Source organism: Cricetulus griseus (genome assembly GCF_003668045.3).
Source record: "Cricetulus griseus strain 17A/GY chromosome 1 unlocalized genomic scaffold, alternate assembly CriGri-PICRH-1.0 chr1_0, whole genome shotgun sequence".
Taxonomy (NCBI): domain Eukaryota; kingdom Metazoa; phylum Chordata; class Mammalia; order Rodentia; family Cricetidae; genus Cricetulus; species Cricetulus griseus.
The window spans coordinates 263,035,511-263,105,765 of NW_023276806.1; the positions used below are offsets into that span (position 1 = coordinate 263,035,511).

The 70,255-nt window shown below is 46.2% G+C and overlaps 4 protein-coding genes and 1 long non-coding RNA gene across 7 annotated transcripts in view; 2 read left to right on the forward strand and 3 right to left on the reverse strand.

Annotated features, from left to right (window-relative positions):
* Lrrc75b (leucine rich repeat containing 75B) overlaps positions 1–1,809 on the forward strand; it is a 7,150-nt gene extending 5,341 nt beyond the window's left edge. Inside the window, exon 4 of the mRNA XM_027394213.2 lies at positions 1,284–1,809. Within this exon, the coding sequence (XP_027250014.1) occupies positions 1,284–1,809 (526 nt within the window). The remainder of the gene's footprint in view (positions 1–1,283) is intronic.
* Positions 1–3,860, reverse strand: part of Ggt1 (gamma-glutamyltransferase 1) — a 35,636-nt gene extending 31,776 nt beyond the window's left edge. The window contains exon 1 of one of the 2 annotated variants that reach the window (XM_027394209.2): positions 3,546–3,860. The gene's annotated coding sequence lies outside the window, so the exon portion shown is untranslated. The remainder of the gene's footprint in view (positions 1–3,545) is intronic. The other variant, XM_027394212.2, reaches the window with a different exon arrangement.
* A 13,842-nt stretch (positions 3,861–17,702) lies between these two features.
* Snrpd3 (small nuclear ribonucleoprotein D3 polypeptide) lies at positions 17,703–30,668 on the reverse strand. The gene is made up of 4 exons (XM_027394208.2): positions 30,515–30,668; positions 29,136–29,277; positions 20,520–20,712; positions 17,703–17,926 (listed from the first exon to the last, which is right to left on the reverse strand). Exons 2-4 carry the CDS (start codon positions 29,259–29,261, stop codon positions 17,865–17,867), a joined length of 381 nt encoding a protein of 126 aa, XP_027250009.1. The 5' UTR covers positions 29,262–29,277; positions 30,515–30,668; the 3' UTR covers positions 17,703–17,864.
* Positions 30,669–30,788: 120 nt separating this feature from the next.
* Gucd1 (guanylyl cyclase domain containing 1) lies at positions 30,789–42,891 on the forward strand. 2 transcript variants are annotated; one of them, XM_027394207.2, is made up of 6 exons: positions 30,789–30,945; positions 37,781–37,865; positions 38,565–38,730; positions 39,744–39,835; positions 40,013–40,254; positions 40,805–42,891. In XM_027394207.2, the coding sequence occupies exons 2-6, from the start codon at positions 37,855–37,857 to the stop codon at positions 40,894–40,896; spliced, it is 603 nt and encodes a 200-aa protein (XP_027250008.1). In that variant the 5' UTR covers positions 30,789–30,945; positions 37,781–37,854; the 3' UTR covers positions 40,897–42,891. The 2 variants fall into 2 exon arrangements, with proteins under 2 accessions (XP_027250008.1, XP_027250007.1); XM_027394206.2 differs by lacking the exon at positions 30,789–30,945 and adding an exon at positions 31,386–31,545.
* On the reverse strand, positions 33,654–55,388 carry LOC107980291. Its single transcript, XR_003480983.2, has 4 exons — positions 54,532–55,388; positions 53,048–53,158; positions 45,442–45,525; positions 33,654–35,347 (listed from the first exon to the last, which is right to left on the reverse strand). It is a non-coding gene; the product is annotated as an uncharacterized LOC107980291 (long non-coding RNA).
* Between the last annotated feature and the right edge of the window lie 14,867 nt (positions 55,389–70,255).

Genomic DNA, 70,255 nt, shown 5'->3' on the forward strand with positions numbered 1-70,255 from the left:
TATCCCCACCCTGTCTTGTTCTTATACCTTGTGACCCAAGGTGAACCCAGGACCCATGAGTCTGCTTCCTGCCATAGCAGATGGGGCCCTGGCAATGTCCTCACTGCTCTTAGTAACCTGCTACCCAAAGTGCTCCTGTCTTCCTAGAAGGCTGTGGATAAAGGACAGGAGAGAAAGCAAAAGTGTGCTGGGGCCCTGGAGGACATTCCCCCAGTCTCTAAGTGCCTCTTTCAGCTTAACACAGGGTGGCCTTGCCTAGCAATCCCTTTGCCCATGTTGTCTACTTCTCCCTCTTTACTGTCCTGGGCCTGTCCCATCTCTAGACCCCAAACACTGAGAGGACCAGAATGATACCATATCCACTCATGGCAAAGTTTTTCATCATCTTAAAGGATGCTGCTTGTAGAGGGGCACAGGAAAAAGAGTGTAGGCTCAGGGGTCAAAGCACTGTGATGTAGAGCCCTGGTCCTCACTTAGTGATGTACAGCCAAAGGACCTTTTTCACTTCTCTTGGTTCCTTTGTAGAGCAGGCTATCACCTATATACACCCTTGGGGTATTGTGAAAATAAATAATATTAACAGGTGCACAAAGCACAATGATAATAGCTTACACATAGAGCCTTCATCATGTGTGTAATCCTCACCACAGTCCTGCCACTATTTTACCAGAGAGGAATCTGGGCTCAGAGAGATCCGCAGCATTGCCTTTGGCCGTCAACTTAAAAAATGGCTTAAAAGTGATTTGCTTGGTTTTAGGTTTGTTTGTTTGTTTGTTTGTTTTTTCAAGACAGGGTTTCTCTGTATAGCTCTGGAGCCTGTCCTGGCACTCGCTCTGGAGACCAGGCTGGCCTTGAACTCACAGAGATCCACCTGCCTCTGCCTCCCTACTGCTGGGATTAAAGGCGTGCACCACCAACGCCCAGCTGTTTTTAGTTTTTAAGTGTATGTATGTGTGTTTTCCCTGCACGCATGCATGTGCACTGTGCATGTACTTGATGCCTGAAAAGACCAGAGGGTGTTGAGCTCCTTGGCACTGCAGTCACAGAGAGTTGTTAGTCAGCATGTGGGTGCCAGGAACTGAACTTGGGTCCTCTGAACGAGCAGCAAGTACTCTCAATGGCTGAGCCATCTCTCCAGTCCCAGAAGTGGCATTTTAAAGCAGGCTTTGCCAGGCCAGGGGACCTAGGTTGCCCTTGGTGGGTAACTGCCTGCGGTGGGCGGTGTCCGGCCTGGGCCTGGATCTGGGCTCTGGTTCAGTGCACCCATCTGCATTCTCCCGTAGCCTCAAGAGCAGCCTCCAGAAGACTCTGCTGGTAGGGGAGACTGTGGACCTTTCTGGCATCCCGCTATCCGCCCGAGACGTACACCACATAACGCGCTACCTGGGCAGCCACGGCGTTGAGCTGGTGGTCCTAGACCTGAGCTTCACAGGGCTGAGTGATGAGCTGCTGCACCTGCTGCTGCCCAGCCTTTGGGCTCTGCCCCGCCTCACCCAGCTGCTGCTCAATGGCAACCGACTGACGCGAGCTGCCGCCCGGGAGCTCACTGAGGCTATCAAGGACACCGCCAAATTCCCGGTGTTGGCCTGGGTGGATCTGGGTAACAATGTGGACGTGGCCTCACTTCCCCAGCCCCTGCTGGTTGGCCTGCGAAGGCGACTGAGTCAGCATACCTCCCTCCCCACCATCTATGAGGGTCTGGACCTCGAGCCTGGGGGTGGCATGGCCGAGGCCTCTGCTGCTGCCTCCACCTGGGGCTCTGCAGCCACTGAGGCAGGACCAGAGCCTCAGGGTTGTTGTGCTAGGTGACTAACTACTGGTCTGGTTCATTGCTACTGACTGGAGTCTTTTAAGAATGAGGTGTTGGGGGCTCGTGATGTCCCACAGAGAGTCAGCCCAAATGCTCGAATTGGGGTCAAGTGGGTGGAATAAGGGTTTCATGGAAGACAGGCAGCCAGCCCAGGCTAGGGACTCCACCTCACCCAGCAAAGAGGGGCCCCAGCACCCACAGCCCAGACCTGCCAGGAAAGGATGGTGGCCCTCACCTCAGGCTTTATGTACTACGGACTTCAGACTCATTGAGCTCAGGTTTGCTGCAGAGCCAACCAGAGCTATGCTGATGTTCCCTTAGTGCTTCCTGGCAGAGGCTCCATGGAAGCCGAGGTGCAGGGGTCATAGGTTCAATGGTGTGGACTCAGCAGTCAGAGGAGACATGATGTCTGGGCAGCATTTGAGCTCTATATATCTGGGGGTTCAGGGGAGTAGGCTGTGAGTCACAGACAGGCCGAGCTCTGATTGGAGCCCCACAGCAAGTGCAATCGGGGCCCCTTCAGTGTGCGTTAGGCTAGGGACTGGGCTTCACACACTAAAGGCAAAGCCACAGTGGATCTGAGGGGCTGAGTCTGTGTTTGTCCCCAACAGGGCATAGCACTGCCCACTCTCCCCAGCTCTGGTCCCCAGGCTTCCTGTACAGGCTGGCTAGAGACGAGCTATAGTGTTTCTTCTAGCTCTGGGGTCACACACAGCATGTTGGGGGTGGAGGAGAGGACAGTTAGCATCAGGAGTTCTCCGGGCAGAACAGACCTAAGGGGCTCTCTGTGGTGAGTTACTGTCTTCCTTTCCTAAGACTCTCAAGGTTCCCAACTAGAAGCCTAATGTCTGGTTGCCCTTGCTGCCCCATTTAGGAGACTAGAGTTTTAGCTCAACCAGAAGACATGCAGAGCATGTGGGGAAGGGACTCAGTGTAGAGCCAAGACTTAAGGCCTGATGACAGTGGAGAGACCCAGTAACAGAGGGCAGCCTCAGGGTCAAGGTAAAGGCTGCGGGGTGGGGAGTCTACACTGGACCCATGTGCCCAGAGCCCATCAGCTCTGATCTACCCACCTCCCTGTCCGTCTCCAAGTGGACAGTATGCTTAGCCCCCTCTCCACCCCGCAAAAAAAAAAATCAATTCCAGCAAACCACAAACCAGTGGCCAAGAAGGGAGTGGGCTGGATTACTTCACTCCCAGGCCTGGGACAGGCCGGTGAGGGAACGGATTTCACCTCATGCTCCCCTGCTTTGGACAACTGCTTATCAAGGGGCAATGAGAAGAACGCAGGCCTCTGGCTCTGCTCTCTACTTCTTTGGGCCTGGGACCCAACTTCCCCCTCTCTGTTAAGCAGAACTGGCTGTCCTGGAACCTGGTACTCAGTGCTTCATCTAGAGATACTAATCTCACCCCCACCCCCCCCCACCCCACCCCATCTCTCCCCCTTCCCCTGCTTGTTTTAAAGACATGGCTTGGAGTTGGAGAACTTTCCCTGTGCCTTACTCACTCAGGACAAGAGTTTGGGCTTTCTGGAGCCAGGCAGAGCCGGGTGGAGTATGGGCCAGCGGAGAAGGAAGAGAGAGCCAGCTTTGGGCCCAGGCGACTGATAACCCCGTCACATGCCCAGGGAAGCTGAGTTCTCCCTGTAACTCCTTCCCGGACCACAGCAGAGCTCAGGGTCTCCCCTGGCCTTCTTACTCATTGCCCATAGCTGGTCTGAAGCCGGCCCACAAACCTTTGGATGTCACCATGCAGTGAGAGTCCTCCTGGGGTGATGATGTGTGAGGATTAGAGCCAGGTGTCCCAGGCAGTGTCCAGGCAAATCCAGGTGGCAGCAGATGTTCTCAGTTTCTCCACCTTTTGGAGGCATGTGATGCAATAGCTGAGCCAGACCCTGAGATGGCTTAGGAGATGTGGCCAAAGTTGGCTTTGCTGCTATGCAAATGGTCCGGGCCCTTCATGGACTTTTCATGACTAACCAGCAGGGAGATTCCATGGGCAGGGACAGAGATTTCTAGAAGTGAGGGAGGGCTGTGTCTTGTCTTTGTGCTACTGTAACAGAACACCACATCCTGGTAATTTATAAACAACAGAAGTTTACTTAGCTCATGGTTCCAAAGGCTGAGAAGTCAGGCAGAAGGAGTGCATCTGGTGAGAGATTTCTTGCTGTGTCATTGTATGTATCACACGCCTGGAGAGCATGAAAGAGGCCCCACTGTGACAATAAGGACTTCCATGCATGAGGGCAGAGCCCTGCAGACCTAATCACTCTTTAAATCACATCTCTTACCTGGTGGGTTTTCTTTTTTTTTTTTTTTCCTTTGGTTTTTCGAGACAGGCTTCTCTGTAGCTTTGGAGCCTATCCTGGCACTCGCTCTGGAGACCAGGCTGGTCTCGAACTCACAGAGATCTGCCTGCCTCTGCCTCCTGAGTGCTGAAATTAAAGGCATGTGCCACCAATGCCCGGCCACCTGGTGGGTTTTCAATGCATGCATTCTGAGGGAGGTATTCAAGCCTGTATATGCTCCACTCAGATTGGTGGTGAGGAGAGCACTGGCCAGAAGAGAAGGAAGCATGTAGGGCCTTGCTCGGGTACCAACTTGGAGACATCCAAACCCATCCATAGTCCAGGCCCATCAATTCCTTATCATTGTGGTCCATTTGGGAACTAAGTACAAAAGTCCTCCTTGTCCTGATGAAGTGAGAAGGAAATGAGGTTTGAAAAGAGCCTGCCACATGAGGGATACAGGCCCGCATGCTGTAGTATCAGAGAGTCCACCTGTCTGCCTGTCTATCTATCATCTGTCTGTCTGTCAGACTATCTATCATCTTTATCTACCTATCTACTAACATCTATCTATCTATCTATCTATCATCTTTAATCTATCTACTATCATCAACTACTACCATCTATCATATCTATCTATCTATCTATCTATCTATCTATCTATTATCTGCCTACCTGTCTGTCGGTCGGTCTGTCTGTCTTAGCACTGAGAATCGAACTGTGGCCCTGAAGCACACTAGGCAAGTGCTTTTTCATTGCACTATATCCCAGCTTTCCATTTATTTACTTATTTAGCCAGAGTCTTGTGATGTAGCCTATGCTGGGCCTGACCTTTCACTCATCCTGCACCTACCTTCTGAGTGCCCCGATGACAAGCCTGTGCCACTGTTGCCTAGCACAATCTTTCCGAGAATTCAGAATCACAGGCAACTGGACCCTGTTGCACCAAGGTTTTCTCTGGGTGGAAAGGGGTAGTGCACTTGGGCTGGGAGATTGCTGCCAGTCACCACCACCAACCACTGCTGTCATCTCTACCAACAGAGACCTCCAGTGTTTTCTTCCCAACTGCATACTTTTTGGGTTTTTTGAAAACAGAAATTTATTTAAGAAGCAAGTCATTATGAGCTGGGCATGGTGGCACATGCCTGTAGGCCTGCCTTGGCTATGTAGTAAGTATCCATAAAATTGCAACATCATAAAGCAAACACAGTGTGACAAGTTTAAAGTGTGCAGCATAGTTTTGTGACATTTACACATTCATGACAACCATGGCAGTAAATGTGTCTGTCACACCCAAGCTTGCTGTGCTGTCTGCTAACCCCCTTCCTTCCACACCTACCTCTCTCAAAAACCATTGGCCTCTTCTGCCCCATAAATTAGTTTCCACTTTCTACATTTAGACTCCTACAAATGTACATTACATATACATACATATATACTATATATACATATTAAGAACAGCACTGTTATTTTGAGACACGCCTATATTATTGCGTGCATCAAGACTTGCTTTTTGAATAGTATTTCGTGGGTGCACCACAGTTGACCCATGAACCTGTTGATGGATATTTGGTTGTTTCTAGGTTTTGGCTATGACAGACAAGGCTGCTATGAAATTCTTGTACTAGTTGTGGCATGAGCATTTCATTTCTCTTGAGTAAGAACCTGGGTATGTATATTAATTAGTCGTCCATTGCTAGGAGGAAGTACCTAAGAAAAACAACCTAGGAGAAGAATTTGCTTTGGCTTGTTATTTCAGGGGTGTCTCTCCACACTTACTTGGTCCTTTGGCCCCACACTCTTGGGCCTGAGAGAAGGCTAAACATGTTCAAGCAAAGTCATTTAGCTTGTGGCTGCTAGAAAAGAGAGAAAAGGTGAGGGCAGAAAAGATAGATTTTTGGATGACCTTCTTCCTCCAATTCTAAACCCATTTATGATTAAGCCCATTAATGATCCAGTCTGCTCTGTAGACCACCACCAGCTAGGAGTCAAGCCATCAGTATAGCAGCCTGTAAGGGCTACTGTTCACATCCCAACCATTGAGAGAAGAACGACCAGGACCCATGGTAGGTATCTCTAACACTTTAAGAAAGGGTCACACTGATTTTCAGGGTCTTTACATAACTTCACAGTCTTAACCAATAGTGTACAGGATTTCAGGCCCTCCCATGTATGGCTGCTAACTGAAAACATTGGTAATTGTTAGTGTGGTGTACAGGAGTGGGCGGGTACACGGCACACATGTGGGGGTCAGGAGACAACTATATGGACTTAGTTTCCTCCTTCCTTATCTACATGGGCTCCAGGAATTGAACTTAGATTACCAGGTTTGCACAGCAGGAGCCTTTACCCCCTGAGCCATCTCGATGGTCTTATGGATTTTAATTTAATCTCACTATTGTCTGAGAATGCAGTGTGACTCTGTACTGTTTGAATTTTTTAATTAGTTTTATAGTTCACCATATGGCCAATACTGGTAAATGCGTGTGCTTTTAAGGATGTATATCCCGTGGCTGCTGAGTATAAGTGTTAATTAAAGTCAGGGTGGTTGGTAGTATTGTTTAAGTATAAGCTATGCTTGCTGATTTTCTATTTGTTTGATCTGTTGAGCAGGAAGTCTCTGGGTAAGTCTCTGACTGTAAGTGTGGGTTTCTTTATTTCTTAGTGATGTTCTATTACTTTTTTGCTTTGTATGTTCTGAAGATTTATTACTGGGAGCATAAACATTTAAGTCTGCCACAGACCCTTGATTGACGGCCATGCTATCATCACAGGACTCTTATCATGACCTGGAGATATTCCTTCTTCTCAGATGTGCCTGACTGATACTAATTAGTTATGTGATGCTTAACAATCAAAGCTAGATTATTATTAATGGCTAGATTTTATGTCAACTTGATACAAGCTAGTGTCATTTGGGAAGAGGGAATCAGTTAAGAAAAATGTGCCCACCAGATTGGTCTATACATGAGATTGTGGTATATTTTGTTAGTGATTGTTGGGGGAGGGCCAAGCCCATTGTTGGTAGGGCTATCCCTGGGCTGTTGGTCCTGAGTTCTATGAGAAAGCAGGCTGAGCAGGCCAGGAGGAGGAAGCCAGTAAGCAGCACTCCTCTGTGGCCTCTGCATCAGCTCCTGTCTCCAGATTCCTGTCCTAATTGAGTTCCTGTCCTGACTTCCCTCAGTGATGAACTGTAATGTGGAACTGTAAGCCGAAATAAACCCCTTCTTCTCCAAGTTGCTTTTGGTTGTGGTGTTTTAACACAGCAAGAGATTTATTTTTATTACTTTTAAGTGTGTGTGTGTGTGTGTGTGTGTGTGTGTGTGTGTGTGTGTGTGTGTGTGTGTGTGTGTTATTGTATCCCCTTGGAAACCTAGTTACAGATGACTGTAACCCACCATGTGGGTGCTGAGAACTCAGGTTCTCTGCAGGAATGCGCTTAAACACTGAAGTCTCTCCAGTCTCCTCCCAGCCCTTTTCATCTTTTTTCCTTTAGTATTTACTTTTTTTTTTTTTTACGGCATATTTTGATCACATCCTTGCCCTCTTCAACTCCTCCCAGATACTCTCTGCCTCCCTACATACTTAACCTCATATTCTTTCTTTCTAAAAACAAAAAAACAAAACAAAACCCAAAAAATTGAAACACAAAAACCAGTAAGAATAATGCCAAAATGAAAAAAAAGTACCCCCCCCCCCCACACAAACAAAATGGAGTCCATCAACTACTCCTGAGCACATAGCCTGTCCTGGATTGTGGTTGATAGATTCAATGAAATGCTACTGGAGAAAACTGATTTCCCCTTGCCCAGAAGGCATCAGCTACAAATAACTTCTTGTCAGAGATGGAACTTTTTATCTACCTCCTTTCTCAGTGCGGAACCTGTGCAGGGCCTATGCATGCTGTCAGAGTCTCTGTGAGTTAATCAGTCCTGTTGTGTCTGGAAGACTCTGTTTCCTTAGGATCCTCACCACATCTGGAGCCTATAGACTCCTACTTCTTCTTCTTCTGTATAGATCCCTGAGCCTTGAGAGGAGGAGGGGTTTGGCAAAGACAACCCCCTTAGGACCAAGTGCTCCAAGGTCTCTCAGTTTCTGCACATTGTTCAGCAGTGGGTCTCTGTGTTAATCACTACACACTGACAAAGGGAAGTTCTCTGATGAGGGTTGAGCAATGGGCTGATCAATGGCATAATAACATGTCATTAGACAGCTCTATTGCTATGTTCCTTTAGCAGAAAAACAGCAGTAGAGTTTCTCCTGGAGCTCATGGCCTGTCTACTCTCAGATTCTTGGCCACTTTTAACAGTGTCAGGTATGCGTTCCATTGAGTGGAGTGGTCCAATCAAACAGTGGTTGGTTACTCCTATAACATTTGTGCTACTATTGCACCAGCCAAAGGGGGGTTGTGGCTGGGTGATTCTGTCTCTCTTCCTTTCTTCCTTTTTTTTTTTGAGACAGGGTGTCTCTGTGTAGCCTTGGTCATCTTGGAACTTGCTCTGCAGACCAGGATTTCCTCAAACTCACAGAGATCCTCCTGCATTTGCTCCTGGAGTGCTGGGATTAAAGGTGTGATGACTACTTTTCTTTGTAAAGTACCTTCCAGTACCATGGATGTTAATCTGTAGGGGTGAAGCTTCTAGTTAGGCATCATCTTGATTTTACCACATTTGATGGCACAGTTAGTGGTATCTTCAAGCCTTACCATCATGTTGTGGAGAGGAACCAATAGCCTTGGCAATAGCCTGCAATGTAGGGGGGGGGTGTTGTCTGTGGCATCCCTTTGGTCACTGGCTCAATAAGATGTAACCCATTGCTTTCACTGGGAGTTTTATTTGGAGGCATAAGCTATCTAGTTGGGGCATTGTCTCTCCATTATATGGTGACTTCATTTAAATACTTTTCATAGATGTATATACATTTAGGAAGCATCTACAATAAAAAGTTTCCATATACATTTTCAAAAGATGTTTCATGTTAGCTGTCCCTCCCAATATTCCCCTTTCCCCTGTCCTATCATTTCCCCCTCCACCTAATCCTCCTATTCTAGTTTCCTCTTCATTTCTTTATAACACTGGACTCTGATACCCCTTCCTTGAGAGATGCCCCTCCCCACACTCCATCCATTACTGGATACCTAACCTCTGTGGTTATTCAGAGTGAAGCACACACACTGAAAGCTTAAAAGTCAACATCCACATTTAAGAGAAAACATGCAATATTTGCTTTTCAGGTCTGAGTGACCTCACTCAGGAGGATTTTTTTTCTAGCTCTATCTGTTTACCTGCAAGTTTCATTTTTCTTAGCAGCTGAATAATATTACATAGTGTAAATGTACCACATTTTCACTATCCATTCATCAATTAATGGTCATATAAGGCTGTTTCCAATTTCTGGCAATTATGAGTAGTGGAGCAATGAACATGGATGAGCAAGCTGCAGAAAGATGTAGGGTCCTTTGGACATATGCCCAAGAGTGGTGTAGCTGGATCATATGGTAGATCAACTCTCAGCTTCTCGAGGAACCAGCACGCTGATTTCCATAGTGGTTGAACAAGTTTGCAGTCCCATTATCAAGTGCTCCTCTTTCCCAAAATCCTTTCCAGCATGTATCATCATTTTTAAAAATTGGTCTTGGCCATTCTGATCAGCCAAGATGAAATCCTAAAGAAGTTTTAATTTGCATTTCCCTAAAAGCTCCCAAATAATCACATGGAGACTTATTATTACTTATAAATGCCCAGCCTTAGCTTGGCTTGGCTTGTTTCTAGCCAGCTTTCTTAACTTAAATTAGCCCATCTACCTTTTGTTTCTGGGCTTTTATCTTCCTCTATCCTATATACCTTTCTTTACTTCTTAATCTGTGGCTGGTTGTGTGGCTGTGTGGTTAGCCCTTGACATCCTCCTCTCCTTCTCCTTTTTTCAATCTTCCCTCTTCTCTTTTTCTCCTATTTATTCTCTCTGCCTGTCAGCCCTGCCTATCCTTCTCCTGCCTAGCTCTTTATTAGAGCAATCAGGTATTTTAGGCAGGCAAAGTAACCCAGCTTCACAGAGTTAAACAAACACAACATAAAAGAATGCAACATGTCTTTGCACCATTAAATGTTCCACAGCATAAACAATGTAACACATCTTTAAATAATATTCCACAACACTTGTTGGATCTATGGGTTTAATTTTCATCAAGTCTGGAAAAATTCTGAACATTATTTTTTCAAATAATTCTTTTGTTCTTCCTTTGGGAATTCCAGTTACTCCTTTGGGTCACTTGAAGCACCCCACTTTTTCCAACTTTTTTCTCTCGGTTTAATTTTTGGGTGATTTCTCTTGGTTGTGTCTTTTCTCTTTTACTTTGATATTGCTGTGATAAAACACCATGTCCAAGGCAACTTATAAAAGAAAGCATTTAATTTGGTTTAAGAGTCCATGATAGGAAGCAAAGGAAAAACTGAGAGCTCACATCTTGATCCACAGCCACAAAGCAGGGCGAGAACACTGGGAATTGAATGAGTCTTTCCTTCCCAAGCAAGTCCCACCAGCTATGGACCAAGGGTAGAAATATATGAGCCGATGGCTCATTCAAACCACAACATGCCTCAAATTCATATTCTTTGTCTGTACTGGAGATTGAACCTGGGGCTCCATGCATGCTAGGCAAGCCTCTACCATTGAGCTATATTCCCAGACCTTTGTTTCCCTCCATTTTTGAGATGGGGGTCTTATGTAATCTAGGTTGGTCTTAAACTCATTGTTTGTTGGAGGATGACTTTGAACTCCTGCACCTTCTGCCTCTTTCTTCCAAGGTCTGGGATTACAGGCATGAACCACTACACCATACCTGACTTGGACTTTTTTGAGAGAGGATGTTAATAAATTACTCAGTAGGTCTTAGAACTTTTGACCTTCCTGCTTCAGCTTCCTGGGTAAATGGGATTAGAGGTCTGAGCTGCCAGGTCCAGTTTTGTTTTCTTGTAAAATGAGTAATCTGCTGTTAATCACACCCAGAAATTCAATTTGGGATTTTCTTCCTCTTCCTCCTCTCTCCAACCACCCTCTTATCAAAACTTTCTACTTAATATTTATTTTACGTGTATAAATGTTGTGTACTATGTGCATAGTGTCTCTGGAGACCAGAAGAAGGTGTTGGATTCCCTAGAATGAGCCACCATGTGCTGGGAACTGATCTGGGGTCCTCTGCAAGTGCAATAGTGAGCCATCTCTCCAACTCTTCTATTTAGCTGTTTGAATATGGAATGTAGTTTTAACAATTGTATTGATGCCATTCTCTACTAATGGAACATCTGTATCAGCTTGGACTTCTTTTGGTTACTCTCATTATTGATTGATTTTGCGTTCCTATCTTCTACATGCATGCCTACTAATTTTTGAGTGGATGCCAGACATTATTTATTTTACCAAGATGCTGGATATTTTTATATTCTTCTATCATCTTTTTAGTGTTATTCTGCTATATGCATTTTTGAAATTCTTTTGCTTTGAGCTGGAGTCTCATTCTAGCCCAAGCAGACCCCACAATTACTCTGTAACCGTCTGGCCTAAGCTCATCTTGATGCTACAGGCATGTATAACCACACCCAGCTTACTCCAGGATATACTTAATTGGCTTGGAAAAACAATTTGATTTTTTTCAAGTCTTGCTTTTATGACTTGTTAGACAGGTTGACAGCAGTGCTTGTCCAGGCTAATTGCCTCTCACTTCTGAGATAAAACCTTCCTGGGTACTGATCATTAGTCTGTTTTGTTTTTCAAATGTAACACGCTCTTTATTTTTCAGCTACTGAATTCAGTCAAATGTTAAATAATTTAATTTCAAAGTGTTACTTATACACACACATAAACTAGTGTAACCTTTTATTTGAAAAATAAAAGATGGGACTGGAGAGATGGCTCAGAGCTTAAAAGCACTGGCTGCTCTTCCACAAGTTCTGAGTTCAATTCCCAACAACCACATGGTGGCTCACAACCATCTGTAATGAGATCTGGTGCTTTTATGGTGTACAAACATACATGCAGGCAAAACATTGTATACATAATAAATAAATCTTAAAAAAGAAAAAGATGAAATATTATATTCATTTCCTTGCATATTGTCCATAACAGTGACAGCTTATGTATGTGTGAGTTTGTGTGTGTATGTGGTGTGTGTGTGTGTGTGTGTGTGTGTGTGTGTGTGTGTGTGCGTGCACGTGTACAGTTGTGCTCTACTCATCCCTCTACCTAATTTCCTTGAGACCAGGTCTCTCACTGAACCTGGTGCTTGGCGGGCAGCCAGCAAACCCATCTGCTCCCTAAAATATGGTGTTAAAGACTTACACGGCCATGCTTGGCTTTTTACATTGTGCTAGGTATTTGAACTCGTCTTCATTTGTGTGAAGTAAGCATTTTTTACTCACAGACATCTTCATAACTCTGCAAGGTTTTCTAAATACCTTTTTTTTTTAAATGAAAGTATATTTGGAAAGACAGCCATAATAGTACCACGTAAAAGTCACATCAAGTCACCAGACATTATTGTCCTTATAAAGCAGCTCAAATTTAAGTCTCAACTGTATCCTAAAGTATAAAGACATTAAACCCTAAGTTTGGGGCTGGATAGCTGGCTCAGCAGTTATTAGCACTTGTTGCTCTTGTAGAGGAGCCAGGTTTGGTTCCCAGAACCCTTAAGGTGATTCACAAGCACCCGTAACTCCAGCTCTAGGGGATCTGATGCCCTTGTTTGACCTCCATGAGCACTGAGCATGCACACAGTGCACCTACAAACATGGAAGAAAAACACTCATACACATAAATAAAATACTCCTGAGCAGCCTGAGCAAATAAACGCTCTATATTAACAACAAAACAGCAAAACCCAGCTATTTAAATATAGTTTATTGTAATTTCATAAGAGTATCTTTTAAGCTGGGCAGTGGTGGTGCACACCTTTAGTCCCAACATTTGGGAGGTGGACAGGCAGATCTACATGAGTTTGAGGCAGAGCAGTTAGTTCCAAGACAGCCAGGGCTACACACAGAAACTATCTTGATGTGCACCCCACCCCCTCCCCCTGCCTCCCAAACAGTAAAGATGTCTTTTTTTTTTTAACTTTTATTTACAATGTTGAATGTTAAATGACAGTTTGGCGGGTTTGTGAGACGGCTCAACGGGTAAAAGGACACAACCATGAAGACCGCAGTTTGATTCCTGGATCCCACGGTGGAATGAGAGAACCGACTCCTGAAAGTTGTCTTCTGACCTCCGTGTGTACCCCCACGGCACCCACACCTCCACTCAATAATAAAAAAAAAATAAAACTAGTAAGACTGGATTTTTTAAAAAGCCATTTTCTTGCCTATAGACATGGTTTTCCTCCTAAATAACTGAGGGTTGTCACAAAGAGCTTTGATTGTGTTTTAGTGTTTTCTTTTCTTGACCTTGGTGCGTCTCCAGGTGAACTGACTTTTCTAGAAAAATCCCACACCTGTTAAAGATTCAAGACTGATTGACAGTAGAGATTTGGAATTTATCAGATCCAGAGCCAAATTATCTCCTTTTTTTATCTTTGGTCTCCTTAATAGCCACCTATCACCCCCATGTGTGTGGCCTAATATCCTGTGATATTTTACCTGATAAGATAAAACCACGAGCCTTCAACAACTCAAAAGTTAAGAGTGTCATCAGACAGCACCTGAGGTCTATAGCAAGAGACTTTCCTGCTCACTACAGCCTTTTCTCAGTCATGCGCCGATCCATGTTCTGTGCAATACTCAAGACCAACCAGCAGATATTTCTTAGCTCTGATTCTTCACAAAGGTAGACTCCAGCAAGGCTCAGTCCCGGCTGTCTGGGCCATAGGTGAATCTCTTTGTAAAGCGTAAGCTGGACAATGGGTAACTCCCCTGTTTATTAGGAATCAGTATCCTTCAATAGCTGAGGCCTGGGATTTTGAAAACTGGTTTCATGTATTTTGTCTGCTTTTTTTCCAGGGACAATTGTAAATCTAATTACCTTTTGCCAATGGTAGAAAAAAAATCCTATACACTTAATTTAAGTATGGAATACTCAATAAGAAACTTCCCTTGCTGGGACAGTTGATACCACAGATTCCTGAGGAGTCTAAACTTTCCTGTATATAGGAAGACAGTAGCTGTGGTCATTAGAACCAATGTCACATGTTGGCCTTTTGGGGAGACAAGTTACTATCTTATGGTGTCCCCTTTCATTCCTTAGAAAAAATTACTTATTTTTATTGTTTTGAGACAGGGTCTCACTATTTATCCCTGGCTGGCCTGGAACTCCATACAAAGACCAGGCTGACCTCAAGCTCATAGAGGTCTGCCTGTCTCTGTCTCTCAGGTAGGATTAAAGGTGTGCACCACCTCATCTGGTCTAAATCTGGCCGTGTTTCCCCCACCGAATCTGTCTATCCCAAGAAAGCCTTAAGACACTGGGCTGAGCGATAGCTCAATGGCAGAGCTCTTCCTTAGCATGTGTAAGGCTCTGTTCAATTCCTAGCACTCAACCAGCCCACCCTACAGATATTCCTACTAGTAAAACACACACACACACACGTATGTTACATGTAATACATACTAATAATATATACACACATTAGTAATCTTTAGTAATCCCACAGATTACTAGGGATTGTCAGACAAGCTAAAATCTGTAACATGGAATTCCCCAAACCAAAAAGGTAGAAAACTTACACAAGGAGATAAAAGCATCAGACACATTAATGTTTCCAAAGAGAAGACATTACTGTCAAGAACAGAACAATTAACTGCAAAACAATACTCGAGAATGTTCAGGAAACCCACCCGGGGGCAAGCATCTTTCCTAAAGACTGAAACATGGGCTGGCTATATGGTTCAGTGAGCAAAAATGATTGCTGCCAAGCTCGATGACCTCAGCCTGACCCCCCCAGCACCCAAAAGTTGTTCCTAGACTTGTCACAGGCATGCCACGGAAGGCAATTCTTAACAAATAAGGCAAGTAAGGTTTCCCAGAAAAAGGCAGGCTCCACTCCCAGCTCATCATGGCTTGCACAACACATCTGTCTCAAAGTATGTACAAGGCACTTTTCCTAACACCTGCAAAATTACAAAGTATCAATGCTCTCAAAATTCCCAAGTGTTGTATAGCATGTCCTCGGAGATAAAAACATTCTATGTGCATGGAAGCTCAAGACACAGGATATTTGAAGGGGAAACAGAACCCTCCATCCTGCAGGAAGCTCCTTAAGTTCAGGAACTGAACAACTCAAAAGGATTCAGGAAGTCCCTGAAACTGATTCACCATGCTTACCTCAGAAAGCACATCTAAGCAGTAAGGACTGCTGCCACACTTAGACAAGCAGAGCTGCCTGCCGGGCATACAGTAAACTCCAGGTTTTAGTCACCCATGCTGGGTTTAGCATAGCTGTCATTTTCTGTTAGGAACCCTTCACCTATATTCCTATAAATAACCCTAATAAAATCCATTGGTTCACCAAGTTGGACTCTAATATCTGTACTTCGGTCTGCTGTTGGTTCCCTATCTGGGATGAGTAGATGCTTGCTCATTTTCTCCAGGAATAAAGTCATTCAATTTGATGGAAAGCCGGTTCCAACTTTATTTTCAGAAAGGTAGTCTCAAAAATACAACATAATTTTTGCTTGTGAGCCTAGCCTTTAACACCCGAGCCTTCTCTCTGGCCCATTACAAAACAATAAACCAAGAGGAAGAACCTACATGGAAACCAGGAGCTAAGCCGAGGAAGGGCATGGTAAGAACCTGGGATGACACGGTGGAGGCAAACCAATTCAGATCGGACAGATAGCAGATAATGACTCAAGGTCTTTATTTGAGTTTGGAATATACAGAAACTAAAGCCAAGGTAAGTACTGGCGAGGGTTTTATTACTCTTAGGGAATTACATTGCTCACCAGTAATGATTTAATCAGTCACAAGGTAGCAATATGGCAGATGCAGAATTACAATCAGGAAGATAGGTGATGAGGAAGACACACAATAACCAGGAGAAGGGATCCAAGAGAGTGAAGAAACCTGGGACAGCCAGGAGTAAGCACATAGACATATTTGAGAGAAACCAGTTATGAGTTGAAAGCAGAAAGAAAAAAAAAAAAAAAAAAAGGGAGATGGGCAGAATTGCTTGCTGTTTTCAGGGTAAGCCCTGACAACCCATGTTTGATTCCTAAGAGGGTGGAAGGGCCAACTCCCAAAAGCTGTCCCCTGACTTCCACATGTGTGCTGACACGCATCCTCAATTACTGTGTGTGTCTAACCCGGGCTGCCCTGAACCTGCCCCTGCCTCTTGAGTGCTGGGGCTGTGTGTACCACCATGCTCAACCTCAAAGAAGTGGTTTCCAACACAAAGTAGGGCCCCCTTTAGACATAAGAACTTGGGCCCTGTCCCTTCTGCACAGAGCTCTACAGAGGCAGAGGCAGAGGCTAGGATGAATTCCAGACTTTGCTTTTAGCTGGGCACAATGGTACACCTTTCACTGCAGCACTAGGAGGCAGATGCAAGTGTATCTCTGAATTTGAGGTCACTTGGCTGCATAGCAAGTAGGACTTGGGTCAGGAAGGACTACATAGAGAACCCGTTTCAACTGCCCCCTCAAAAGCCCCCTTTTCTGCAACCCACAGCCATGGGTGAGGGTAGAAGGCATTGCTGCTGGCGTGTAGGGATGTTAATATTTCACCATACAAGCAGCTAGTGACTGCTTATATAAGCAGTCCATGATGGCTTCCTGGGTAGTTTGCCTGCTTACGCTGCAAGCTTCTGCTTGATTCTAGTCCTGAGGAGAGAGCTGATATATGCCACATTGGTGGAGGCAACAAATCAATGTTTAAAGCTGACATGAAACTGACTCAAAAGGAAAACTGTAAGGTGCTTGGTTGCATCTCTGTGGTAAAGGAATATGGCCAAATAAATAGGCAAAGAGGACTGCAAATGTAAGTGAACAAATAAGCAAAAAGAAATGAGTAACTGACTCCTTTCCTCTGAAAGGTTTCTACTGTAGCTCATTCCAGAACAAACCTTTGGCAACTCTTTCCAATAGCTGAATGGTTCAGGCTGTTTTCACAACCTGTGTTTGTGTCAAATACTCTGCATATCTTATCCTCCCTTGCTAATAATTAATGTGCTAACCAATGCTGAGATGCTAACTACACTGTGTGGAGCCAGTAGAGTAGCCACAGATAGGGACCCCCAGGAGCCTCTGCATTACTTCTTAGTATCAGAAGACTGTGCTCAAATGCTGAGGGGCTAGAGTAACCAGTGCTCATCAGGCCACGAGACATCTTCACAGGTCAGGTTGATGGCGCCCCACAAAGGTTGACTGAGCAAAGTGCCACACCGAGTGCACGTGTCAAAGATAACCCAGGTCCTGGAGTTTCTCTGAGTCAGCCTTCTCTTGGCTCAACTAGAAACTGGCCGACACAGCACCTGAACTCTTATCAACAACTGCTTTTGAAAAGTACTGGCATTCTCCCAGCACATGTCCAAGGGTGTCAGATTTTAACCTGCTGCCAAAGCAAACTACAGAATGAACACATAGTTCTTATTTCCTTAAAAACAAAAGAAAACAAACCCTCACATAAACAAACCACAAAACAACCAATTTTATTAAGTTTAACAGTTTCTCTGATACAAAGAGAAATATCAAAAGAAAACCTACAACATATGCACACATAGCCTCTCCTCCAATCTACAGTAACCTAAGAGAAAAAAGGACACAGTTCTCTTCCACAGAAATTTATTTATCTTCGCTTTTGGAAGATGTTTCCACGCCCCATTCCACGTCCTCTTCCTCTGGCAGCCACTGAAAGGAAGAAGAGGAGAGGTCAGAGTGTGTGGGAGTGCTCATGACAAGCTAGAGCCCGGGCATCAGCTCTGGAAGGGGCCTGAGAGGCCACCAAAACCAGCATCACCCCAATTCACTACCTGTCACACAGTGACGGGGAGGAAAAGGAGTGCAAGTAGACACTGATTTCTGGCTATTAGAGTGGTAGGTAGGGTTGACAGTAGTCTGAGTACAACAGGAAAGACAAAGTCTCAGGACTGGCCTATGGCAAAATACTATGCCATTTAGATGCATTCAATTCACTCTGTATGGTGTAAGGGAAGGAAGGGTGTGTGTGTGTGTGTGTGTGTGTGTGTGTGTGTGTGTGTGTGTGTGTGTGTGTGTGTGTGTGTGTGTGTGTGTGTGTGTGTACACAGAAGAGGGGGAAAGCTTTAAGTATTGTTCCTCAGTACCATTCATTACTCTTCCTTCCTTCCTTCCTTCCTTCCTTCCTTTCTTTCTGGTTTTTCGAGACAGGGTTTCCCTGTGGCTTTGGAGGCTGTCCTGGAACTTGCTCTTGTAGACCAGGCTGGCCTCGAACTCACAGAGATTCAACTGCCTCTGCCTCCCAAGGGCTGGGATTAAAGGCGTGCACCACCAACGCCTGGCTCCATTACTTTGTTTCTTAAGACAAGGTCTGTCACTGGCCTGGAGCTTGCCAAGTAGACTAGATTGGCTGGCTAGGGACCCTTCTTGGTCTTGTCAGTGCTGGGCTTACAAGCAGGTGCTACCATGAATGTACTGAACTCAGGTATTCATACTGTGTGGAAAGCTCTTTACCCACTGAGCTAAACCACCCTGCCCTCAATTCACTTTTGAAACTCTCCAGCACATATACTAAGTGCCTGTTAATTCTGGATAAGGAGTCTTTGGGCTTTTGGGCATGAAAGAAATGCTTAATAACAAAAACAAAATAACACTACCCATAAAAAGGCACAAGTCTCCCACTCTGTGACCTATGTGCCCAGGAACATGGAGCAGTCCCAAGGGAGGAGTCTGATGGAAACCTATGCACCTGCTGATAGGGACCAGAGCCAGAGGTTGGGAAAGGCACAGGTGGCTCATGTAGCAGTCATTGGCCAGGGACAACTCACTGCCTGAAGTAAACAACAATGACTGGCATAGATGGGACACCCAGTGTCACTATGACAGCAAGAGCAGTCATAGTGGGCGCAAAGGGAAAAATTTTCTCTCACACTTTTTTGTATCTATTTATTCATGTCTGTGTGTACTGTGTGCATGTAGAAGTCAGAGGACAATTTCTGTCAGGGTTACATGAAAACCACCTTTACCACCAAGTCATCTCTGGTCCCAAGACTTTAATCAGCTCTTAAAACAAAAGAAAACAAGCAAACAAACAAAACAAAGAATAAAACTACTCTATCTTTAAACACAGAAGCTACCTCACATATAAAACACGCAATAAATAACGTGGCAGAATTTTCCAGGGACCCAAATATAAACCATAATTGGGACAATCTCCAAGAGCAGCTAAGCAGACACTGGGAGACAGTGTGGCTACACTGCTGTTTTGTCTCAGAGGGATTTAATGTCAAATTTAAGAAAACTTGAAACACAGGATGGCAAGATGGTTTGTCAAGTAAAGATGCTTGCTGCCAATCCTGCAGATGTAAGTTCAATTCCCAGAGCCCCATGGTGGAAGGAAGAACTGATTCTGACAAGTTGTACTCTCATGTCCACATGTGTCCCTTTCCCCACAAAGAAGCTAATCCATGCAACTTTAAAAATTAACAAGAGAGAGCCAGGTGTTGGTGGCGCTCGCATTTAATCCCAGCACTTGGGAGGCAGAGGCAGGTGGATCTCTGTGAATTTGAGGCCACCCTGGCCTATAGGACAGTCAAGGCCCCAGCTGCACACTGTAGGAGAGGTGAGAAGTATAGAGAAAATGTATGGTTAACTTAAGGGGGAACTCCAGTGAAGCAGCAAGGGCAGCCATGCTCCTAAGTAACGCTGATAAGCTCACTGGCTCATCAAGACAGACTTGAGTGGAACTGTGTTTGGTTTGTTCTACCCCTTCTGTCTTTGGTGAATGGGGGATGTCACGTACAGTTCTAGGAAGGTACCCTTCTGTTTCAGGTGTTAATTCACATCCTCACTAGACTAGAACATGCTGCCTAGCCCTCCTGGATAGAATTTTTGAGAACAAAGGGCCTTCACTATAGAAGACCATTTCACTTAAGACAGGGTTCTCTCTGCCTGCCTCTCCAGGGTCTTGCTGTGTAGCACAGGCTGGCCCCCTCAGCCTAAGCCTCTTGAGTGCTGCCATTATAGGTGCGAGCCACCAACCTTGCTCAAGGAATCTGCATCTTTTTTTTTTTTTTACCCCCCTAAGGAGAGATTTGGGATTTTACTAAACTCCGTGATAGGATCAAGTAAGGCAAGAAAGGTAACAGGGAAAAGCCCCCGGTACCAAGATTTCTCAAGCCTGGGGGTAGGTCAGGACAGGGTATAGCAACATGCGGTACAGTCATGTCTCCATGCAACAATAGGGCCTTTCCCTAAAAGAACAGGGCAAGGTGGAGATTCTGAAGCCAGCTCACAAAACACCTACCTTGGGCCTTCAGGATAGCAGCTTTTCCTCGGCCAGCCCCGGAGCCTTGATTCTTATTTTTCATACTCTTTAACATGGGTGCGTTTTTCAGCATGTCAGGCAAAATCAGAAATCGGATCTTGCTGCCACGTATGTATACCTGTTCCAGCTGTGCCACTCTGCCATCTCTGTAGGTGACTGTGATGTTGGACATCTGGAAGGGAATCACCAACTGATTTGTAAGGGTCACAGCACTGAAGTACACAAAGCCAGGGAGCCTTACTTAACTGGAGTAAGTTCAGAAATACAAAAGTCTGACACTGGCATAAAAAAACCAGACAAGAGGCGGGAGAAATAGCTCAGCAGTTAAGAGAATTGGGTCCTCCTCTGTAGGACCTGGGTTCAATTCCCAGCATCCACATAGTGCCTCACAATTGTCTGTTGTTCTCGTTGCAGAGGACCCCTTTATTCCCAAACAACTTTACTTCTTTCCCCTTCCATATTTAGGACCCGCAAATGAGAGAAAAACCTGTCTTTCTAAGACTGGGTCAATTTGCTTAATGGCCATCTTCAGCTGCATCATCTCCGAAGATTCTGTCTTCTATAAATGTTGCAGTCTTCCTCCCTTGCTCATTCTAAATGGCTAGGTAGTCTCTACTTAAATATCAACAGTGAAAACCAAAACCAAAAGCTATCAACTCTGAGGCTGACCCTACTTTATCCGAGCAACAGGAATGGTTTCTAGGATTTCAAACTACTGTTCCTGTTCTATGTTTAAGGGCAAGAGCGCCATTTCCCATCAACCAGCTGCAGGCTTCCTATTGCCATTTCCTTAAAATCTCACAGTTCCTAAGCCATTGCCACAGTTCACTGGACAAGTATCAGAACCTCTGCTACCACAAATAAGTAGTTATGATTAGCTCACCCAGTCAAAGAAACTGGATTCCACATAACCTCCTCAATTCCAGATATACTTGTGACTCTGTAGAAGACATTGGAGTGGCCTGAGGATCTCCAGTGAGATCTAGCTTTGCCATCTTGCAGAGGTGTAACCCTGAGCACATCTTCAGAATTTTCTGAGCCTCAGTTCCCTCCTTCCCTACTAGGGAAATACAACAAAAGCCACCTTCCCTGAGCATGGGTACAGACAGCAAGCAGATGCCGGTGACCCCAGATGACTGAGTTTATACCACGAAACCCTATGGGAGACAGCACGACCTGTCCCGGAAGGTCCACAACTTTACTCACTCTATCCTTCTGCCCAAAGTCGCACTGCCCTCATGTGTCAAGGGTAACAGACCACCTTCCTGGCACTGTTAAAAATCAAATTAAACAAGGCAAAGTATGTCTAAATGTTGTCTCAACTACCCTGGACATAACAAACCCAGTAATGTCTATCTGAGTTATAATGTCTACTTGCAGATGTACAATTAAGCCCAATCTCCTTCTCTACTCAGCATCTCCACACTGTGCCTTGAGAATCTCCATGAGGCTGTCACACAGATCCATCAAGACTTAAACCAGGTGCTTCTACTAATGTCCTATGATGGGTTTTCAATGTCACCTGACAAGTACTTCAACACTGAAACAGTTAGAGCTCTAATGCATTCCTACCTTGCTATTAAATAAACAGTAGCATGGTCCCAAGGAGGGACCATGTGCATCATAAAGCCAAAGGCATCTTAATTATGTGTAAAATACTTAAAGATTTATTTTATTCAAGTGTAGTATGTAGGTGAATGCAGAAGATAGGGGTAGTGGGGTTAAGATCCCCTGAATGCTAGGACCCCAACACTGGTCCTCTGGAAAGCAGCAATGTTCTTAACTGCTGAGCCATCTCTCCAGGCACATGAACTTAAGTTTTACTGAAAGTCAGGCAGGAACATAGAGTTTATGATTTTCCTAAACAGCCACAATAAATAACATAGAGTAGATACTCACTGAAATGACACCTGTAGGCCAAGATGGAGAAAGCATGATACAGGATTGTGAGGTAATCCTGGAGTGTATAATATGGTATTTTGTTCATGGCTACATGGATCCTTTTTTTAAGATCATCCACAAAAGCCAGAATTCCTCTTCCCTCAGGTTGGTAGAGAAACGAATTCTGATCTGTCTTTCTGTTCTGGAGTTGTCTGTACCCCTGGGCTTTCATTTTAGAAACAGTAATGCCTGGGCTAGAGATAGAGTTCAGTGGTAGATCCCTTGCCCCCCATGTTCCATTCCTAAGGGAAACAGAAGTCCTGTCTTCCTACTGTTAGCATGAGTTTTTGTTGTTGTTGTTGTCCAAATTACTTTTTTTACATTGTTACCCATATTTTAGTCCTGCCTATGCACTTAAATTTCCATAAAACCTGAAGGTACATGCTCCAGACAGCAAGTCCTAGAGGTAAATGGAGTCCCAGCCCCAGGCCTTGCTTGACACATCTGTATACTTTGTCCTACCTTCTACAAGAAACCTGTAAATGCTTTCCCCTGAAATCTGCAAGCTGCTTAAATAAAGGTTTATCACACCTAAGGAGAGGAAGTCAGAACATCAACTAATCCAGTTGGTCAGAAGCACCTCAGAAGTCTCTGAGGTGGCTCTTCCTTTTCTGTATGGCCACAACTGCCAAGACTGCCAACATGCTAAATGTACACATACACTTGAGGGTAATGGTACACACCCATGTTGGATATTCAATTAATTGCAACTGATATTACTACAGTATCAAGTGATTTAACCTCTCTACCTTTGTTCTTAGAAAACACACACAAAAATGTCACAGGGCAAAGAAGCACAAAAAACACAACTCATTTGAAAACAGTTCATATAGCCTAAACACTAATCTACTCCCTCAAGCTAAAGAGCTTATGTTATCTACAAAACTTTAACCCCACAGCCAGGAATGGTGCTGTTTTTCTGTAATCCCAGTGACTGGGAAGCAAGATGATTCCAAGTTTTAGGCTGGCTTGGGCCACACAGTGAAACTGTCTCAAAAACCACATTGCATTGAGAAATCTCTAACTTCCCTGGTGTCAGCTTGCTTTTTCAATCTGACCTAATCCTGGATAAGTTTCTTTTAGGCTATAATTTTGTAAGATAACAATTCCACACTGATCATTTATCTACAGAGGGGCTTGTCACAGCCAAGCAGACAGTGCCCTCAGGGTCCCCTAAGTACCACTTTAGCTTCTGTAGAACCCACCTACTCTACCGAGTTTTTCCACTCAAATTTCTAAGAATTTTATCTCTTGATGCATGATGAAATAGATTTGACTTGTATTTTCTTCTGAAATTATATTTACTGGCATTATGATAATAAACCAAGCACATACTCATAATTTTCTTTCTTTTTTTAAAAAAGAATATATATATAGTTCTGCCTGCATGTGTGCTCACACGCCAGAAGAGGGCACCAGATCTCATTACAGATGGTTATGAGCCACCATGTGGTTGCTGAGAATTGAACTCACAGGACCTCTGGAAGAGCAGCCAGTGCTCTTAGTCTGAGTCATCTCTCCAGTCATCATAATCTTCCTTTTTAAAGTTACTGTTTTTTAACACTAGAAAGAGTCTCATTATGATGCCTAGAATGATCAGTGTGGAATTGTTATCTTACAAAATTATAGCCTAAAAGAAACTTATCAAGGATTAGGTCAGATTGAAAAAGCAAGCTGATACCAGGGAAGTTAGAGATTTCTCAATGCAATGAGGTCCTCCTGCCTCAGTCTCCAAGAAAAATAATAAAAAAATATAACTACATAAGCTAGTAGAGAACTTGCCTGGCAGAAGTGGCACCCTCGGTTTGATACCTAGCACCACATACAGCTAGCCCTGATGAGTGTCTCCATAATCATGATCAGTAACTATAGAACCCAGAAAAGCTGTTGATATATAACATACTGATATTATTTTTTTAATATAAATAAATAAAATTTGGTTTTTAGAAATTTTAGCTGCTGTCGAAAAGTATTCCGTTTAGTGTGTTAACAGCCACATGGGTCTAGAAATGCTAAACGTACTTTTTCTCCATTTGTACAAATATACATACTGTATTAACTAGAGTTGATTATAGAAACTAATGGAAAACAACATGGGCATGTTAGCACATACCTGTAATCCCAGCACTTGGGATGTAGAAGAGATGGTGTATGTGTGTGTGAAGTTCAAAGCCTGCTATATTGTGAATTTAATTATAATTCATTTAGCTCTATTAACAGAAATACTGGTTTTTGAGAGTTTTCCTTATTAAAAACACTGAAAGGGACACACAACTATCATTTTGCTTTTTTTAAAAAATTTTTTACTTATTTTTATAAGTATGTGCATTGATGTTTTGCCTGCATGTATGTCTGCATGAGAGCATCCAGTCTCCAGGGACTGGAGCTACAGTAGTAAACTGCCATGTGGGTGCTGGGAATTGAACCACTAGCCATCTTCCCAGCCCCCACAACTATCATTTTAACTGGAGGTAGAGTTACTGTATCAAAAAACTGACTGACAGACCAAGTCACTTCCAGGAAGAACATGCTAAGTGGCCAAGACCCTTTCAGCAGCCTTACTACCTTGTTTTCAGTGGTGGATCATTAGTGCCATCTATAAATGACAATCTGCACATTAGCAACAAGGTCATTACCTTTGTATGTTACATGTCTACACATAAACCCCTTTCCTCTAAATCATCCATTCTATGACATATTCACTTTTAATTGGGAAAGGAATAATGACATGTGTCTTAGGGTTTCTACTGCTGTAAAGAGACACCATGACCACAGCAACTCTTACAAGGAAACATTTTTTAATAATTTATTTTTATTTTATGCACATTGGTGTTTTGCCTGCATTTATATCTGTGTGAAGGTGTTGGATCCCCTGGAACAGGAGGTACAGACAGTTGTGAGCTGCCATGTGGGTGCTGGGAATTGAACCAGGGTCCTCCCGAAGAAAAGCCAGTGCTCTTAACTGCTAAGCCATCTCTCCAGCCCCACAAGGAAAACATTTAATCAGGGTGGCTTGCTTACAGTTTCAGAGGTTCAGTCTATTACCATCATGGTGGAGAGCATGGCACATGCAGGCAGATGTGGTATGGGAGAAGTAGCTGAGAGTCCTACAACTTGCAGGCAACAAGATGTCGACTGAGACACTGGGTGGTATCCTGAGGACAGGAAATCCCACAGCCCACCCCCACAGTGACACCTCCTCCAATAAGGCCATATTCACTCAAAAAAAAAAAAAAAAAAAAAAAAAAAAAAGCCACACCTCCTAGCAGTGCTGTTCCTTACAAGATTATGGGGACCAACTACATTCAAACTGCCACATTGGTAAAAACAATATATATGTATTATAGTAACATTCCATCTTAAAAACAAAACTATACAATGTCCTCCCATATTAGCATCCTGGAATATGGTTTAGAATAGATCACACAGTAAAAATTATGAAACTGGTCACAGTTGGCACACACTTGTAATCATAAAATCCCTGGGAGGAGGTAGAGATAGGAAAGTCAATACATTTAAGGACAGACTTAGGTTTGAAGAGAGTTCAGGAGACTCAAAAACATCACCTTAAAGTTTTTAATTTTTCTCTCCCTTTTAAATGATTGCATTTCTTTGTGTATATATGTGCACATACGTTTGCATGCTACAGGTATGTCTGTTGTGATCAGAATCAGTTCTCTCCCTCTCCATACTTTCAAATGACACAAACTATGTAAAAACAACCAAATTCTGGGTGTGTGGCTCAGTGGTACAGCGCTTCCTTATCAAGAGATAAGGCTCTGAGGATCCTAAACAAGGATTTTTACACAACGATACTGGTAAGAACATTATTTTTCAAAAAAAGGTAATTGTTTACTCATTTTTTAATGTATATGCATACATGTGCATCACAAGTGTGCATGCAGGTGCCCTTCAGAGTCCAGAAGAGGACATCAGATCACCTGGAACTGGAGTTACAGATGGTTGTGAGCTGCCATGTGGGTCCTGAGAATTGAACCCAGCTCTTCTTAAAGAGCAACCAGTGTCCCCAACCTTTGATCCATCGCTCCAGCATCGAAGAACATCATTTAATAGGATCTCCTATATCTCAATGCCAGAGAAACCTGTATCTCATGTATCTAAAAATGATTTCCTTCTGCCCAACCTCACACCTGAATGTACCACTATTAAAAGCAGAGGAATTCAGGTTTACAGTCTAAGTACCAGCTACCTGGCTTTCTAATCAAGCTCAGCTGCACCATGGCCCATTTCCTTACTTTGAAGCTACTATATACAGGGATAGGGGCATAGCTGAGTAGCGAGAACACTTGCTGGACACTATCAGTAGCATAGATTGCAAAAAGAATATCCTACTTACATAATTTCTCTAAGCTGCATTTAAATGCACACAGGTTAAAGAAGTCTATCTATGTCAATACATACAGGGTGATGGAACACAAATAATAAAACCTAGAGACAGACATGGGGTTCAAGCTGAAGATCAGAAAAGCAAAGCAGCCAAACCACTAGTTCTTACCTCTATCCCAGGCTGAAATGGGTGATCCTGTCTCCTCTAATTCTCAAAGTACAATGCTCTCCCTGTCTAAAAACTAAGTCTCACATGAAATCCTTTGTGTCTTCCTTTTATACCTCCCTAATGCTGGGATTAAAGGGGTGAGCTTTGTTATTCTTTTTGGCTGATTCACTCTCCTGTAGCCCAGGGTGGTCTTGGACTCACAGAGATCCACCTGTCTCCTGAGTCCTGGTATTAAAGGTGTGCACCACCACTGTCGTCTGGCCTCTATGGCTAGCTAGTATGGTTGCTGGGATTAAAGGTGTATATCACCACTGCCTGGTTCTATGGCTGTGGCTAGCTTTGCATTTTGATCCCAATGGCTTTACTAGATCATAAATAATATATCAATACAGGGAAAGAAGTGGTTATGATGGAATTCTCTCAGGTATCAAATCTGTCAGGTTTTTTGCTGTTGTTTTGAGACATGGTGTCAAAGTCCAGGCTTGCCTTGAATTTGTGGTGATTCCCCTGCTTCAGTTTTCCTGAGTGCTGGGATTGTAGCTGTGTACTACCCTGCCTGACTCTGCCCCAGCTTATAAACAGAAAATACTATGCAGAGGTGTTTGGAGGATGCCTTCATTTCTAAAGGACTGGGGACCAGGAAGGAGACAGGGGCACCTGCAGGAGCCATCACAATCCCAGAGATACACTAGTGAAGTGGTCAGTGCTCACCTGCTGCTGGGGTTTGCTCTACACAGCCTACTGATCTTTATGCAATGTGCTTAGGCTCTGGGTCAACCTAATGAAGACTCATCATCTTGATGTGGGCAGTATTATGGGCTAAATTATGTCCCTGCAAAAATTAGGACACAATGAAGTCCTAATTCCCAGTACCTCAGTTTACACACTCTAAAGTAAATCAAAGTGAGCATTCATCTGTTATCACCGATTCTGGAGGGAACAGGGGGCAAGGGCAGCACAAAGCTCACACACAAGACACACTGCTTTCCAAGATTTAACCTGATAATGTACTAAGATTTGTGTCTTTGCATCACATGGGCTGCACTTCTGAGAATACCATAATCTAGTCAGACAAATTCCTGTTATAGTTGGGCTGTTTGAAGCCCACCTCGGTAAGTTTCATTAATTAGAGCAGCATACTAAATATATTAATAGTCACTATCCAAATTCTTTCATTCTACTCCCAAAACTAAATGCCCTAAAACAGACAAATACATCTTTTTTGTTTTGTTTATCGAGACAGGGCTTCTCTGTGAAACAGTTCTGGCTCTCCTGGAACTCAGAAATCCACCTGCCCCTGCCTCCTAGTCTTGGGATTAAACGTGTGCACCACCATGCTCAGCCTTCAGCTTCCTTTCTTATTCCAGAAACAACTGCCTAGAAGTGGCTTAGCCCTTAATAAGCTGGGCACTTACCCATCAATCACTAATCAAGTAAATGCCCCACAGAATTGCCTATAGGATAGGCATTTTCACAACTGAGGTTCCCCTTTCTAAGGTGACTCTCACTTGCACCAAGTTGACAAAAAAACTAAGCAGCACAATTACAGTAGTTTAAATGAAAAGTATCCTCCACAGTTGCAGGCATTTGCACACTTGGCCCCCATGTGTTGGTGGGTTGTTTTGGGGGGGGTGGGATGAGGGGATGCAGCCTTGCTGAAGGAAGAATGTCACTGGAGGCAGGCTTTCAGATTAATACCCTCCAACACTTCCAGGTAGCTCTCATTACTTCAAGCTTTCTATTGAAGATGTAAGCACTCAGCGTCCTGCTATTACCATTTCTCCCCTCCACGATGGACTCATTCCTTTGTAATTGCAAGCCTAAAAAAACCCCTTCTAATGGTGTGTTATCACAGCCACAGGAAATAACTAATGCAAACCCTAAAAGGCAATAGTCAGGCCACCTGACCCACAGGTGTGATTCTAAATAATGTACTTTCCCTCTCCAACCTTTACTTTTCTCATGTGGAATACAGTTAACAGGCACCAGTTATTGCACGCAAAGCACTGAGCTGGCCACTGTGAACACACAGCCATCTGAACTCTCTATGACAACTCCAAGGTATGTGTATTAGACCTGGAGCAGTCAGAGATATTACCTTTCACCCACAGTTCCTTCACAGGTGCAAAGCAAGGTACCTGGCAGTTCATGTTGTCCTCTGCTTCAATGAGCTTCCCTCGATACACCTCGCCAGTGTTGGTCTCACAAGTTACGATGTGGCCCTCAGCCTCGTGCAAGACTTTAATCGGCACACCGATAGACATCTTGGCAGGAGTGTTCCTGTGGAAGAGAGAGACAACAGCTGTCTTTCAGAGCTTAAGAAGGACTGGCATACCATACCCTTTGCAAATATGTCAGAGCTGCATTTTCTTTCTTTCTTTCTTTCTTTTTTTTTTTTTATTCTGAGACAGCGTTTCTCTATGGCTTTGGAGGCTGTCCTGGAACTAGCTCTTGTAGACCAGGATGGCCTCAAACTCACAGAGATCCGCCTGCCTCTGCCTCACGAGTGCTGGGATTAAAGGTGTGAGCCACCACCACCGCCCGGCCTAAGCTGCATTTTCTGTGGAAGGAGTCTGACTCTTGGTTTGAAGGAACCACCATGGCAAGGACACACTGCCTTCGAGCTGGGAAGGATGGCAAGCAAGCTGGACAGAAGAGGCTGGTGGGAATGAAGAGTGCCTCTTATCTATTCCCAAACACATGACCCTTTATAGTCACCCAAGAACTATGATATGGACCTCAAAAGCAATCACTGCTTACCTGTAGCTATTCAACTGAAATATAAATTAAAAAGCCCCTCCCCTCCCAGTCACACTAGTAATATTCCAAGTGCTCAGCAGACATAGACCCTGATAAGATAGCAAGGCGTTCACAAAGTGACAGGAAATGCTCACAGGAGCACCATCAGGGTCGACGCTCGATTTAAGCCTCAGTAAAAGACGGAGGCTAAGCGCAACTGTGATGAGCGTTCCCACCTATGTCCATGAGAAGGCTATAAGGATGCTGGGCGCTGTCTCTCTTGGTGAGGAACCACGGCTTTCAACTTAAGGAGTGTGAGTTTTATGCTGAAAACGGTGGAGGGGGGGGGACACAAAAGGGTCATTGCCAAAGGCTCAGTAGAAAACAAAAAGGAATAATAGCAGCATCTGCAGGATAGCTCGAACATGGCCCTTCTGCAGCACAGCGACTCGCTAAGACTCGTGCAGCAGTCGTGGAAGGCAGGGGAGGGCCAGCGCCGGAATCCGAGGGGAGCAGGGATGCAGAGGACGCTGAAAAGGAGGGCACACAGGGAAAGGGGGTATTTCGTGAGAAACGACTGCGGGCGAGCTCCGAAAATCGGCGAGCCGGAAAGGCACAGAACGCGCAGACAGGCGTAAACGAGGAGCTGCTCCAAGCGCGGGTGAGACGGTGTTTGGATCGGCCCAGGCTTCCCGCCCGCCATTAGTGCCCCGCTGAGCTCCTCCGCAGGCTCCCTTCCTGCCCCTAACCCTCCGGGGACGCCTAGGCCTCCTCTTACCGGTTCTCCGCCTCTCCTCACCGGCTCCCTTTCGGCCCTGGCACAAACGTTACACGGCGAAGGCGTGAAGCGAGGGAATGGCGGGCCCGGGGTACCCAGAATACCACGCGTTCCCAGGATACCGCGCGCAGGGCCCCTCCTCTTCCTTTCCCCAGCGGCGAGAGCGCTCTGACGTATGCTTCCTCCTTAACTCCGCCGGCTCGGAAAACGACGGCTCTGGCATTATCGTTCCGGCCCTGGAGAGGACCCGGGGGGCCGCCGGAAGCATCCGTCCTCGAGCCCCAAAAGGAACATGGAGACCCCCCCCCCACTTACAAAGTACTCCAGGGACGGATTGGGCGGGAGCTAGGCTGGAGCCCCAAAATTGCTGTGGTGCCACAGGAAGTGAGGCTTGGACTAGGAATCTAAGCTTTGGATCTGGTCGCCATCAGGTAAGCGGCGCACCGAGCGTGGGAAACTGGCATTTTTCATCGTGTGGCTAAGACCGAAAGGGAGGCAGAGGAGGATTCCCGGGGCGTTTCGATGAGGCAGGCACTGCGAGGGGCCGGCGCTAACACCCGGGGCTGCAAAGGAGCAAGCCGAGCGGAGGGGGTTTGGGAGGAGCCAACGTCGCTATGGAAGGGCCTGGGGGCGGGGCCCGGGAGGGGCGGGGCTTCCGCAGAAGGCGGGCCCTGCGGGTCGCTCTTTATGGGAGAGAAGTGGGTGGGCGAGGAGGCGTGGCCTAGGGGAGGGGCGGGTCTCCAGGCCGGGGACCTGGCAGGGACGAGGCGGGGCTTGAGGCGGCCTAGCCCCCGCCCACCCGGCTCTGAACCGCGGAGGCGGCGGCGGCGGCGGGCGGCGGTGGCGGCGGCGGCGGGAGGAGGAGGAGGAGGAGGAGGAGAGGCGGCGGCGGAACTCTCCCCACACTGGCCGCGCTCGCTGCCCAGCACAAGTCGCAGCTGCGATCAGCTCCAGGCCGGGGCCATGGGCGCCCTGCGCCACCCGGGTCATGAGGACGGAGGCAGAGGCAGCGGGGCAGCCGCTCGAGCCCGGTCAGTGCCTCTCAGAGGGCCTTGCCCTCACCGGGGAAACCGAGGGGGACTCCGCCCTGGAGCTGGGCAGGGTCTGGCCGCGCGACCTTGGGCCGCAGGCGGCCTCAGCCCAGACTGGAGCTTCCAGTGGACCTTAGCTAGGTGGATGGATATTCCTTCTCGTCTCCCGTCCTCCGCTTCTGGTTGTTTCTCGGGGAGTTCTGAGAGCAGTCAAGTGCAAAAGTCCGAGGGGGCAAAGGCACTGCCTTCCCCAGAAACGAATGGTCCTGCTTGAACCCCGTTGCGTGATGCTGTTCCTAGGGGGAACTGTGGAAGGCCTGGGGCTGTGAAGGGGGAAAGAACGGCCTGAGATCCCTCAGCAAAGGGAAGGGCCTTTTTTTTTTTTTTTTTTTTTTTTTTTTAATCTGGCTTCCCAAACGCAGCGCTTTTGTCTTAGTACTCTTCTCTCTCTGGTTCCCTCCGCCCCGAGGAAACCCGAACCCCTTTGCTTGCTCAAGAAGTGGGGAAAGTTGGAAGTCATGGTGGAGCTCTGCTTGGGGCACAAGAGTTGATATATTAATAAGCTGTTGTGGCGTGCTGCTATCTCATGGGAAGGGTCAAGGGGTTTGGGGCCTGAGCCCTTCCTTAAGTGTCAATTGGAGAGTAACACCACTTTCGGGGAATGGTTCCTTCTGGTGGTAGGCTGGAGCAGGGCTTGGACCTACCCTGGGATTTACATTTTTACTCCTCCAGTTATCTAACTGTGAACTTTGATAAGATCGTTGCCCTTTCTTAGCCTCAGCAAATAATGGCTCACTTGTGTCGAGCTAAGAGGTAGATACAGTGGTAAAGTGTTTATAGATGGTATAGGATTAATTTTCATAAATCCCGGTGAAGTAGGCTACTGCTGTTATTTGTACTTTTTGAGGTGAGCAGGCTGAGGCTGAGAGGGATAATGTGTCCAGGGAGAGTTGACTGCTTTCCTTCACTAGGGACAACCAGACAACTGAAGCCAGGCCACAAACAAAGCAGACCCTAGTTTTCAGGTAGGGTCACTTCTTGGCTTCAGACATCAATATCAGCAGCAGTTTTGAAGTCTAAATGCTAAAGCTGTTATCTGGACAAATACCAAGGCCTCTCCTACACTTATCACCTGCTTCCAGAAAACATCTTGCCTGTGCCAAGATCAGGATAGCCAAGTAGGGATATTTGCCTCGTGAGGCCTCAGGATCTAGGGGTTCTAAGGCTGAGTGAAGTGGGGGAGGGGGGAAAGAGAGAGAGAGAGAGAGAGAGAGAGAGAGATCGCTGAGTTTCTTAGGACCCTGAAGAGCAACCTTCCTAGCCCACATTTTATAACAGTATAAGAGAAGACATGGCCCCAACTAATTAGAACCAGAGTGCAGGCCACAGAGAGAAGAGGGAGTATCCAACAAAGGGTTGTGATCTGGAAGCCTAGAACTAATAGGCTCTGTAGTGACAAGGAGGCATTTCAAGGGGTAGAGCTTTAAAACAAACCTATTCAACAGCATAGAATAATGCTAGCTATGGGTAAAGTCTGGGAAGAGGCAAATGCAACCTTGACCCTACCTGCCTATTACAGAATTCTCAGGCCCACCAGGGAGAAAGCAGATGCCCCCTCTATGAGCCTGATGTGAGGGGGGAGGGGGAGGGGGAGGGGCAGAACATTTGGATGTCAGAGGTGAGAAAGCCACATTCCAGATCATTGGTTAGATAAAAACAAGATCCAGGTAGTAATCAGCTTGAGTAGATCAGAGCAAAAAGGGCATTTACAGCCTCAGTGAGGATTCTGGAAAGGGAAGACACCTATCTTGATAGCGCCTCATTCTGCAGAGAGTTTTCCATCAGTGTATTGAGAGAGAACGGTTTGAGTCTCTGGAGACTGAGGTTTACATCACCTTGGTTTGCCTGAAGCCTCTCACACAGCTCATCGTTCCTTCAGTAAGTGACTTTTTTTTCCTTCCTTTTTTTTAAACTTGTAGCACCGGGGATTGAACCTCGGTCCCTGACAATGCTACGCCCCCAGCCTCAAGTAATATGATGGGTCACTACTAAGCATTAGCTACTAGACAAGGAAACAGCAGACAAAACCAGCAAGTTACCTGGTGTCTTTGTTTATTTTCTCATAATTCTGGAGGCTGAGAATTCTAAGATCAGGGTGCTGGTAAGTTCAGTACAAGATCCATCCATTTCTTATAGCCAACTCTCTCTGGCTATGCCCACATGACAGGGAGAGAGGAAAGAAAGAGAACTTGCACAGCAGAGTATCAGAAGGATAAAAAGAAAAAGGCCTATGACTGTTAGCTTGCTTTTTCTTCTTTACTTCTTCTAAGATTTTGATTATAAAGTTTTGTGTGGCTCGAGTGTTTTGTCTGCATGTGTGTCCATGCAGGTGCCCTCAGAGGCTAGAAGAGGATGCCAGAACCCCTTGAACTGGAGTTACAGACAGCTGTAAGCCGTTGTGTATGTGCCTGGAACAGAACTGAGCCTGGGTCCTTTGCAAAAGCATCAAGTACTCTAACTGCTGAGCCATCTCCAGCTTCTTAGTTTTGTCAACATGATATAATCTATAATCACGTGGGGAAAGAGCCTTAGTAAGAATTGTCTAGGTTAGACTGGGCTGTTGGTTTGCCTATGAGGGATTTTCTTAATGGGTTAATTGAACTGGGGAGACTCACCCTGAACATGGGCAGCTCTGTTTCCTGGGCTGGGCCCCAGACTGACACAAAGGGGAAAAGGGCTCTCCAAAAGCACACGTGTATTCTTGCCATCTGTTCCTGATTTTGGATGTGGTATGACTGGCTGTCTCCTACTACTGTGGCTTTCCAGACATGATGATGTAACCTGGAATTGTGAGCTAAATTAAACCCTTCCCCCCCTACGTTACTTTTGTCAAGGGGTTCATCGCAGCAGCTGGCAAGGAGACTTAAGACACAGCCTAAGTTATTTTTCCTGGCCCTTTATAAGGCACAAGTTCAGAGACTCCATGACTGAATGGCTTCCCTAAAGACCCAACTTCTTATTTAAAGACTTGTTTATTTTATTTTGTGTGTATGAGAGTTTTGCTTGTGGGTTTGTCCACGTTATCATGTGTGTGCTCCCAGAGGGCAGAAGAGGATGCTGGAGACCCCCTGGAGCCCGAGTTATAGCTGGTTGTGGGACCTCTGGAAGAGCTGCCAATACTCATAATTGCTAAGCCATCTCTCCAGCCCCTGGAGACCCAACAGCTTCTTTCCACCACCACTGTGGGGTTTATGTTTCAATGTGAGTTTTGGTCATGAGGGATGCAGGCTCAAGCCATCACTGTTCTTCAGGAATCTCAAGACTTAGTGAGGTGACAGCAGCTTTTTGTGTCACTTTTGCTAAGCACCGAATGAAACAAACAGGATGTCAGGATGGAACGCCCTTCTCACCCATCAAATGCAGAGTTAAAAAACCCCTGAAGAGATTTTTGAACCAATGCTGAAATAATAATAACAGTAGAGAGGAAAGAGTTCCAGACTGAGGGTGCCACAGGTGTAAAGACGGCTCCGGGACAATCAAGGCTGGTGGTTTCGTAGGACAACTGGAGCAGGTGAAGGTTGAAGTGAGCCTGGTGGTCCTAGGTTGAGCTGTGACCTGCAGGGTATTTAGAAGGCTAGGGATGAGATGTGGCTCAGTTGGTATAGCAGTTGCCCAGAGGAAGTGCTGGGTTTCATCCCCACCACCACATTGAAACTAGGCATGATGTCACATGCCTGTAATTCATTAGGAGGTGAAGGTAGAAGGATCAGAAGTTCAGCGTCACCTTTGACTTTGTAAGACCCTGTTACAAAAAAGAAAAGAAAAGAAGGCATATGTAGTGGGGGCAGTGAGAACTTCATTTATTATCTCATTTTTACACACTTTGTGTATGTTGGTTAGACGTGTGTTTGTATGTGTGTCCATGTGGAAGCCCAAGGCCGACGTAGGTGTCTTCTTGACCCTCTCTACCTTATTTATATGTTGAGGCAAGGTCTCTTACTCATCAGCCTTGAGTTCTGCTCATCTGGCTAGTCAGCTTGCTCAGGGGATTTCCTGTCTTCTTGCTGGGATTATAGGTGTGGGTGGGTTCTGAACTCAGGTCCTCACACTTGAGCTCTTTATCCACTGAGCCATCTGCCCATCCCAAGGACTTTAAAAATTAGAAAATGTAGACAAAATGCCCCTAGCTGTTACGTGCAGGGACAGGTGATGGAATCGGATTTGGGTCGGGGACAGACAAGACTGAATTTACAAAACAGCAAGCCAAAGGCCTTGGAAAGACTTAGGTTTAGAGGTGCCTGGGGTAAAAGGAATGAAGGGCGTTGAAGCCTCAGCTTTGCCTAGGCCCAGCACAACAACTGGTGGATCACTTAAATTTCCTTCAAAAAGCATGATGCATATTGTTGCTCCAGTTACTCATCATTGCTCAGTGCTGGTCCATTTCACAGAGGAGGAAGTGGAGGACACAGAAATGAATGTCAGGTGGCCTATTTGCTGTTACATTCTGCCTCCCTCAGGCACATGGGGGAGGTGAATGGCCAGGAAGAATCTTCAATCCCTGTCCATCAGGCCACAGATAAGATCTACTTAAGGGCTGCATACTGTGACCTTTAGTGTGAACTCAGGCTTAAAGGATTACACTTGAGAAATGGGGACTGGCCTGATTAAGGAGAAGGAAAGCCCTCGAAATAGTGGCCTTTCAACTAGCCAGTCTCTAAAGACATGGGAGAGCAGGAGGCTTAAACTTAGACACCAGGTCTGAAGAGCTGGGACAAACTCTCTGGCTAGTGAATGGCCCTCCTGTTTAACACACACAGAGGGAGTGATGGGGGAAGGCTGGCCTGGTAGGTGGGTGCCTGGAGTGACTTTGTACAGAACTAGCCACCTGGCCCAGGGGAGAGCCCAGAAATCCTCAAAGGGGATTGTGAGTAGACTGGGTTTTCATGTGGTGAATCGGTGAAGTGGTGACCAGTACAGAGAAGTTCCTCCTGGTTCTTTAAACTGTGGATTTCCCTCCCTCCCTCCCTCCCTTACTCCCTCCCTTGGTGTGTGTGTGTGTGAGAGAGAGAGAGAGAGACAGAGACAGAGACAGAGACAGAGAGAGAGAGAGAGAGAGAGAGAGAGAGAGACAGAGACAGAGAGGATAATGCATGTAGGCCTCCTCATTCTATAGCCCAGACTATAGCCCCTCCTTCCTGTCTTAGCTTCCCAAGTCTTGGGATTGTAAGTTTGTGCCACCACACTCCTGCAAGAGTGAACTTTGTGCCTGTTCATGGGCTGAGCTGCTGCAGATCACGTGCTGGCTTGTCCACCCCTCGGGGCTCAGCTCATACTGTTGTTCATCAGTGTTTCGTTCTCTGAGGCATACCCCTTGTTTCTCTAACCTAAGCTGCTGGTTATCTGTTTTGTATGTTCTTGCTATGCACTGGGACAAGATCTTGTGTTATTTGTCACTGTACTGCAGTACATGTGCCAGGCTCTTGGAAAATATTTTTCAATCTGTTGACCAAATCAGACCAAAGTCTCCCACTTTAGGAATAGCGAAACACAGTCCAGCGAGAGGAGGTTAGACAGCTCCTCCAACCAGCCAATGGTACCGAAATGCCTAGGCGTGGCCCTTTCTGTCCCACCTCACAGCCTGGAACAGACAGGCTGAGAGGTTTGCCCGGGGTCAATACTAGCTAGAGTTTGGAGGAGCATTCTACTACTTATCTAGCTTTTGTGACATTTCCCTCTTCCTAGCCATGGTCTTCCCATTTTGCTTGTCCTGGAAACTTCATAGAGCCAGGCAGATGCCCTGGGCCACGGCTGAAAAGGGCAGCACTTGAGAAGAGTTGAGGTCCAAGGGTGGGTGTTAGCTCATGGGAAGCCACAAGCACCCAGGAAATTGTGTGCAAAGACTCCCCAAGCGTGAGGGGTCATGGCAGATGCTGATGCTGCCCAGAGTGGGCCCTGGTGTTATACAAGAAACTGAACATGCCAAGGCAGCAGCTAATACTGTTCTGTCTTGAAGTGACATGGGAACCACCAACACACTGGAGGATTTTGAGTAGAGCTGGCTGGCTGTGGCTAATGTTTAGGGGAGAGTACTGGTGGTATAAGAATAACAGGCAGTGGGGAGGCCCCTGAGATCCTATAGAGTTTCAGCAGATGCTATAATGGTGTTTCCAGGAGGCGTGGCATTGGTGGGCACTGTGCAGAGAGAATGAGAGGCCTCACTCTTGTTTCTTGGCAGGCGATTTTGTGCAGCTGCCTGTGCCCATCATCCAGCAGCTATACCATTGGGACTGTGGCCTGGCCTGCTCTAGGATGGTGCTTCGGTGAGTGTCCACACCTGCTGTGACATCAAACAGGAAGTAACCTTGGTGGGATTTAGCATCTTTATGGGTTGGCTTTGTTTGAAACTTTAAGAGACCCAGCTTCATTTAGGCCCTGTCCTATTTTAAACATGAACAGAAAGTGGATCAGGCTGCCCAAGTGTTGACTCAGGTGATGCCTGGGAGCATGGGGTGGTCAGGGAATTCCCAGTGTTCAGGTTGGGTGCTTGGTGCATCTTCCCACTCTCTGACGTCAGGTTACCAGGATGCTACAGCAGTGTGAGAACAGTGATAGTCTGAGCCAGGAAGGACCATTCCCATCACCTTGGTTGTCTGGAGATTCAGATCGGTTCTCCTTTATCTACCTTATGTACTAGAATTCTGGCCAATAAGAAGTTTAGTGCCTGAAATTTTGAAAACCATATCCAGGGGCTTAGATATGCAATCAATGAGGCCAGAGGAAGCAGCAACTTCCCCAAGTTCATATCATCCATAAGAGATGCAAGAACCAAAATCTAGGCCCTTCACTCTGGGGCCAGACAGTGTCCCAGGCCACCTGAGCCCTGAAAGCCACCATGGTGGTTTCATGATAAAGAGCAGAGACCTCTGAAGATAAGAAGTGTCAGCAGTGGCTGTGGCACTTATTGGAAGGTGACTTCATCTAGCTTTGCCTCAAGAACAAGCTAATCTCTTTGTCCTCAGGTACCTGGGCCAGCTAGATGATGGGGAGTTTCAAAATGCCCTGCAGGAGCTGCAGCTGACCAGGAGCATCTGGACCATCGACCTGGCCTACCTGATGCGCCACTTCGGTGTGAGACACCGCTTCTGTACCCAGACTCTAGGTGTTGACAAGGGCTATAAGAATCAGGTGAGCAGCTACCCACCGGGTATAGGGAATGGTCAAAGCCAGGACACTCGAGTAAATGCACCGGTATACAGAGACCAATGGCAGTGGCAGATAGACTACAGACCAGGGACGTTGATGTCTAGGCTGTATGGAGCATATGCACATTGAGTCCAGGACTTCTGTGTCTTTCTCCACTGCAGCACAGGACAGGCTGAAGGCTGTGGAGTTGTACTCTGATCTTACATGACTATCATTGGCTTGTTTCCCTCAAACTCACTAGGGTAATTGGTATTCTGGAAGAAAAACATGTATTGTCTCTGTCTGTCTGCTTTCTGTCCTTTTTTTGTCTCTCTTGAAAAATAATGCCATCAGAAATGGCTGTGCCAACACCAGTGTGTTCTGTCCCCTTGCAAAACCAGAGGCAGTCTTACCTGTCCTTGAGGCCGTCTTGGCCCAGGCACCATGGCTTGGCAGGGTAGTCTCTACTAGCCTTGTTGTCAAAAGGGCTGCCACATGGTGGCCAGTGGCAGTCAGCCTAATTCTTCTTCGAACCTTCCATGCCAGGTAAAGAAGGCTACTAAATATTAAGACAGAAAAAGGGCACCTGAGAACAGAATGTCTTTGGCCTGCCTCCTGGGGCTCTGGTCACGTGAGGTCCCAGCACCAAGCAGAGTGTGTTCCGTAAATCATGCTTGGCTACGCTGGCCTGTGACTGAGCTATCCTGGCGTGGATTGGAAGGGCAGCCTTGCCCTCCTTACTCCTTTGCTTTAGGCTGCTGCTCACATCTGTCCTGACCAGTCCTCCTCGGGGTGCTCGTCAACTTTCTCAGCTTGGGCATCCTTTTCATCCTTTGTGTGGTCCTGTCCCCTCTCCAGCCAGGGACAGACACAGCCTTCTTCCTGAGCATCCTGGGTAGAGCCACCTGCCTGCCAGTAGGGCTCGCATACCTTCATGTTCCTGCTTCTATAACATGCTCATTGCTTCATCTAAATGGAGTATGGGGGACCACTCCAGCCTGCCTTTCTCGCTTCAGTCCTTCTACAGGAAGCACTTTGACACCGAGGAGACCCGGGTGAACCAGCTGTTTGCACAAGCCAAGGCCTGCAAGGTGCGAGTGGAGAAATGGTAAGCCACAGTGACAAGCCAGTACATTGCCACTTGCAGGGAGCTCAGGGCCGGGGCAGACAAGCCCAGTCCTAATATACCATAGCACTGGGGATGCATTCAAATTGGGGGGCATCAATTTGGAAGAGGGGGACAAAGGCCCACTGGCACTGACTGACCCCCCCTCCTGCCCCACAGCACAGTGAGTGTGCAGGACATCCAAGCACACCTGGCCCAGGGCCACGTGGCCATCGTGTTGGTGAACTCTGGAGTGCTGCACTGTGACCTGTGCTCCAGCCCTGTCAAGTACTGCTGCTTCACTCCCAGTGGCCACCGCTGCTTCTGCCGTACCCCTGACTACCAGGGCCACTTCATCGTTCTGCGTGGCTACAACAGGGCTACTGGCTGTATCTTCTATAACAACCCAGCCTATGCTGACCGTGAGTGCTGGGGGCAGGTGGGCCCAGGTGGTTTGTGTCTACACAACTTCCTCCCCTTCAAGCTGGTGTGGCCCATGTCTCTCTCTCCAAGGTCTGTGCTCCTCCTGGAATTTTGTCATCAGGGCTTGCCCCTCTGGTCACACAAGCAAACCTTCTGCTGTCCTGGGTTCCAGCTGCCTCTCCTCACACTCTGCCAGCTTCACTCTACTGCTCAGATCCCCACCTTGATCACTCACGTTCCACAGGCTATCGGCCCCACTCCTAGGCTTTCTGGGATAGCCAACACACAAGCTAGAAAGTCTGGCCAGACCTTGTCCTTGTAGACTGCCCACTGTCCTCAGGCCATGGTGTGAAGGACTTCCCTGACCATCTTTGTATCTTGACACACATTTAACATACTTCTCTATGTTACTTTCTCTATCTGCTAAACTAGGAATGGGAGGCTTGAGGCAAGGAGTAGAACACAGACCCCATCCAGGCCCCTGGGTATCAGCAGGGTGAGTGTTTACCCCACCCACTGGCCTGACTCTGACTTTCTCACACCTGGCAGGAATGTGCAGCACCAGCATCAGTAACTTCGAGGAGGCCAGAACCAGCTACGGCACAGATGAGGACATCCTCTTTGTCTACCTGGACAGCTGACAGCAGGAGCCTGGCATGTCAGGTCCTCAGACTCTATCTATGTCCTGCCTGAGCCAGACCCACTCAGGATGCCCACACCTAGGGCTGAGGTTCAGAACTGTAGTCTCAGCGTGCTTGACAAAGCCCTTGGGAAGTCTGTGACTGCTTTGTCCACCAGTGTCATCATGCCACTTACCCTAGACATCTTCTAGTTGCTGGAGACAACCCAAGAGCATGTAAGGGGAGTGTCTCTCAAAACCCTACGTCTGGCTCCAGCTACGCCCAAGGCCAGGGGAGAGGCAGGAACCCTGAGAGAGAAGCATGTTTGGGGGAAGCACATCCAAATTCAGGCCTGTGGCTCTGGGCCCCTCTGAGCCCCGTGGTGGATGGTCACTGCTCTCTCCTGTCTCCCATGGACTCAGGGCTCTGCGACTGGTTATGAGGCCTTGTTACCATGCAGCATAAGCATACCTCATGGCCATTCTGAGACCCTCTGACCCCTGGGATGCTGACTGACACCTTCTATAGAATGGAAAGCCTTTAGAAGTGGGCGGGGGTAAGTGGATGACAGCCGAGAGATGTTCCAGGAAGAGGGTGCTGGCGAGACTCCCCAGAGAGCCCCTGTATCCACGAGGCCTCCTCACACCAGCTTGACTTCCCACAACTGCATCTGCCCTGCAAGTCAGAGCCTTTTGAGGATGGGTGCTAGAGGGCCCGTGAGCCTAAAACAGCAGGCAGCGTCCCATCCACCCTGGTGTTCAGACCAGGGGCATTTGTACAGAATACTGGGTCTCTTCAGTCTTGAAGAAAGGCAATGCCAATGTCACAGAGCCCAGCAGGTAATAGCATCAGCTGGAGCTGGTTTGTCTTTTTTTTTTTTTTTTTTTCTCTTGGTAGCAGGAGTGTTGTTTTATTGAGACTTCAGTTTCCACTGTGTGGGGAGTAAGACAATAATAGATACAGGTACTTTGAAACCACTAATGCTTCTTTACATAGGGTGGATAGGCCAGTCCGAGTTCTTAAGCAGATGACTGGCATGGCCTGGCCAGCAGTCTGAGCGGTGGAGCTGCACCAAAGACACAAGTGAATGGGTCATTCCCAAAGAGCTTAGGGAGCCCACTCTTCATGGTACCCCAACAGCCTCTCACTGTCCCCTCGCTCCAGGGGTCTTGGTCGTTCAGTGCTCAAGGCATGACATGGCAGTAGCTGCTTCCCTTACCACTAGCTGGCCCCTCATGGTAGTTTGCGGGCCAGAGGTGGTCTGTGTTTACAAGGGCAGTCAGACCACTCACCTATATTATTCCTCAATATGAGATGAAGCCTTGGGTGGGAAGGAGGTGCTGATGGCTTGGCAGCCACTCTGGGTTTCAGAGACTAGCACTGGTTTTGGTCTGGTCTGGTCTCGTTTCCATTGCCTTAATGCTGAGTAGCCCAGGGCCCCAAGGAACTCTGGCTCCAAGCTCAGGAGTACCACATAGCAGCTATGGGTATGGGTGTCCTCAAAGAGGTTCAGGTATAATTGTTGAATCTGGCTGACAGGAGGAAATAAAGCCTTCTCAACAACCGAAGGCATGGCACATGGGTGCTTATGGAAGGTGACTTCTGTAGAAGGCAGTCATCGTTTACCATCTAGAACACTTAAAAATACTCAGCCCCTGGACCCAGATAATGGCTTCTTAGGGCAAGGCACAAGTTAGAGTCCACCAGTCTGTAAGAACAACACGAGAGCTGCTGTCTTCAAGAGGAGGATCACAGAGGCATTGTCACCAGGCGCTCCGTGTTATATCGCACTAGTCATGAAAATGGGCACAAGAAAGCCCTGGCATCAGAGACTTGCCCACAGCATGCGACACCCACAGCTTCTCAGCTCTGACACTCCACGGGGACTGCGGACGGTTTTTGTTCACTCTAGCCACATGAGGATGAAAGGGATTTTTGCATAGCAGGATTTTCTACATAAATATATTTTGTTTGTAATGAGCCATTCTCAATAAATCTTCTCACTGAATGGTGGTAGCCCGCTTTGTCCAGCTGCTGTGAAGCTGTGTTAACCTGCAGAGCTCCTGCCTCCCCAGATGGTTGCTGTGACTGCTTTGAACCAGGTCCTTGGGATTCTCTATCTAGTCTTAGCTGGCACTGGAATCTCATTTTCTGCCTTCCAGGCCTCACCCAGGCCTTGGTGCTGGACAAGGATAGACAGTACCTATATATTTCAGAACTCAGACTGGCTCTTGAAGAAGACAGGACATTTGACTGAGGCAAGGGGAGCCAGTCATCTATAGGAAGGGAACAGGGGGCTCAATGGGAGGACCCTAACCTTTGTTCCCGTTGCTCCAGCCTGCAGCCAGTTAATAGGTCCTCTAGGCTTTTATTTGGCATAATGTTTGACACCTCCATCACCGGTGTAGATGACTCTTGACAGAATTCACTTTTCAGGCTGAGTAAGAAATTCACCATCCCAGTTCCTTACAGCAATCAAGGAGAAGCCACTGTCTCCTCTCGCCTCTCACTTTACTTCAAGCAGCAAAAAAAACAAAACCAAACCAAACAAAAAAAACCAGCAGGCCCAGTACCTTCCTGAGCTTAGTGCCTCACCACCTTCTTACTGGGTCCTTTTTCTTTTGCTCCCTTTGAGCAATGTTTAGACCAAGAGCTGTTTGTCGAGCAGGCCAAGGCTCACTGCCTGAGGGTCCAACAACCCTGACACTCCCTTTAAAATGCTTTGAGGGTCCAACAACCCTGACACGCCCTTTAAAATGCTTTAAGCCTCTGTAGTCAATAGTTTTGCTGATTGGCACTTCCGACAGAGGGAAGCTAGAGGCACCTCTGAGAGGTCCCTGACACAGTGACTATTCTCCAAAGCTGGCTGGATATTAAAAAATAAATTTATTGCTGGGCTGTGATGGCACACACCTTTAAGCCCAGCAGTGGGGAGGCATAGGCAGGCAGATCTCTGTGGTGAGTTCCAGGACAGCTGGTATTTAATTTATTTTTATTTTATATTAAAAATTTGGGGGGGGGGGCTGGAGAGATGGCTCAGAGGTTAAGAGCACCGACTGCTCTTCCAGAGGTCCTGAGTTCAATTCCCAGCAACACATGGTGGCTCACAACCATCCGTTATAAGATCTGGTGCCCTCTTCTGGTGTGCAGATATACATAGAAGCAGAATGTTGTATGCATAATAAATAAGTAAAATCTTAAAAAATTTTTTGTTTTGTTTTTGAGATAGGGTTCTCTGTGTAGCCCTAACTGTCCTGGAACTTCCTCTGTAGGCCAGAGCTGGCCTTGAACTCATAGAGATTCTCCTGCCTCTGTGTCCTGAGTCCTGGGATCAAAGGCGTGCGCCATATTGCCTGGTTAATTTTTTTCTTTCTTTTTAATGGTGTATGGATGGACGTTTTGCCTGTGTGTATGTCTGTGCACCACCTGTATGCTTACTGACTGGAGGCCAGAAGAGTGTGTCAAGTTTCCTGCACCTGGAGGCAGAGACCATTGTGAGCTTCCATGTGGGTGCTGGGAATCAAACTCCCGTCCTCTGGAAGAGCAGCCAGTGCTCTTAACCACTGAGCCATCTCTCCAGCCCCTCAAATGGTATTTCAAGACTCTTCTATTTGGGTCTGTGAATTGGGTAAATCACGGCTGTGACACATAAATACATAGATACCCATCCTAAGAACATGTTTCTTTGAACCAACTGGAATAGGGCTGTTGATTTAGTCTGCAGGACCTGGATTCTATTTATCATTGTGTTGGAAATGACAACTCATCCACTGTTGTGAGCTGGACATACAGGAAGAGATTGCTAGCAATGCAGAGGCTACCACACCAGGCCAGGCTTGTGTTTGACCGATTCTCTTGCAAGGAAAGAGTTTCACCTTGTAAAAGTTATTCTTGGCTCCCACTCAAAGGGTGCTGTTTTGTGGGCTAGAGGACATAAGACATCAAGTAGAATGTCCACCTGAGGCATATGATATCTCCAGTATGCAGAGTTCTTGAAAGGACTGGCCTGCCTTCTTCAGTGATGGTAGAAGATTAAAAAGGAGACAGTCTAGGGTACAGTTAGAACCTCCTTGTGGTTGGGTGGTTGGTTGGTGCATATCACTGGTGACACTTTGCCATATTATCATACTCCAGTTTGATCAGCCAGCTCTGGGGATACAGTGAAGGCTACCAAACAGACATGTGATCTAATTGTGGCTTTCAGAGCCATTTGTAGTCGACCAGTGGTACATTTCTATCACAAAAGTCACCCTACAGTGGCTGACAGTCCAGGTGTCCACACTTCCTGCTGTCTGTAAGCACCTGGCACCGTTTAGTATTAGAATAGCTTCCTGAAAAACCAACTCAGAAATATGTGTTTGACTTTCTCAACCAAGGATGATTAAATAGAATCATGAGACCCTATGCTGTTGAGAGTCTCTTTTGGGAGACAGATACCAGACCCGGTCTTCCATCCATGCTTAAGGATACCAGTTTCACAGGCACGTGCTTTGGTCATTCACACAGAAATTTGCAACCTCATTTTTGCACATATTAGCTTGCAAGTAAGAAAAAAAAAAAACCTACCTCTTTAGGGTTCCTGAATGTTTGAACATTTTTTTTTTTAATATAGTGAATTCCATTTCCTGAATTCTGTCCTGAAGATATACTCTGAAGGAAACAGAAACAGGACCAGGTTTAGCCTTTAAAATGTTCATACCTGCTTCTTTGGTCATAGCAATACAGAGGGATGAATAAATGAAGAATAAATGAATGAATAACTTAAGTCTGATGTAGGAGAATGATTAAATAAGGGACTATTCAGACGTAAAATATGCAGGTTGTAGAAATAGTTTTAAAACCAACTTTTTATGAAGTAGGAAAATGCTCACATGTTGTGAAACAGTGGAGTGACAACATATGGATCCAATTACATTAAAATAGGTACTAAAAAGCCTGAAGAGATTTATTCCAAAACATTAGTTAGGAGTTATCTCTCGGGGCAGAGATGATTTTTTTTTCTCACATTCCAAATCCTCTATGAAATGCTTATTTCCGACAAGAGAGGCTGATTTCTCTTTGATTGCCACAGTCCCCAGCACTCTCTCACCCACAATCCCCAGCTGTGACTTCATTTGCTCACTAGATGTTCCCTGGGGCTAACTGTACTCCAGGCACTAGAAGAGGAAGAATCCAGGAGTCGGGGCAATGTGCAGCTCTCAGCTTACAGACACCATAGCGCAGGACCTTTGACTCATCCTAGACCACTGGCTGACCAGGAAGGCCTTCCCCAGCAGGTGGCTGTCCATGTGGGCAGGCGTTAGCGATTGGATGGAGGAGAGCAACAGACTCCTTGACCGTGGATGCTCTGTGGGAGGAGCATGTGATGTCAAGCCTGGGCTGGCATCCCCTCTACACTGGGGATAAGGCTGCAGCTCTGGCTCATCTTTGGAAGGAAGAAGAAAACACAAAACCTTGTGTTTCCTTGCTTATGTGGGGAAAAAGAATCAGCCCTTCAAAAACCTGTCTCCTCTATCTCAGGTGACATCAGTCATGACTGGGGCCCTCGGCAACAAGAAAAGAACTGCAAAGTGACTTTGACAACCCCCTCCTCAAAAGAGATGTGCTAAGTTGGGCATGGTGGCCTTTGATCCCCACTACTGGGAGGCAAAGGCAGGTCAATCGATGTGAGTTTGAGGCCAGCCCAGTCTACATAGCAAATTTCAAGCCCATCAGGACTACGTACTGAGATCCTGTTTTTTTAAGTTAAAAAGAAAAAAAAAGGGGGGGGGACCTTTGGAAAATATTGTCAAACTGAGATAAATTTAGTCTATCTACAAAATTGATCAACTTTGGTCCAAAACAGGTTCCAATGATAGTGAACTGTACCCTGGCTTGATGTGTAAACCAACTGTAATCTAAGAGTAAATACCCTAATTGAGTATTGATCAACTGCAGAAGTCCAAGTTTCAGCCAATCATGAGTATGTGTGTGTCCAGATGGGGTGTGTGGTGGGGTAAAGTCCTCATGCCAGTGTAGTAAGCTTTGCTGATGACTGGCTTTGTTGATCTTTTTGAAGGACAAACTTGGTTTTATTGGTTTCCTCTACTGAGGGTGTGTGTGCATGCTGTGGCCAGAGGTCAATCACGCTAATCATGCAGTTCCCCAGGGTGCATTTCACACCCTTTTTTTTTTCTTTTTGAGACAGTCTTTCTCTGACCTGGGAATCACTGAATAGGTTAGGTTAAACTAGGCTAGAAAGACCCAAGCGTCTCCCTGTCTCTACTTTCCCATAGGCAAGGACAGATCTAACACACGGTGAGGTCCGAGGACCACTGTTCCTGCAGCACATAGGGTTAAGGATGACAGCTCAAACGTGGCCAGGCAGTTCCATTGGACTTTATCAGCCAAGGTGCTACCTAAAGGACACCTATCCCCAACATGGGGTTGTTCATACAATTTAGCCACTGGGCAACAATGTTGCCTGTACCAGGCTTGTTCTTGGGGGCTACCAACCAGCTCCCAAATTATGACACAGAGACTTATTAGTAACTTTTGAATGTTCATCCTAGGTTAGGCATGTTTCTGGCTAGCTCTTTTAACTTAAATTAACCTTTTTCTCTTCATCTAGCTTTCTGAGTTTTGTTTGTTTGTTTGCTTTTCTGAGACAGGGTTTTCTCTGTGTAACAGTCCTGGCTGTCAAGGAACTTGCTTTGTAGACCAGGATGGTCTTGAATTCACTTCAATTTTTGTTTGTTTGTTTGTTTGTTTTTTGAGACAGGGTTTCTCTGTGCAGCTTTGGAGCCTATCCTGGCACTCGCTCTGGAGACCAGGCTGGTCTCGAAACTCACAGAGATCCACCTACTTCTGCCTCCTGAGTGCTGAGATTAAAGACTTTGAATTCACTTCTTTTTTCACCTTTTGCCTCAGTGTTGTTTACCTTTTCTCTCTGTTGTATAACTTACTTTCACTACTTCTGTGTCAGACAGGCTGGAGGCTGCCGGGCTCCTTGCTTCTTGCCCCAGGCGTGTCCCTTGGAACCTAGACTTCTCCTGTTTATTTTCTCTGCCCTCCAGCCCCATCTATCGTTTCTCCTGCCTAGCTATTGGCCATTCAGCTCTAAGGACAACCAGGAGCTTTCTTAGGCAGGCCAGGTGAAACAAAAGCAACACATCTTTACATAATTAAATGCACATCCTTACAAATGCAACATAAATATAACACACATTTACCTAGCTAAAGCAATATTCTGCAGCATAAACAAATGTAACACCATCTTTGCCTAGTTAAAATAATATTCCACAACAGTTGCCTTCTCTGATGAGGAACAGGAAGGGTGGGGCTCCAAAGCACCGCCCCCCATCCCTGACTCTGATCAGACAGTCTGAGGCTCAGCGCTTGCTGTACCCCTGAGCTACACCTTCTGCACCTGGGGTTGGTATAAGGGGCACAGCCCACACAGGCACCGCACTGACAACTGCCAAGGAGCTTCACGGAGAATCTAGTCTGTCTCATCACCATGCTAAAACCTAAAGCAGGACAGCCACTCGACTCCATTATACCAGCACACAGGCAGAGAATTGAGTGACCTAATTGTAAGTCAGGGTCATCCACTGAGGTGGGAACCATGAGAAAATGAACAGAAATAAAAGACAGCAGAGACTTAGTAGAAGGCATTTTCAGATGTGACGATGGGGCTGGTTAGGCAAGCCTGAGACCCACAGGGAAGGCCATCAGGAAGGGCAGGCTGGGACTCTCGGGGCACTGGCTGGTGACCTGCCCCACCATCATATAAATGCTTATGGTAGCATCCACCATACAATGGACAACCACTTCTGTATTTTTTCCATAGGAAAGAGTGTCATTAATGTCTTTAAACCAAATCAAATGAATAGAATGCCAGAAACCCAGAACCAAAGAGAAAAACTCATCCTTAAGATTCTGTTCTTTGGGATTGCTTTTGACGTCAAAGTCTGTATTAGTTAGACCCAGCCAAAGGCAGGACTCACAGAGTTTATAGTAGGAGACGTTATGTGGACGTGAAGGGAGTGACGTGGGGCTGACTAGGTGCTGTGGAATAGTCTTTTTATACACTGTAAAAGATGTGTCTCTGCTTAAGGCCCCTTCTGGTTGGTTTAATAAAAAGTTGAACAGCAAATAGCTAGGCAGGAGAGGATAGGCAGGATTTCTTGGGAAGAGAGAGGAATTCTGGGAAGAAGAATTAGTTGTGGCAGGAGACACCAGTGAGACTCAGAACAAGTCAGACATACAGAATAGAAAAGAATTTCTCTAAAGCCACATGGCAGAACATAGAAGTTATAAGAGCTAGCTGGGAACAAGCCTAAGCTAAGGCCAAGCTTTCATAATTAATAAGAAGTCTCCGTGTTGTTGACTCCGGGCTGGCAGTCCAAGGAAAGTCCGACTATAGCTAGGCAAGTCTAATAGCTCCAGGGAAGTCTGTTAGGGAGGCAGGTTGAACCTCTCAGCAAGGATTGGAACTGCTATCTACACACAATTTCTTCCTTCCCACAGAAACCACGGAGGTTCCCATCCAGGCTTGTTGGCATGATCTCACTCATGGCTATAAACTTTAATGACATCTGTAAGATATCTTTGTACAAAGCAATCTGTGATGGTTATGCTTGGTTATCAATTTAGGAAGCTTAGAATGGCATGGAGGTAAACCTCCCTGTAAACCTATGAGGAAATGTCTAGATTGGGCAATTGACGTGGGCAGTATCATCCCATGGTCTCTGGTGATGGACTGTCTCCTTCCTTCTGTAGGCCTAAGGGAGCCAGCTGCCAAAATCCTGCCATCACTATATCTCTGCTATGGTGGACTTTGCCTTGGAACTATGAGCAACTCCTCACCTCCTTCTTAAGTCTATCATGTATTTTTGTGGCAGCAATAATAAAAGTGGCTATCATGCAGAGCATGGTAGCACACGCCTATCATCCCAGCTAAACAAGGATGACTAAGACAAGAAGTCTAAGAGCAGCCCGGACAACCTAGTGAGAGCTAGGTCGTCTTAACCTTCTGTGTCCTAAATCTTTTTTACACTCACCTAGGTCTGTACCTAACTGAAGAGTTTGGAACTATAGCCAAAGTGGGGATACATCACAGAACATCCCACCTGCTCACAACCATGCTGTGCCTCCTGTTTAGTTTTGTCGTCAACTTGGCACATCTGGGAAGAGGGAACCTCAATCGTCTTCCTCAGATTGGGGCTTTTTCATAGTTGCCAATTGATATAGGAAGGCCCAGCCCACTGTGGGCGGTGCCACTGCTGGGCAAGTGGGCTTGGGCTGCACAAGAAAAGGAGCTGAGCAAGCCATGGGCAGCTAGCCAGTAAGCAATAATCCTCCATGGTCTCTGCTTCAGTTCCTGCCTCCAGCACCTGTTCTGGTTCTGGTTTCTCTCCAAATAAACCTTTTCCTCCTGCTCGTCCTAACATCCCCCCACCACTTCTCTGAGTAACAGCTCTGGGTGTTCTGGAACTAGCTCTGTAGACCAGACTGGCCTCGAACTCAAAGACAGCCACCTGCCTCTGACTCCTGAGTGCTGGGATTGAAGGCGTGCGCCACCACCGTCTGGTCCATTCATTTCTTTTGGTCAGTGTTTTATGACTGTATGAGGAAAACCAAACCAGAATGCTTTGTGGTCTCTGTGATCCTCCATCTGCCCTCGCCCTCCACTAGCACACAGTCTCCAAAACTGACCCTCAAGGAGCTGACACCTCAACACCGGAGCATCCTGTGTGTCTAATTTCAAATCCACCAGCATAAGCAACATCTAGGGGTTTCTTAAATTGAGGTAGAACTTGTATAACAAATGAAACTCTTCAAGTGTATAATAGAGTTATACTTAATACGCTTCCAAGGTTGTTGAACCATCCCCAGAATATTTCTGACACCCTAGAAGAAAACAAAGCACTAACTTTTAGCATCTAATTTTTCCCTTTCCCAGTCGATCTGCCTCCTGCTTAGACAGTTAAAACCCCATCATGCACTTTAAAAGTCACCCACTGGGGCCTCAGATGTCCTATACCTATCTGACTGGCCTAGGAAGGCAGGGGCTGGAGTCTTCATGATGGTGGCGCTGTAGTTGGGTTTGACAGACTCAACAAGCTCCCAAATACACATCTCAAATCTATCTGCAATCAGAAACACACACACACACACACACACACACACACACACACACACACACACACACATGCTGGACACAGTGGTATACACTTTTAATCCCAGAACTTGAGAGGCAAGGGCAGGCAGATGTCTTTGAGTTTAAGGCCAGCCTAGTATATAAAGCAAGTTCCAAACCAGCCAGGGATACCCAGTCTCAAAACATAAACACACAAATCCCAAATGCAACCAACTACAAACACACACTACCTTACTTGGCACCACATCTGGCCACTAGGGGGCAGCCACGGGGCAGAAAATAATCCATCATGCTGATTGACAGGGCTATTTCAGACAGCAATAAAGACAAGCAATTGCATTATGACCTCTTCGTGGATGCCAGTGAAGTTGAAGGATGCCAGATGACTCACACAGCCCAGCCCACTTGACTGTGACCCTCTTGGTCCGGGAGGTGTGGTCAGGTCTGAGGCAGGGTGGAGAAGGGTCTAAAGAGAAACCACTCTGCTAACAAGCAGAGTGGAGATGCTTGGTAAAAAGAGCTGGCCACATTGGTGGCTCCAGCTTCTGACTGAAGTGAAATCCTGCATTAACCTCAGCTGCCCAACAAGAGGACAGGGAGGTCAGGAGATCTTCCCATGGGCAGTACCTCATCTGTCCAATGAGAATCTGAGTCTCTGGAATATAACCAAGGGCTCACACTTAGGTCAAGTCAGGGAATAGAGTCCAGAGTCTGCATTTGGGCTCCTCCAGTCACACTTGGCAAAGCCACCCAGTCACACAGAGTGGGACATGAATTTTCTCTGTCTGTGAATTGCTGGAGGCCAGTGTAGCAAACCTTGCAGTCAGGAGCCCTTCCAGGGATCCTGGCCTTGGCCACCACTGTGTCATCCCAGTGTGGCAGGCACCTGCTCTCTCACACTGCTGACACCACAGGCAGCATTTGAAACTGTTCCTAAGGCTTAGGGACAGAAGATGTTTGCCCCAAAGGAATCCAGTAAGGTGGAGTCAGAGCTAGGCAGAGATCCAGTTTTTCCATGTGACCCGATTCCCACTATTGTCTCAACGCCTAGACTGTGGAGCCTGGCCGCAGGCAGAACCAGACATGCACATTTATCTTGTGACAAGTGCAAATGCCAAGACAAATGCAAATGGAAAGGAAAAAAAATGGATTCCGGAAGCCAACCCATTATATTCTCTAGACAAATGAAATTGAGATTAATTTGTGTGAAGACGCCTAGGATCTAAATCAAACGCAAGGAGGATTTATTGATAACTCTGTTCATCATTCCACCCAGCGACTCCTCCCCATAGCCAGCAGTTGCCGGCCCATCCCCTGCCTCCTCCTTCATCCTCAGAGGTATAAGCCATTCTAATACCCCCCCCCCTTTAGTGTATACAGATTCATTCTGTCGGTTCTAGCCCTCCAGAGAACCTTGACTAACACAGAAAATTCTGCAAGTTTGGAGTGCCATCCGGGGCTTCACATGAAGGGATCTAGAACACAGTCATGTTCAACCTTTTATAGCTTTCTGGAGCAGTGATGAGTCTCCAGGCCAGGTAAGATAACTCTTTGGGAAGAGAGATAGCTCTTGGGGTGGAGGATTTCTAGCAGCAGTGGCTTGGTAGTTGACTTGTGATCACAACCACCTGAGGACCCCAGAACCTATGACAATCTGTGCTGACTCAGGGGACATCATCAGTACGGTTTGGTAGGTGGGGAAGAAAGAAAGAAGATGGGGACCCATGTCAGAGTCCCCCTCCTCCTTCTAGAGAGCCCACAAGGGCTTCTCCGTTAACAGTTCAGTTTCACGTTAGTCCTGGGTAGGCAGTGAGACCAGTCCCATTCCCATCTGATCCCCATTTGGGGAACAAGGTGGCCACCAATGAGGATCCACACCCTTGCCATGGTCTCCCAAACTACACACAAGAAAGCAGAGGAGAGTCAGTGGTCCTTCCCAGGCACAGGCTGTGGAGCAGACCCCACCCAGAAGAAGTAGGTGGAGCAGGGGGAGATGAGGCCCAGCAAAGGGAAAGTTCATGAACATACCTTTCTTTCCATCTCCAGAAGTGAACTCACTGGGGTAGTGTTCCTGTGAATTAAGTGCGAGGCTAAAATGAACCTCTAGGTGGCAGCACCAGGACAGTCATTCCCCATCACCTAGCCAGACCAAGAGAAGCATGGGATTAATGGCAGTGAAGAAGTGATTGGCAAAGGCTGGGTTCCTATCCTGGACTGGCTACAGCAGCTCATAGCAGAGGATCATGGGGAAACAAATGTAGACTTGCCAGCTCTACTCAGGGGAAGCTCAACCCGGCCACTACCTTCAGAGACTGGTGGCCATACCTCAAACCTGCAAGCAGGGTTGAGCATACTGATACATGCTTGTAATCCCAGTACTTGGGAGACCGAGGCAGCAGGATTCCAAGTGTGAGGCCAGCCCAGGCTGTATATCAAGTTTCAGGCTATTCTGGGCTACACAGTGAAACTCTTGTCTTAAAACAAAATCTACAATCCCATCTATTTGTCCTTGCTTGCGTAATAGCGTCTTTCTGAATAGGTCAATTACGTGCGAAGTCCACACAACTGTGGTCTTCATCCAGAGTCAGACAGCCTTGGATTACCTTCCTCTTAAACCACAGTTTTCCTCTCTAAAAACTTCCTCTAAAGGGTACTAAACATATGAATGACTGAGCAGATCAGTTTCAGTGCAGAGGGAAGAAGCCCTGAGCAAGCCAAGTCCCGAGTGACCGGATGCTGTTGACACAGGCACAGCCAAATCAGGGACTCCAAAGCCTCAGCTCTGTGGCAAAATCTCTGCCCCACCCCACCCCTCTCCCCTGAGTGGCCAAATGAGGCTCACAGGGATGGCAAAATCTTTCGGTTTCTGTGGATGGTGACAGTGTACACAGAAAATGTCCATCATAGTTTTTTCTCTCCAGATGTTTATGTGTTGAGGACTTTTGCCCTCCTCCTGAGAAGAGTGGAAACCCGCCTCCTTGATTGAGCTGAGTATAGTAATAGCCCCACCTCCTTGTTTATTGTATGCAGTAGCCCCGCCTCCCTGTTGGATTGTATATAATAAACACGATGAGATTCTGGGGTGCTGTGGCATCTCCATCACAGAGCCCACTCCATTTAATCCCAGCTTTTCCCGGGTGTCTGTGTCTTTCCTCATTCCCTCACAGCCCCAGTCAGGTCCACCCCTGGAGTCAGGCTGGATGCAGCAGATCTCTACATGGTGGGGTTCCATAATGCTATCCTTCCCCCCTCCTGGGAAATAACAGTTTGTGGAGCTTGCACAAGGCCAGGGAGAGCTGAGCATGGGTCTGCTATGCTCTGGCCTAAAACTCCTAACCTTCTGTGTTTGCTTAATGTCTGCAAAAGGAAATTTCAGACAGTACACAGTTAATCAGAAGGACTTTGGGCAATGATAATTCTGTCTCCGTTACTGTCCACCCCACAGGCACAACTGATCTGTGGACCTTCCTCAACCCAACACTTACCAAAGAGAAAGCAGGGGCAGACCTTACCTCAACCAGAGATCGTGCCCTTCATCTTGCCAACTCAGGTGCACCATGGGTTTGGTGGGCCTCTCACCACAGAGAAGAAACAGCATTCAAATTGGAGATGGCTGAAGCAATGTCCACTTTAAAAAATGGAGGGACCGGGAGCAAAATGCCCTGGAATCTTCCATCAGTGTGCTCCTGGCTTGAACTAGGCACGAAGTGGAAGTGGTGGGTGCTTGTCTCAAGCCTAATTCTAGGTGGAGTCACAGGGGTGGGAAGGGGAAAATGGAGCCGAAACCCAGGCTTGATCCGGGGACTGGTTTTTGCTTTCCCTCTCAGCTGCGAAACCCAGCCAAGAAACATTTAAGAAAGAAGTTTTACAGAGAGACACACCATGGATGGCACTTTCAGGAATTAAAGGCTGGAACAAGAGTTCTAATTGGTCTTAATAATAAAAACCTGCAGTCAGATGGCTGGGCAAATGTTGAAAGATTGGAAAGAGAAAAGAGCAAGCTACAGCCAACTCTTTCTTACCTTGCTAACTCCTCAGCCGCAAGAAACCAAGTTCCTGTCTATTCCCGCCATATATTCTTCTCTCTGCTCAGCCGTATCACTTCCTGCCTGTCTGTTCAGACCTCCAGACCTCTATGGTTAACTAGTGGCTAGCTCCGGCCTCTGATCTGCAGACAAACTTTATCTGATAGATTATAAACAAGGAATATCACCACATGAGGCCACTGGCAAAAAAAAAAAAAAAAAATCTTTCCTGTAATTCTCTGGGAAGGTATTGTGCATACAGTTAAACCATAGCTGAACTGTAATGTATTCTCTCTGAACCACCATGGAAAAGGAAAAATGGAGGTTCACCAGAATCCAGCATATGTGGGATTCTAATCAGACTCTCTCTCTCTCTCTCTCTCTCTCTCTCTCTCTCTCTCTCTCTCTCTGTGTGTGTGTGTGTGTGTGTGTGTGTGTGTGTGTGTGTGTGTGTGTGTGTGTATGTGTGTGTGTACATGTGTGTTTGCCTGTGTATCTTCCATGTTTCCAGTGTGGTGTTGTGGGATAACCTTTTTGTACACTGTAAGGATGTGTCTCTGCTAAGGTGCCTTCTGATTGGTTAATAAAAAGCTGAATAGCCAGGAGAGAATGGGCAGGACTTCCAGGGAGAGAGAGGACTTTGGGAAGAGGAGAGGTAGAGTTGCCAGTGAGACACGGAACAAATCAGACATACAACATGGAAGAGGTAAAAAGCGAAGTGGTATAACATAGATTAATAAAAGCAGGTTAGTTCAGGTTATAAGAGCGAGTTGCGAACAAGCCTAAGCTAAAGGCCACGTTTTCACAATTAATAAGTCTCGGTGCCATTATTTGCAGGCTGACAGTCCCACAAAGGAAAAGTCCGACTACAGTATGGTATATACAGACTCCTGAAAATAATCACTGTGGGAAGGCAGCGTGCACCAGATATGTTGCAGGGAGTGACCATGCCTCTCTGACATGAGCATGTGGAGCGGAACCCAGCCCTGCACACATCTCGGGGTTGTAAAGATGGCTTAATGAAGGGAAAACTGCAGATGTAGTGTTTGCACTTCCCTTTCTCTGCTTTCTGGTGGCCCCAGTGACAGGGACTTCTTGCACACTCTCCCTTTCATGGACTAAGACCTCTGAAACCAGGAGCTAAAGAAGAATTTTCCCCTAAAGCTACTTCTGTGGGAATTTGGTCAGAGTGGTAAGAAAAGTCACACACCTGTTGGCTTCTTTCTGGTTTTACACGCTATGGCTATATGCTACAATCAAATCTCCTTGAGTCACTGCTGTAAAAGTAAAAAAGGAAGAAAGGGAAAAAGAAATTAATGAGCACCTTTGAAACGATACGCTGCCATTGTTTTTGTAAAGGCAGATGCCGTCAAGGTTGCAGGAGCTGGTGTTTCACTGCAGAAGAAAGCCAGCTCTGAGCAATGGAGGATGATGTCACTATGGATTAGGAATTACAGATGGATGCAGGTGGCCATGTGAGGGCTGGGAATCAAAGCCAGGTCCGATGAAGAGAAGCCAGTGCTCTAACCACTGGTATACCTCTCCAGCACAGGAACTACATTTCATGGATGTTGTAGGAAGCTAAAAGAGCAGATAATTAGTTAGATCAATTCTTAATGCTTTTCATTAGCTAGAGGTAAAATAAATAAACACATAAATAGATTGCCATTAAAAAAATACTTGTTTTTGCCAGGTGGTGGTGGTGGTGGTGGTGGTGGTGGTGCACACCTTTAATGCCAGCACTCGGGAGGCAGAGGCAAGTGGATCTCGGTGAGTTTGAGGCCAGCCTGCTCTACAAAGCTACACAAAGAAACCCTGTCTTGAAAAAACCAATCCCCCCCCCAAAAAAAATTCATAAAGAACCCTATTGTTCCGAAGCTGGGGAATGTACATATGTACACTCCTCCTCTTGCCGCACGGGCACACCAACACAAGAACACCCTTACGTGCCCACAGAGAAACTAATTTGTTTGCTTGTTAATTAGCTAAAGTGTTTAATTTAAAGGAGAATGCAGAAAGGTCAGTCACTGTCTGCTGTGGGTTGGATCTGTGGGGCAAAAAATAAATGACACTTGTAACATGGTGTGTTGCTCGGGATCAGATGTGGGATTTACGGAGCGTTTTGCCTAAAAGCAAAAATGTTCCACAGACAGATCATTTTAAGAAAATCTCAAAGAACATCCTAACATCTTTTTTTGTTTGTTTGTTTGTTTTGTTTTTTGAGTCAGGATATCTCTGTGGCTTTGGAGGCTGTTCTGGAACTAGCTCTTGTAGACCAGGCTGCTGGTCTCGAACTCAGAGATCCACTTGCCTCTGCCTCCCAAGTGTTGGGATTAAAGGCGTGCACCACCAACACCCAGCTAGATAGAACATCCCAACATCTTAAGCCACCTGTCATCATTTCTTTTTCATAACCTCTGACTCTTTTTGCCATAGGACACACACACAAAACGTCTGATACACAACTGGGACACAAAGTTTTGTTTCTCATAGGCTTTTGTCACCACGCTACACTATCCTCATGGTGACTCACTTAGTGACACTAACCCATAGAAGCAATGGGAGAAGTTTACTTAACTCTCGTATTTCTGCTGCTTCCAGCCTTCCTATTACGAATACCATCACCACCATCTCACACATAACCGTGTTCTCTTTGACAACCCTGTCTCAGGTTACGATTCTAGGAACATTGTTACCCTGTTTAAAAGACATGTCCCATGGTGCACACTTTTCCCTCAGAGACCAGTATAGCTTTCCCAGACACTCTTACCACACCCTTGAAAGCTGAGGACAGGGCAAATTCTTGGCCCACGGATGATGTGATGTGGTCCCAATGTTCTGCCCAGAATGGACAACCAGAGATCATCTTGCCTATGGATAGTGTTGTATTCAAATCACCATCAACACCCTGGCATAGTCTCAGAAATGAAGCAGACTTTCACCCTTTATTCAGCAGTACCCGGGACCTGAGGCAGACCTCCAGACGCTGGGGTAAGAGAACTGGGAGTTTCGTTCTGAGGTTGTTAGGGCCTGCCTTGTGAATTCTGAATGTGGAGGGGTGCCACTCTCAGGAAAAGAGCAACTTGCTTCAAGCAAAGGTAAAAATAGATGTCACATTTGACATTTGCAAGAGATGGAATAAAAATTCATTAAGAGAGAGAGAGAGAGACAAGCGTGGGCTGACAGAGAAATCAAATCAGATTTCCTCCCAGGGTACCCGACTCCTTTGGGATAGAACCTGGGCACCAGGACCACAGAGCGGAAGCCTGCACTTTGGCCGCAGACATCCTGCTTTGATAGGATCTGTAAGAGTGGAGTGGCAGAATCCGGCCTCTGCTGGGTCCTCCTCTCACGCTGACAGGCATCCTAGTGGGTCAGTGTTTGTGATTCCTGAGCTAACCCATTTGCCGCTGGTGCCTCCACTCAAAGGGGGTGCCACATTCTGTTCCACATCTCATCTCCGGCCTCCTCTCAGAGAGCCAGGCTGTGAACCTTCCTCATCCTCTGGGGAGCGGGCTCTTATTCTCTTCAGGGACCCTGCCATGCTGTCTCTGGTGTTGGGGCCTGAACTCTCCCTCTGTCTGCCGTCTGCCCATGCTGTCAGTAGCTCTAATAAACTCCTAGCCTCCGGTAAACCACCTCACTGTCCTCCTGAAGCAATCACCCCACCCAAGCCTAACATCCAGGGCTACATGCAGGGAGCTAAAGATTAGTAACACGGAAAGCAGACGGATAGCGTGGCTGTCGGACTCCACCTCGAGCTGCTACTTAGAAACAACACCTCATTTCCCTCCCAAGGAACCCAGAGCCCTGCAGACGTCTTTCACTTGGTTGACCACCCCAAATAAAGGAGGGAGGCCGAAGGAGCAGGGACATCACATACTGAACAACTGTATTTCTTGAAAAATCAAGTTCAATCTTGGATTCAGTATCTTAGGCCATTATGTAGAGTCCGTATTTCTCCACCAAACGTCCACCACCTCTGCCTCACCACCTGAGAACTGACATTTACCAAATAAAAGAAAACTAAATGTCTTCTGCTGGGAATTTCTGCACTGGTCTCACTCCCCTTATTCTAAACCCCCGGAGCTCCTCAGAAAGCCTGCCAAGGGCAGCTCCACCCCAGAGCTCTTCAACAAATGTACCAATACCAATGGTACAGGGTATTTTAGCTCTGGTCATCAGACCTGCCATGTGATTTCTCTTCTGCTTTCTTCCCCCAAGAATCACCTGGGAGTTGCTCTGCTCATTAAATCTGGTCTCCTATTCTTTTCTTTGTTTTGGCTTTGGTTTGGCTTTTCGAGACAAGGTTGACAAGGTTTCTCTGTAATAGCCTTGGCTGTCCTGGAACTTGCTCTGTAGATCAGGCTGGCCTTGAACTCACAGAGATCCAACTGCCTCTGCCTCCTGAGTGCTGGGATTAAAGGCGTGTGCCACCAGTGACTGGCTTGGTCTTTAATTCTTAATTTGGCTTGATTTTCATTACTTTGTCAGCAGAGAGACTTAATATCGGGGTGTGGAGACCTTTCATCTTCCTTGTCCTGGGGATGTAGTACACTTTCCTAGCACACTGAAAATAAATGTTTTCTGTGTCTCTGCTTGCTACCAAGGTGGGCAACGTGCTGCATATCCACTGACAGTTCTGGTATCCCTCTCAGCATCCACAGTTACAAGTCAGGGTTACTATTACTACGATGAAACACCAGGACCAAAGCAACTTGAAGAGGAATGGGTTTGTTTAATTTACACTTCCATATCACTGAAGGAATTCAGGGCAGGAACTCAATCAGGGCAGGGATCTGGAGGCAGGAGCTGATGCAGAGGCCATGGAGGGTGCTGCTTACTGGCTTGCTCCTATGGCTTGCTCAGCCTTCTTTTTTATAGAACCCAGGACCACCTGCCCATGGACGGCACTACCCACAATAGGCTGGGCCCTCCTCCATCGATCACTAATTTAGAAAATGCCCAACAGGCCTGCCTACAGCCTGATCTTATGGAGGCATTTTCTCAATTGGGGCTCCCTCAATTGTGTGACATTGACATGAAATTAGACAGCACAACTGACCCCTTTTCAACTTGTCACACAAACAAATCACTGCTGAAACACAACCTTTCCCCTCTTGTTCATCCCCGAGGTTTCACCTTAAAAAATATAAGTAACTTTAAAAAATTATGCAGTTTTTAAAAATTCAAACACTTTAACAGTTAAGTCTCTTTTAAAGTATCCAATCTCTCTCTCTCTCTCTCTTTTTATTTTGGTTTTTTGAGACAGGGTTTCTCTGTGGCTTTGGAGCCTGTCCTGGAACTAGCTCTTGTAGACCAGGCTGGTCTCAAACTCACAGAGATCCGCCTGCCTCTGCCTCCCAAGTGCTGGGATTAAAGGCGTGTGCCACCAAAGCCCGTCGTATCCAATCTCTTTTAAGATCCAACGTGTTTTAGAATCCAAAGTCTCTCAACCATGGGCTTCTGTAGATTCAAAAGTATACATTTTTTCTAACTTCAAGAGGGAAGAAGTTAGAAAATTCAGGGCACAGAAAATCACACTCAAAGCAAACCTAAACTCTAAACGTGTAAATAACTCAACATCCAATATCTGGGACTCACTCACGATTTTCTAGGTTCCTCCAAGGGGCTTGAGTCACTTCTCCAGCTCTGCCCTCTGCAGTACACACAGCTCGTCTTCCAGGCTCCAGCTGGCTCCACACTGGTGGCTGTGAGAATCAGTGTGATGGACTCCTCCCTCCCCCACCCCCCAAAAAAATTAAAAGTAGAACTATCATATAGCCTCAGTGGCAGTTGAAGATGCAGGACTGAAGGGTCACACAGAGCACTTGAGGCTTGGCACCATTAAGACAGCCTATGAGAGGCTATTGGTGAGACCCCAGCATTTGGAGATGCTTGCACCATGGGACTCCTCTTTCCCCACAGTCTCACACATTTGCTGTCCTCTGTTTTCTTGATCCTCTCTGAGTGGGGTAAGAGGGAATCTCTAAAGGGTTTAATCTGAACTTCCCTGATGAGTAACCATATTGAACATTTTAAAAAGTATTGGCTGTTTGTGTTTCTTCTTTTGAGGAACTGTCTGTTCATCTCATTAGCCCACTTATTGATCAGCAGTTTCGTGGTCTTGTTTAATTTTTGCATTTTTTATATGTCCTAGATATTAACTCCTTGCCTGGAGCATACATGGCAAAGACCTTTTCTTTTTCTTATTCAAGAGGTTGTCTGTTCTCTCTGCAGTTTCCATTGATGTGCAGAAAATTTTAATTTCACGAACCCCCATTTGTTGTCTTGTGCTGTTGGCAATCTCCAGAAAGTTCTCACCTACACCTATAATTTCAAGTGCCTTGTTTATGTTTATCATTTCTTTCTCCCTTTCTTACCTTACTGCCCCTTCAACATTTCAAGTTTTAAATGATGTTTTATTAGTTTTAAAAGGACTGGCCAAATGGACAGTTCCACAGGTGTGCTATTATTATGTCAGTTCAGCATTAATCAACTTGCCAAAGCATTTGTAGAACACTTCATGATGTGATGGGATCAGGTTTAGTGTCAGGCTGGGGTTTGGGTTTATTTAGGAGTCACAGAGTAGCTAACTTTCCCAAATATAGTACCTGGTGTTGTCCCAGGCGGGCGATCCCCGAAGCCTGTGGAACAGAAGCTCTACTCATTTCTCAAAGAAGGAAGAGAAGCTGGGGCTTGCAGTCTCTTTCCGGCCCCAGGAAACCATGGTTCTAAACCTGCTCCAGAGTGACCCTGTCACCACTCCTGTGGCATCAGCCCAAGCAGAGAGTAGGCGCTGCCAGCAACAGTCTCCAGGGCAAGGAAGGCTCCCTGAGGACTCTTTGGTGCAAATGGATGAACTGTTTTGAAAAAGACAACGATGAAAGAAAAAAAAAAAAAAGAGCTGCTGAAAACAAAAACTGTCCTTGGTGACCATTAATTCTTGACTTTCGGAACATCAGGAGTGACTCAAGTGTCCCCAGGGAATAAAACCTCCCATGCTGATTTCATTTCTTGTTGCCATGAGTTCTGCTTTCCGTTTTAATGGCTTCTTTTCCTGTTAGGATAAATATTGCAGCATAAATTTCCAAAGGAGGGTGTAAAATGGAGGTGGGGAGAGTTTTTTGTTCTGAGCTAGTCCCTTGTGCATGATTTGGGCATGGGGGAGGTGTGTGTGTGTGTGTGTGTGTGTGTGAGAGAGAGAGAGAGAGAGAGTTTGTGTGTATGTGTGTGTAGGGGGTCATTTCTGCAGCTCCTTGGCTGCCTCAAAGGTGTATCCCTGCATTTGAAATTCTCCTTCTGTGGCAGTTCTAGAGCTTTCCCGTCAGACTGAGCTTCCGGAATGGTCAGGGGAGATTTTTGAAGAAGCCTGCAAATCTCCGCCCATGGCTGGGATTGTGACTAGGAAGTAGAGTGTGCGCTTAGCATGTGTGAAGCCCTGTGTCGGTTTTTCTAAAAAGAAAAACCTCTCCACCTCTCTATCATTTATCAAAGAGGAACGGGGGGCATCCTGGCTCTAAAGCCTTCAGCACAGAGCCTTAGGCCTGCATAGACGTCGGGCTGGGGGAAGAAGGGGTGCGACATGACTGGGAGACTTGCAGGCAGCGGGCCTGCTTTGGCCAGGCCAAGGGAGGAAATGTGATCAGTGAGCGAGTTGGTGTTTGTGGAGTTACTGAAATCTCAGCAGAGACTCAAGTGCCCGCAGTCGGCACAGACAAGAGGGAACTGGCTTCAGAAATTATTTCTGAGCCACAAGCAGAGGGCTATGCTGAGCCCAAGGGCTGAACTAGCTGTGATGACCAAGGAGGGCTAGAGACAATGTGTTTCCATAGGATGGAGCCGAAGGACTGATATCAACTGTGGGGCCTACACCCGTTTGCCCTTCAGGAGGCTGAATTTCTGGTGGTGATTGCCAGAGCCTTCCTTCTGCTGTTCCCCCAGGGGTCAGCTTCATGCCTGGTGTTGCGTGGGCGCTGGGTGGGTGCCTGGTGGGTGCTGGGTGGGTTTGACAGGGTGCAGGTGTAAATGCTTATCCACATTTGTGGTTCATCGCTAGCTGCTAGAGGATCATTCACCTTCTACCACAGAGACTATGGGTCAGGTCAGGCAGCAACTACCTCCTGGTGCCTGCTGCATGCCCAGGCCTGGGGTAAAGCCCCAGGGGCACAGTTCACGGCCCAGGGCCAGGAAGGGCTTACCATCTAAAGGCAAAATGATTATGAAATACCAAGAACACATCAAAAAATAACCTGACAGGCATTACCTAATAATAATATTTCTCTCCTACTTGAAGTCAGTCTCTTAAAGACATTTCTTTCAAAATCACAGCCCTGTCAGCCCAAGCCCCCTGTCTCCACCCCCTGGCAGGAGCTTTCCCTGACAGCTGTGAGTTGGGTTCCGCCCCTGACAATCAGCCTGCTTTTCAAACAGACAAGGCTCCCTTTCCTCTGGCAGGTTAGAAATAGCTGCGGTGCCCACACCTGGCCTCTCCTCCCTGTGACTGCCTCAGAGTCCTCCCACCCTTGGGTGGAGGGGACCCTCTTGTGGGTGTCTGTCCCCGAGGATGGTGAAAACAGCCCCACAGCTTCCCAGGAGTTACACACTGAGGGCATGTGGACACCGTGTCACAGGGAGGAGGAGGAGGAGAAGGAGGAAGAGAAGGAGAAAGAGGAGAAGGAGGAGGAGGAGGAAGAGGAGGAGGGCTCTGTGTGTTGGTTTTCCAAAGGCCCAGGAGCCAGGTTGCTCTTCCAGGGCATCCTGTGGTCTCATCTCAGAAGATGGCAGGTGCACAAGCCTGGCTCACTCACTGGTGGACATCTCTCTCTACCACAGCCCACAGCTGTCTGTCTTCCGAGCACCGCCATCCTCTGTGTTAATCTCCCCTTCCTCCTGAATTCCATCTCAGTCCATTGCTGGCCCCACCTCTGCCTTCCATGAGCCTGAGCACGTGATCATTCCCAGCTCCCTCCCTGCAGACACTCATTCCCTTGGGCCTGAGGGGAGGCAGGCCAGGCTGTCCATACTGCCTTTGGGGTTATCTCTCCTGGGTGTGCCCAATGGTGTCTTTAATTTTCTGCCATCACCTTTAAGCTCTCCCTCCCTTCCTGCTACCAAAGATGAACCTTCACAACTTGTTCCAATGCAAGATTCAAATCTATACTCAAGGGAAACCATGTGCAGATACATATGATAAACCCATGTTGGGCGCGCCAAAGGCTTGGCTTGAGGGATACTGTGCGGCCCTGTGATAGGCTGAATATATGTGTGTCCTCCACCTCAAAGTCACATGTTGAAATCCTATCCTTCAAGGGGCCTTTGGATGTAATTTAGGGGCATGAGTGTTTTGGCCCTCACAAATGCTATTTGTGAAGGAGGATTCATTTATTAGCTACTATTCTATTACCAGTCTCTGACCTGTCTTTTTCCAAGCTGCTCGTTCCCTCAGTGTATCTTATATACCAGGATCACAGATCTGATGCACAAACCCGGAAAATGGCAAATGGAGATTATCCTCTTCAGTGTCACAGACCTGGATAGGTTAATGTGCTGGGAAGCAAATGGAGACCGTTTCCTCAGCATGGACAGCTTCCCAAGACAGACAGAATGCCTCCAGAGATGTAGCCACTAACTCACTTTCATCAGTAGGACTCTGTGCCTCTCCTAAAGACCAAGAAAGAAGTAAATACTTACAGAGAGGCTTATTTGGGTTTTGGAGGCAGAACATCTCTCACAGGTTTACTTCTCTGGCTCATATGCCAAGTGGCTTGAAAATCTTCTAGTTTTGAGTGGGGACTAAACAGGAGAAGGCTCTGCAATAGGTCTAGGCCGACGTATAGGCTGCTCTTCCACTTGGGACATATGACCCACAGACCTAGTGGCATTTGAAGTATCAGTGGCAGATAGGGTTGTGTAGGGACCAGAGGAAGTCCTGAGTGAGTGAACTCCTGGCTGAGTATGTATTGTTGATAAGGGCATAGCTGTGTCAGGGAGTGGCTCAGAGGAATGCCAAAGCCTTCCTTAGGGGGTCCAAGTTTCAGGACCCCAATGTTTTCCAATTATGGTCCTCACTGCAGACACCCTTCAAGGGTGAGACTTAAACTTGCATTGTAAGTTAACTAAGTGATGAGTTCTTGTTCTTGGTTTATGACAATGTTAGCTCCATAGCTGGAGCTGGAAGATTATATCCCTGAGCTCATTCTTTTCCTTTGTTATTTTATCAAGCAATGCTAGCACCATCCAGCCAACATTATTGTATTTCTTAGCTTTCCAGAAATATCTAAAAGCTTTTGATATAGCCTCGTTAAATCCCTTGTCTGTCACAAGTGGTGAATCAGGAGTCGCAACTCATTTATCTTATGTAATTCATTAAAGAGTTCACCCCACAGACAATGTCTCCTCTATTATCAGAGAAACTTTTGCAACCATGGGCATAGTCAAATTAGAGTCAGCTCCAAAAAAACTACTGGGTCTAACAGAAAGATTTATCCTTACAATTCTATTCCTTAAGGACCACTCTTGGTAGCAAAACAATCTGTCTTAGTCAAAGTTCTCCAAGGGAGCAGAATCAAGTGTGTGTGTGTGTGTGTGTGTGTGTGTGTGTGTGTGTACTACTGTACAGGCTGGGTAGTCTAACCATATCTGTTTTTACATCAGAAAAGCAAAGAAACTGGTAGCTGTCTCACTAGTCCCAGTCTGGTGCAGCAGACCCAGAAGATCAGTCCATGGTGGCAGGCCAAAGAAGCTGGAATCAGATATCAGGGTGTCAACAGAGGACAGCAGCAATGATGGACATACTTACTCTAAAAGAATAAATGAAGACAGGAAGGTATAGGCATACATTGCTTTTTTTCTGGGAACTCTCTCTTTCTGGCCACCCACTGGGAGGTTCTCTGGACAGAGCAGGTTTATTTGTTCAGTTAATCCTCTCTGGAAATGCCCTCACAGGCCTGCCTAAAGCGTGGTCTCCTAGATGACTCTAAACACCACCAAGTTGATGATCAAGGCCAAACATCCATTAGTGGTCAAATAAAACAAAAACAAAAACAAAAACAAAAACAAAAACAAAAACAAAAAAACTAAGTTATTTAGAAGGGCTCCTTTATCCTCTGTGGTTACAATTCCTTTGCTTTTAAAAGTTCTATATTGACTCTTGCACGAATCCTCTCTATTTCTAGAGCTTTTGTTCAGGTTTTTCTCACAGGCTATTGTTGAAGACCGGGAAGTCCTTACTTCCAGTCATCTACTCTGCTCGGGACACATATTAATCAATTGCTATAAACTATTCCAAACACTATGAATAAATAATTATTCATATTTCTCTCTCTCCAATGAAATGTAAGTAGCTGCCAATTAGATGACCTTGTCTTAGTTAAGTATTACAGCGTGTTGCCTACTATTCTATATTATATATGTGTTTTTGTTAGGGTTACTATTGCTGTGATGAAAACACCATGACCAAAAGCAACTGGAGGAGGAAAGGGTTTATTTGGCTTACACTTCCCTAGCCCAGGTCATTATTTAAAGAATTCAGGGCAGGAACTCAAACATGGCAGGAATCTAGAGGCAGGAACTGATGCAGAGGCCATGGAGGGGAGCTGCTTACTGGCTTCCTCTTCATGGCTTGTTCTACCTGCTTTCTTAAAGCACCAGGACCACAAGCCCTGGGGTGGCCCCACCCACAGTAGTCTGGGCCCTCCCCTGTCAATCACTAATTTAGAAAATGTCCTACAGTCTCTCCTACAGCTCTATTTTATGGAGGCATTTCTCAGTTGAGGTTCTCTCCTCTCAGATGACTGCATCTTGTGTCAAGCTGACATAAAAGAAACAAGCACATGTATGTAAAGGAATGTTTACTAAATGGAGGAATAAACACAGAGGACCAAGCCATGCAGCAAGGGGATATGAAATGTGACATATGAAAGAAATACAGGACACTCACTGTTCTCTGGGAAGACTCTTATTGGAGAGACAAGATGAGGACAACAGTGTGTTACAAACCCAGAGACATAGACTCTAAATGCTGAGGAACTCAGAGAAGACTGTGGTGAGTGTAAGACGGGAAGTGATGGAGACTCCACAGAGGAGAAATGATTCTGTCTACAAGAATGAGTGGAACCTGAGAGAGCAGCCTCTAAAAGGCAGGATGAGTACAAAGTGCCAAATATGTGTCCTGACCGAGGAGAAGGGGGTTGGCCTAATGGGAATGGAAGATTATATTGGGGGATCAACCAGCAAGAAGAGAGGGGGCCAGATAACAATTTTCTCGAAAAGTCAGAAAAAAATGAACTTTCCTCAAATAAGAAAGCAGTGATTTGTTTCCATATTGTAACATGTCAAACTAACAGATATGAAATAGAATATCTGTTAAACAGAACTTTAACTATAAAAAACTACCACAATAAAACAACGATTTGATGTAGAAACAGCTAGACTATCCCTTATCCAAAACTCTTGGGACTAGATGTATTTCAAGTTTGAAACATTTGATTTTTTTTTTATCCAAAAAGAAAAGTGATCTTAGAGTATTTTCCTAGACTTCAGTAGTTGAATACCTCTAAGGCGAAAAGTCTGTGATCTGAAATGTTTTCAAGTATGAACTTTCTTGAGCCCCATTGCCCAGCTGTCTTGGTTTGCAGATTTGTAGATCAGAGATAGCCAACATGGACTATTTTCCCTTTTAATGCATAAGGAAAATTTGCACAGAACCATTAAGCAAATGAAGTCACACAGCCACCCACAAATCCCTGGGGCACTAAGAACTGCCAACACTGGTGATCTAACGGAAGAGAAAGGTATACAAATGATTCTGGGATGAGGTAGCCACTGAGGATTGAATCAAGGGCCTTGTGTCAGACAAGTGCACTCCCACTGAGCTATACCTTTGGCCTTTATTTTTATTTTGAGACGGGTATTGTTAGGTTGCCTAGGCTGAATTTCAAGTAACCATGAAGCCCAGATTGGCTTTGAATTTACAGCCCTTCTATCTTAGCCTCCCAAAGAACTGGGGCTAATTGCACATGCCACCAATTATCTATAAATATCTTGTTTAAAAATCAAAGTGTCTGACTTTACAGCAAATACATGAGCACAACGGGAGTGTTAATGTAGGAAAATTAACTGGAAGATAAAGTTAAACGGGAGCAATTGCTTCCTAGCGAAAACAGCCTTCCTGGTTAATACAATGGGGCAAACGGGATGCAGTGAGGAAGCCGACCATGATCGACACAGAGAAAGCTAGGGAGGGACAGAATGCAAGACATTTAAAAAGCAGAGTGACAGTAACAGGTTGGGAGGAAGAACAAAGGCAATGACTGTAATTTTTGAATACTGGAAAGTCAAGAAGCGTATCGTAGGAGGAAGATAAACTCGTTTTAAAGTACACCGAGTTTAATATAAACTCTATTCCGGGAGAATACAATAGACCTCAATATGGTAAGATTCAGAACTGAGTCTTTTAAAGCTGTCAGCCGGCAGAGTTGTATATAAAGAAAAAACTTGAAAATACTTTAATTATACCTTGTGCCAATTGGATGGTATTTTTCTATATTTTTACTTTCTTCTTACTCCCTCCCAATCTCTGTTAGCAATTCTGATTTGCACATTCCTTTCTTCAGAAAAGAGATATGCTTATGAAGCAACAAGCTAAAGTTTAAGCATGCAAGAATTTATCCAAGAGTGATTCCCAGAAAGCATTTTGGCTTTTCTAGAACTTTGGGTTCCTTTAGAGTTAGCCTATAGTCAAACAAGAAATCCAATTCTAAGGCAGGGTTTCTCTGTGTAGCTTTGGAGGCTGTCCTGAAACTTGCTCTTGTAGACCAGGCTGGTCTCCAACTCACAGAGATCTGCCTGCCTCTGCTTCCCGAGTGCTGGAATTAAAGGAGTACGCCACTGCTGCCCGACCAAATTCAAGTCTTGATGACTCTGGTTGGTTCTAAGAAGCAAGGTCCAGGTTGGTTCAAAACACAATCCTCAGTGGCAGATTGGTACTGAGAGGCAAGGCTGTGATTGGTTTAAACAAACAAATGGTGTGTTGACCCAGACATCCCTTCCTGAGCTATAATTAGTCTGCTTAGGCTAGCTCAGTGAGTCAATAGAGAGAGATTCTAATGTTACCCAATGACAGGCTTCTCTCCAGAGACCATTTCTTGTCTCTTTTCAGTGGTGTGGGCTGAACTGATGACAAGGAGGACGCGACAACAGACAGAGATGACTTGCGGCATCAGAGAGGCAGACTCCTGGTCATTGCAGACACATTGTGCCCAGTTGATTTTGGCAAGCATCCTGAAGCATCCCACTATGGAAGCGGTCATCTGGCCAGACACCCGACAGCTGAAGCAACAGATTCACAGTTTCAGAGCAGCCAGGCCAGGAAGAAGAACCATGGGAGTAAAGAAGTGAAAGGGAAGGCAGAGAACTGAGCCCGTGGAAAGATAAAAAGCTGTAAGGAGCCAAGAAAAGAAACTGTAGGTATTTGTCCCTGGAGGAGTTCCAGTGAGCTATTACATTTCCAGGGCCCAAGGTTTCAAACAACCCACCTGTATCACAGGCCTCTGTTAAGAGCCCAAGGTCCAAAGACCCAGATGCTAGAGGATGCTGCTTGCAGTGGCTTCAGCCTGCTGCCTCCCTCTTCTTAAAGCTGCCGCAGACGAAGGGAAATGAAACCTGCCAGAGTCCAGCAGGTGAAGAGCTTCTTGCTTATTGTAATGTCTAACGTGATGGAACAAACAAAACCAAAACCAAAAACAAAGCACGCAAAACCTTGCTCGACTAGCTGGTGGTTGACAGGACTCCCTTTTGAGTTTGTGTGGTCTCGTTGAGTTGGAAAAAGATGATACTTTCGGTCTTATTAAAAGAGGCGCTGTGTTTAAAGCTTCTACTGGCAATTCTCAGTCACCTCTTTATTGTCTAGCCTTCTGTGGTGTGGCTTAAAAATTCAGTTACTACACCTCCCCCACAGTGAGAGACCTGATGGATATTGCTGGCTCTGGGAAACACAACAGTTTGGGTACCAAACAGTTCCCTGAGAATTTGCCTCCCATTGAAAGGGATGGTCTTATTTAAAAATCCCACTATTGGATTCAACTTCTGAGTATTCAAGATAAGAGTCAATTCCAAGTCTCAGAAGACCCAAACATGTTTTACTTGCTGCTGACTTAACTGGCTTGGGTGGTAATGTGGTTTCATTAACCATGTCTGGAGCAATGTGTGA

Excerpts from the sequence above, each read along its gene's own strand:
- Snrpd3 (XM_027394208.2), bottom strand. The coding sequence starts at position 29,261 with ATGTCTATCGGTGTGCCGATTAAAGTCTTGCACGAGGCTGAGGGCCAC. Across the intron at positions 20,713-29,135 it reads AGGACAACATGAACTGCCAG|ATGTCCAACATCACAGTCAC; the intron begins GTACCTTGCTTT and ends ATTCCCTTCCAG. Across the intron at positions 17,927-20,519 it reads TGCTATCCTGAAGGCCCAAG|TGGCTGCCAGAGGAAGAGGA; the intron begins GTAGGTGTTTTG and ends TCTTCCTTTCAG.
- Gucd1 (XM_027394206.2), top strand. The coding sequence starts at position 31,503 with ATGAGGACGGAGGCAGAGGCAGCGGGGCAGCCGCTCGAGCCCG. Across the intron at positions 37,866-38,564 it reads TGCTCTAGGATGGTGCTTCG|GTACCTGGGCCAGCTAGATG; the intron begins GTGAGTGTCCAC and ends CTTTGTCCTCAG. Across the intron at positions 38,731-39,743 it reads ACAAGGGCTATAAGAATCAG|TCCTTCTACAGGAAGCACTT; the intron begins GTGAGCAGCTAC and ends TTCTCGCTTCAG.